This window comes from Pinus tabuliformis, chromosome 4_1, assembly GCF_031772625.1.
Source record: "Pinus tabuliformis cultivar Carrire ecotype Pingquan chromosome 4_1, CPIR1, whole genome shotgun sequence".
NCBI lineage: Eukaryota > Viridiplantae > Streptophyta > Pinopsida > Pinales > Pinaceae > Pinus > Pinus tabuliformis.
The window spans coordinates 472,192,029-472,264,117 of record NC_142303.1 but is presented as its reverse complement, the minus strand read 5'-3'; the positions used below and the strand labels follow the sequence as shown (position 1 = coordinate 472,264,117).

Here is a 72,089-nt window from a genome sequence, read left to right as displayed (position 1 = left end):
AACACAGTCAATGATACATACTAGACTTCAACATAGAGGTGGGATGATAGTCCCTCTAATGCTAAATATCAAGAGCACATGAACAAATGCATAACAGGCACAACCTAGAACATAGTAGAAATGGAAAGTGAGCAATTAACAACAAAAGAAGCTTGTATTAGCTGAAAATTAAGACCAGACGCTGCAAGTGTCAAAGTAGTTACAGTCTCCAGAAGTTGAGCCTTACATCAAAACAACAACCATCCACCCTGATTACATCTTTGTTCTGGGTATATATAGAGTTTCTTTACAAAAATGCTCTGCTATTCTATGCGTGGAGGGGTCATAATAGACCACCAACCGCTTTAACTGTCTAATATGGGTCTCTGCTACAATCTGATGCTTTAGTGAACAAAATTGATCTTCTTGGATGCTCTGTTATACTTCTCAAGCAGGTGGAGTGTAATATGGATGAAGCTCCATAACCGATAAATGTTTTATCTACTCGAGGCTGGTCCTTTCCCTTCTTGGCCATGTTGTTTCTTGAATGCAATGGTTGGAGATGAAATGCGTCAGGTACTAACACTGCCACCTTCGTCGTTTGGAAGCATGGTACAGGTCGAGGACACGAAGACTACATGGCGGACAAATGAGCACGACGAGTGGAAGATCTGGTCAGAAGAGCAAGATTGGCCGTCGGATGAAACAGATGGACGATAGATATGGCTCAGTGGGAGGAAACATGCGGAAGTGGGAACAGACAAACAGGAGCCATCAGATCTCAGGTGGTCAGATCCGACGACCATCGGGGGAATAAGATGCATGGAAGATAGCGAGCAGGGACGGGCGAGTGGGCAGTAAGTTGTATTTATCACACCGCTTTTGGTGGGTGAGCGGTAAAGGTATGCGGGGGAGCGATGCAAGTCATCGGGCGATGCGTGGTGGATGTGACGGGAGGAAAACCATTGTGAGGCGGATTGCGGGAGCAAATGATCGTGAGCTATTGGATCAAGTGAATTGAGGGCCGAGATTGTTTTGCAGAAGATATCGTGAGATATGGGATCGAGATGGACGAGGGCCATTGGATTAAATACGGGCGGATCCAACGATCATCGGGGGCAGAAGATGTGAGGGGGTTAATGTCACACATGGATGCGATTGCGATCATCAATATGGGCATGGGCCGTTGGATCGGCTGGGACTGATTGGACGGCAGAGGAGCGATCACAATATTGCATCGGTGGAGTTCAAGGGGGGGGAATCCTTTATACATATGCGATCGTCGATAGCGAATAAAGCCCGGACCCGACTACACCATTGTAACATGATTTAACAACAATATCGCATCCGATAGGGGCAATCGGTAATCGGCCATCGGCAATGTTAACGACATGGCTTATAAAAGACCTCCTGAAAGCTGCGATTGCGATTGGGGCGGAAGGTCGTATGGGTGCGGGTTATATGTGGTTTTAACTTTAGCGCTCGGGGCTTTGAGGGAAAGCGGGTTTATATAGAGTTTTGGAGGAAAACAGAGATAGCGGGGCTATGAGAGTATAAGGAAAATGAAGGAGAAAAAGAAAACAAACTGCTGCACTCTCTATTTTAGCACAATCACACAACCAAGTTGGTATTTGGTCCTCGAAATGTTGAAGTATGTAGCAGAGCTAACAAGTTCCATGTACAGGAGTTTATGTTCTCAATTCTTCCCTTAGGGTTGGATGGCGAGAGATATTGATTTGGTATCTGGTGGAGCTGGCTAGGAGGTTAGATGCATCCATGGCCACAACTTAGCGAAGGTTGTGGATTGCCAAAGGAGCTCGAGGGCCAGACTATTGTTGGGATCCAAGTGGGATTCTCCATCACATCGTAGAGTCGATAGGTCATGGTAGTAGCTATGTGATGGACTCGGTGGTTGGGTGCACACACCTTTTCATATCCCCTTCAGAGTTCCTGAAAACACTAGTGACAGGATGGATTGGCAGAGGAGCAGGAAGATTTCATGAGTTTTCATGGCATGTTGGGTAGACATGGGATCATAGGATGGTTAGACTACTCTGGAAGGAGTTGGTAGGAGGAGGTGGCATTATCAGGCCACCACACAGGGCATCATATGGAGACAATGCTTTCTCATTGATGTATTGGGCACTAGAGCTACTAAGGTTCGACATGGTAGCATTAGTCCCGATTGCATGTGAGGAGTTGAGCCACATAGGTGTACTTGGGAAGATGAGGAGGTGTAGATCACATCGTGGTGGGTGTACTAGAAGAGTGGCAGATGCATGGACACATATGGGATGGCCTATGGTACATGGTGGCATGGCATTGAGCGTTGATATCCAGTGGTGCATGAAGTTGTGCCACAAAGTTCAGGGCTATGTAGTGGAGTGTTGGGGTGTGTATTTGTGTGTAGCAGAGCATGATGATGCACAAAAATTTATTGAGGTGCTTTTGCTAGAGAGATCTCCTGACGAGGGCATTGAGAAATCCATTGGGTTTGGCACACTCAAATTTGGAGAGCGAGTTGATCATAGGGTCGACCGTGAGCTTCCCTTTATCACTCACCAGCATTGCACACTGATGTCGGGGACTTTGATACCGTTCCTTGATGCTCTCATTGCGAGCAACATAACCTAGGAGGTTCATTTGAGGTAGTTGGATGGGGCATGATGCATCCGGAGAGAGGCTTTCCAGCTGTGGCATATGGGCAAGGCGCAGGTTGGTGGATGCAGGCTTGGGGGTAATCCAATCTTTTGTAGAGGTAACACTTGCATCGCACTCAGGGAGAGGCATGACCCCCTTTGGGTGAGACATTCTGAGGTGTCTCAAGAGCATCCACAACATTTTGTGGGCCTTACATGCAGGCGGATGTTTAGAATCCAAGCGGTGTTGGGGAGTGCCTTCAGGAGGAAGGATGATAGATCCCACTGCGTGGTATGGTCGACGCAGGACAAGTTCGTATGCACCAGATTGGTTAGTGATGTAAGGAGGCCATATATCAATTGCACGTAGGGGCTTGAGATGCGGCACGGATTGGTGGCAGCAACTGTCAGGACTATGCTGCAGCCATTCTGGTTGTGGGATCCAAGGATCTAGCTGGTTGATTGGACACTTTGTTTCATGATGAGCGGGAGTAGGACAGAGGATGACCCAACTCCCACTTGGTTTGACATGTAAGGGAGTGTTGAGGCCTTTGTCGCATGAAAAGACTAGTTTTCCTTGTTGCTGCTACAAATCAGAGTGAGTGTTGGATGGGTAGGTCATGACATCGTGGGGATTCTTGGGCTAGATGCATTGGGACTCCATAGTTATTTTTCCATTAGGTCCCAAGAGAGGGGGATATAGCTTGCGTATGATGGGAAAATTGTCATGATCAGAGTGGCGTAGCGGCATCATGGTGGCACCCCTTTTGGACTAGCTTGGGATTTTGGCCTAGCAAGGCTTAGCAGTTCAACTACTCGTGGAGGTGAGTAGGTTTCTACAGGGAAAGGTCATCCATATCTTCCATTGGGTTTTAGTGATTTGTTGGTGGTATGGTGGACTTCACCAGTATGGTAGGGTGATCAGCAGGAGGAGATCAGGGGAAGCGCATGCAGGCGAGGATTCCATCCCACAAGGATTGGATTGCATCTTCAAGGGTCTACTCCTGAAGTGCACGAGAGAGATTGTTTGGTAGAGAAGTTTCACAAGGATATGATTAGGATTTTATACTACCATGATGCTCTACTTAGTGGTGGTATGCAGGGGATGTTTGGTGCCTATGCTGAGTTGGACAACAAGTGGAGCAAGGGATGCCTCATGCTAATCAGGATGGCTTGGGATCCTGGAAGGATGAGTCAGAGATCAGGGATGGCTGAGTGGTACATTTGGGACCTCGGTATTGTGTGCAGAGACAGTTGGGGTCAGATGATCGAGAGGGTGCTTGTCCAGGCATTGCTTGAGGACAAGCAATTTTTGGTGGGGAGGACTGTAATGTCCCCAATTAAATTAATTTTGATAAGAAGAATTTCTATTTTGCAATTGGGTGTTGGGAAATATTTTGGCATGTAAACTTAGGAAAAGTGGGTGGAGGGAGTCCCCACTTAATTTTTGGAGAGATGAAGGCCACCAACATTAGAGAAAATGAAAGATTAAATTGATAGTGGAATACACGGCCCACATAAGGTACACACTTGGGGAAGAAAGAATTTGAATTCCTTGAGGAATATCAAATTGGTGGAGGGACCCACAAGGAATGCATGGCCAACAATTATAAAAGGAAGGAATGAGGGAGCAATAGGGGTCTTTTGTCTATTTGAAAATCGAATTTGCCTTAGTTGTCCAGCTGAGCCAATATTGTGTTGTTTAGCACAAGATCTTCCCAAGGAGAGAAGCTCAAACTTTCTTTGGTGGACTTTGAGTGCCACCCTAGGAAGGATTCCTTCATCATTGAGACTGGAAGAGGCATCAACTACAGGTCCCACACATTTCTGGAGTAGAGCACGCAGTTTGGGAGCCACCAGTGCATAGAGGGAGGATTCACTGGTTGTTTGTGGAGCTGGGTTGTTGGGGAATTGACCGAAGAATATATAGGAGTGTTCTTTGATAATTTTCATGAGTGTGGAGGGAAGCTACAACGAATAGGACCAACCTACATGCAGCTCTCACTTTATCATACACAGGACTGCATCATCTCCTCCATGACTGTGTAGTCATTGGAGTGAGACTCTTTTGGGGCAGCATCATCGGGGGGAGTTTGGAGCTGGGGTGCTGGGAAATCATTGGGAGGGAAATTTGAGGAGGATTTCTAGAGTTTTGAGAGAAGAGATTGACAGGAGTAGCCACAGTAACATAATTCGAATTTGGTGGAGGGCCAAGGTGTGAAGGGTCAAATATCGAAAGTTGGAACTAAGGAAAACACCTTTTGGGTTTTTTTGGGTTTTGGGCAAGGAGAAATCTCCTAATTTTATAGAATTTTCTGGGCACTCTAGAGTGGGAAAATCAGGGGGCGAAGTCAGGTAGAAATGTAGTTTTGGAGCAACAACACAATTTTCTGGAGGGGTTGATTATTGCAGCCATTTGGCTTTCTCGTACTCATCATTTGGTGCTTATAGCTTGCCTTGTGAAAGCCCAGGTGCAATTTCTCCAACTAATTTGTACCACAACAAACATTATTAATAAAATTTGGCCAGTTTGGGGATTTGCAGAAATTTCTGGTTTGTGTATACATTTATGAAATTTTCTGTGTTATTTATTTGTGCATGTGTTTGTTATCATTGTAAAATTTCTACTAGGAATATTACACCTACACAACATGTACACAACAACACCTGCACAACTTGTACATAACACCACTTGTACATAGCACCACATGCACGATGTGTACACATCACCAAATGTACACAACACCATATGCACAACATGTACACAACACAACCTGCACGCAACACCCCATGTACAACATGTACACAACACCACATGCACAAGAAACCACATGTACAATCATGCACACAACGCCACATGTACATAGCTCCACATATACAACATGCACGCAACGCTATATGCACACAACACCGCATATGCAACAGGCACAAAGCACCATATTTACACAACATTGCATATCCGACATGCGCACATCACTATATGTACACAACACTGCATATCTAGCATGTGCACAACACCATCTATATACAACATTGCATAAACAACATGTACACAACACCACATATATACAACATCACAGGTACAACATGTTCAATATGTACAACATATACACAATAGTAGTACTACACATCCAGAGACTACACTATCTCTACCAAGCAACCTTTCTTCTTGCGTCTTTCCACCATCCATGCTTTCCCTAGCATGCCGCAGATCACACTACTTTCATTTTGTTGTTGTACCCCTCAACATTACCTGCCATAACATAGACATAGTATAATCACATAATATCAATTCATATCCACATGATACTGACCTTGTAGATTTGTCAAGGCTAATCTTCCCACTTGATTCCTCATAAACCAAGAACTTCTTCATGCCATTCACTTGCATAAGAAATCATTCCTCCACAAGAATGATCACTTACAACCCTATCATGCAATGACATACAAATAAACATTAGCATAAAACAATCATGATCCTATTAGACAACGACATACATACATACATACATATAAACATTAGCATAAAACAATCATGATCCTATCAGACAATGACATACATACATACATACATGTATACATATATAGACATCAACATAATCATGATCATAACATAATTACCAGATATCATAAGGTTAAGGTTAAGAGAACTCCCTTTATCTGTGTACAACATTTAGAACAACAGTTCCCAACATAGTCAATGCATTTGACGCCTCAAATCCATTTACTTTATCTTTCATGTTACCTTTCTCATGACTATCTTGCCACCGTCCATTTATCCCAAAGGACCCATCCAATCTAATCCACTGTCATACTCTTTTCTTCAGCTGCCCTTTACTCATGCACCGAGCTTCATTCGAGTCTTACATTACATGTTGGACTTCATTCAACTCTCCCTGAGCTCCACTAACTTTCCTCTTTTCCCAACCAATTCCCAAGGCCCTCAAAACATAAAAAGGAAAGAAAAAAAGAAAACGAGAAGAAAACCATGAAAAACCAATAACAATACGACACTACAAACAAAGTGGCGTGGCCATGCATGAGAGTTAAACAAAACTGCAAATCAAGCGCAAGAAAATCACCAAAACGGTGAAAGCACAAGACTAGCAACAAACACCATGACTCAATCCCCATGGGTTCCCAATGCTTCCAAGGAAAAGCTCAACCCAAGCCTTCTTCAATATTTCATGGCAGTCTCCTTTGCCATGCAATCCCTGCATCATACTTCCATAAAAACATAATTGTCAATGTATAAATAAACATGACAATATACCAATTACCTTACCTTGATGTACTCAACATGCTGATCTGTAACTGAACACGTACACTTCTCAAGGAACTCCAATTCCTTGACGAATATAGTTATAAATGGAAGCCAACTGTTATACCTGCCAAATACATGTTCATGAATCTAGCACATATCCATATAATCTCAGACAAAATCAAGGTTAAGAAGACTTCCTATATTCATGCAAGCACTCATTTATTTGGGATTGCGGTCTCCAAACATAGTCAGAGGAATTCTCGCCTAATTCCCTTCTTTTACCTTTTACCTTGATGTAATTGAGTCTTACTATGTACTATCACATCACCCAACTGTTAGTTATATAAACACATCAACTATTACCTTATCACACTAATACCAAGCATGTTTCCCTGCAACTATTCACACATGTCAACACACATTCCAAGATCACAAAAACATGTCTATTAATTATATTTTACCAAGACTAACAGCCATGCCAAAATCAACAGTCAACTCACAGTCATTAATTTTAATACTACAACTAGCACTCACTTACACTCAAGTACATATTAGTTGTCTCAACACATAATGTGTTAGTACAACCATCTTGAAATAAGATCATTCCTTCAGGCAAACTTATAGACACATACTCATATCATGCAATCGATCAAACATTCCAACAATAGATAGACGACATAATAGACACCAAACACTCAGACACCAAATAGATGACACAATCAAACTCATACCTTAATGTATCTCAGGGGAGGCTATCACATCTACACAAGTCAGTCCATATTAGTACGCCATAATGTCACAAATATATTGGGTCAAAATTGAGTATCATAACCATATCCATCTACACAGGAAAATCTATATTAACACGATACATATAACATCAAGATCTTAAGTACAATGGCCATAATCATCATGTGTACGATCGCAATGCATATAACAACAAATCAACTACCATGCATGACTAACCAATGCATGTTCATATGAATACACTGATCAAATAACATATATCATGCATGTAAACACAACAACAATAGAATAAATAACCATAATGCATATAACAACCATTAATCAACATACCTGCATGCCCAACATACAAATATGTATGACGATCTGCTCTTACCCTGAGGTTCAATGCTGCAACCTCGCTTTGATAATTTGCATCTCCTGTTTTATCTTAGCCAACACATTAGCATCATGATGACACAACTGCATACAATAACCTCATGCACGACAACCTTCACCATGAGAATGCATGCATAACAACATATATACACTGACATGCATAACAAATGCATATACAACCGACATGCATTCCAACAACATCATCAACTTCTACATGTCAACAAAATTGTAACAATTACCACTACCATGCATACATAACAAGCACATATACAACCTACATGCATGCAAGATAAACACATTCTGCCCATTCAGTCCAAGTGTTGAACCGTGCTCTGATACCACTCTATAACACCCTCCTCCCACACTTACCCAAGCTAATTGGTCCAAAAGGGTAAATATGTGATGAAGAGTTACTATGATATGACTTAACTACCCAAGTACAGTTAAGGAAGTGGAATCAACAAACCCAAACCAAACTGACCGTCTGGAGGAGCTACAGGACCCCCAAAGGCTAACCAACCACTCCAGATGCCCAACCTCTAAGCTAACTTTTTTTTTTTTAAAAAACCCAGTCGCATGCACAAGGCTGCATCCATGTGACTGTAGGCCTCCAATCGCTCCCATAAGCCTGCAAGGTAGAGATTGCAATAATTTTCGGCTAGTTCTGTGCCTGCTATCGCGAGATTTGAGCCACTTTTTCAAGGGTAGTCTCCAGACCATTGCCCAGAATTTGATGAGACTTTCCAAGAAAATAAATGACACCAAGAATAATCCTCTAACACAAAACTTTATCAAGGAATTTACCTAACCAAGCCTGACCATGAGAGACATTCTGCCAAACACATGATGAACATGAAATCTACAGGTCATAAATACACATATGAACATTGGGGTCTCATACTTATTTGATAATCGTCAAGAAGGTCTAATTCCCTCTCATATTAGATGCAATAACATATATTAGGTCATGTATTCGATAACCAATCACATATTCATCAAACACGTCAAGAGCCATAAACAATATACATCATATAACCAACATATAACCAACTAATAACTAGCATATAAACCAACAATAACCAACATATAAACCATGGAAACTCAACCATAATGTCACCATCATAATCAATACATATTCTCATAGATCATAATAGAAAATACCTCTTATTAACATATGAAAATGCCAACCAAGTCAGGGACTTCCACATACTACTCGACCAAAGACTGAGGTGAACCAAATCTTTCTTTCATCCAGTCACCCATGTGCCATATTCCAAGCATGAATGTGGCATCTCACGAAATAAACCAAAAAAAACCAAATCAGGGCTTCTAGAAGCCAAACCACCTCGACCCCCAACTAGTGATTCCACCTCATGGTTGGACATCACTAACCATCACCAGATCGGTCTCTACCCAAGTTGTCCAGGGATCTAGAGTGTTTGTTCCAACCTAGCTTCTAGGACTAGTAACTCAACCCACAACTGCTACCAGGCTCCAGAGAATTTTTCTAACGAGGGTTTCCAGGACTAGTAACTCAACCCACCAAGGGATCTAGAGTGTTTGTCCAACCAAGGCTTCCATGACTAGTAACTTAACCCAAGTTGTTACAGGGCTTCCATAGCATTTTTCCAACCAAGGCTCCAACAATTAATAACTCAACCCATAGCCATAAGGAACATGAACACCAACCAGAAAAAAAGATAAACCCACAACACCATGGCTATCCAGGAAATGGCAAGGCTAGGCAAAACCAATGTCAATCTAGGCAATCCTCCATGCCAATGAAAAATCATAACCAAGAAACCACATGCATGTGCCATGCATGCCAAAACTAGAAATGAAATAATACGTGCAACTCGATACCTACAAAGAAATCTAGTTGTAGTTGTTGATCCCACTTTCCCCTTGCACTTTCTTGCTTTTCTTTGCCTTCTTTCTCCAAATCCAATATATGCCAAAGTGCTCCAAGAATACTCTAAATGTCCAAGAGTATGAGAGAATGAGAGAATAGAAGAGAGAGAGCCATAAGTGAACTGACAAAAGCCATGAACTGATCCTCATAAGCCTTTTTATCGTCAAGGCCTCTATTTTCTTCATTTTCCTTCATATTTCGTTCAATTTCCCTCTTACATGCAACCTGTGACCTTTCACCTTACTTTTCTCCTATTTTGCATTATTTTCATAAATAAATGCCAATTTCCCTTAGCCATAATAAACCAAATGAACACCCACACTAGGATGTTTTTCCCAACATTCAACTTGGAATACGTGTCCCATGACCTTGGTCTTATTTTTCCTTTATTACTTTATTACATGAACTTTTAACCCGGGGTTGTTACACTTGCAATCCACTCATACAAAATAGAGCTTTGTGCCTTTAGGGAAAACACATAGAGGGACTTGGCTCTATGGGTGCTCCTCAATCTTCCATTTAAACATTCAATATTTTGTAGATTTAAGTCCTCCAAAAAAATATGGCTACAACAAATATCAACTAACTAGGAAACAAACTAAAAGTAAAGAAATAAAATCAATTTTTTATCTACAAACTTACCATGGGATCCAATTTATTAGCACCATATGGATTCATCATCATTACACATAAGATTATCATTATCTTCCTACCTTTCATGGTAATCAACAACAATATAATAACACTAGCATGAGAATTAAAAATAATAACTTTGGTGATATAAACAATTACTTGAAACTACTAGGAATGTCTATAAAGAATATATTGAAATAATCATTCTTAGGTATTATAGCACAGTCTAAGTGTTTTGCATACAGGTTTGAGTTGTGTAGTCTACACAGTGCAACTTCCTCAAGGAATTTTTAGGGCACTAAATCTATTTATACATTCAAAAATACAATTAAAATAAAGAAAAATTACAATCTCATAAAAAATTGCATCGCCGAATTTTGAGGAAAAAGCCCAAAACATAAAACAATTCGAATGCACTAAAACTTACAAATGGAATTGACTATTGAATCTACCATGGATATCTTCATTGTCATCCCATTGAGAACAATGTGTAACATATATGTCATAATAATGGGATGACAAAAACAAAATGAATATTTTCAACTATACAAAACAAGAAGCCACACCAAGACTCAAAAAAGCATGAACTTATAGAAATGTAACATCATCACTTTTTTCCAAATGTATGTCAGGACTCACTACCATCTTTAGAGGAGAGATAAGGGAGAATGTATAGAGAATAAACTTGTGGGGCATTCCCCAGGAATGATCTTAACATGGAGTCTTTGGATGGATTTTTGAAAATGAATGGAACTTGCTTGCAACTCCACCTAAGGAAAGAAGGCTATCGACAAAATAAAATAATTCTAATACTAAGATAAATATATATGGATACTTGGCAAGGTTATGTGCGAACTATATTAACTGCATGTTTCTACTCGATTGACAATCCACCCTTCATTAATATATGTATGCTTATTGACTTGCTCCATATACATATTTTTCAACATGTTAGACATGGATATAATTGTTAGAATTAATGGAAGAAATGTATTATTCTAATGCTTTCTTCTAGTCATTGTTTTTTTCCAATATAATGTTAATTTCCCTTAAGGCAACATTGTTATTTATTATGATAGTTACATTTCACCATAAATACTTTAAGTTCAACCCATATCACCATTTCATTATTCAGATCTACAATATTATACATCAACATGTGCAATAACATAGAAAGAAACAACATCACCATCATCATCAATGCAACGAAATATAAAATGAACATTAGAAGAAATCATGCACACATATAGAGACACTAGGATTGGTCCATGACCAAGGCAAAACCCACTATGGGGAAAACCCTTTCAAATATTCTTCTTCTTCTTAGATCGTCATAAAAAGTTACAGCAGTGAGTACAACGAGCCCAATACATATGATCAGCAACAAGTAACAATAAACCAGATCTACAGATCTACAGATTTGTCATAACAATAGAGAAACTAAGATCCACCGATTTGATGCAGAGAAACCCAAATCCACCGATCTGCAGTAGAGAAACCTAGATCCACAGATCACTGATGTCAAGATGCCAAAACCCCAGATCTGAACAGGGTTGCTCTCATCAGTATTGTCTATGAGCGACTAAAAACCTCAAAGTCGCACTCACGAAGACATTATCCGATCGACTGTAACAACAAAGTCACTCCCAAGAGGTCTTTGTGCCTGCAATTATGGCCCTGAACAGAGAAGAACCAAATTTTCTCTCTTGTTGGGATGTTTGAGCAACCAACAAGTCAAATTCGCACCCTCGTAGTGCTATTCGAGTGATTGAACTGACAAAGTCACTCCCTAGGCTACCTGAAGCCAGCGACTAGGGAATGAAACCTTCTGTTCTGTCTCTAAACCCAAAGTTGCTCCCTTTGAATTGTCTCGCAGTGACCAGAGGGTCAAAGTCGCTCTCTTTCCCACTCCATGCCTACGACTGAGGACGAAAAACCTCAGATATGTGCCAGCGACCGAGATCTAAAATACCCTAACTCAGAGCGAACCTTTCGCTTGTGATCACTTGTGATTTATAATTAAATATAATTATAAATTTGATTGGTGTAATTTATATAATTTAAATATTATAAATATTTAAAAAAAAACTAAAATTACCTATATAACTTAGAATAAATGGTTATGAGGTGTATTGTTAAGTCTGCAATCATCTCAAGACTCAAACAACCTACCAAATAAAAAAATGCTAAATGTATTTATACATTTAAAATAACAAAAAATACAACAATATATGATTCATTAAATTCCAATTAAAAAAACAAAATATAAAAAAATTAACGAGCACTTAATCAAATTAAAAAACAAGCTCCTAAACATTTTTTCACCATTTTCTATGCTCCGTAGAACAGTTCGGTTCCTTTACCATTTTTCCTTCCCAAGAGAATAAGTAAAAATTCACAATAATTGGGAAGATAGAAATATAGGGAAATTCCAAAAGAATAAGTGAAAATTCACAATAATTGGGAAAATAGAAATATAGGGAGATTGATTGATATTAGTTGCATTCTCCTTTCAATCAATCCAAGCAGTTGGACCTTCCCCATTCCCCTTAATCAATTACCGTATCAAATATTATAACAACAAAAGTGATCGTAGGAATGATGCACCCTGATTCTGAATAGAAATGATCTCGTTACAAGAACCAGCTTTAGTAATGACATAATATTTTCTATCCTTATATTAACCCTAATGAAATGAAGTTTGAAAGAGTTAATCTATAACATAGTAAATGACTTAATAAGTCTTTTTTCATCTCACGGTTCACCTCATCAGATATTCATATAAGTTTTGCTTTGCGTTTTTTAGAGTTCTCCCAAGTAGATGGGTTGATTCATCATCCCATTATCCCAGTTTTATTTTTTAACCAAATTCATGACTTATGGTACTTGTACTTTGCTAGAAATAGCATTGACCCCTGACCCCAACTCTCATCTCTTATATCTACAATAATTATTCACATTCTTGTCTAGGGATAGTCTTTTTAAAAAGTGTTGATTGTCCACAACATTGCCCATGATTCTAGGGATGTTAGGTCCCTATACTACTAGTGTAACCCCTTATTGTTATTATTATGACCCCCTTATTATATTTTTGTGCCCATGTAGTCCCCATATTATTATTATTGTGCCCTTACATTATTATTGTTATGTCGGCTTTGATTATATTATGACCCATTAGACTCCTATATATAGAGAGGAGGTCTTGTCATTTGTACATCCAAGAATTTTTCATTTGTGTAATGTAAAGGAGGTTTCCCCCTCGAAGAGGCTTATTTATAAGGCATTGATCTATCTTTTCTATCTTTTTGTGAGTTGGTTTCATAACATTTGGTATCAGAGCTTTGGATTCTAGAGTTTCGCTGCTCCAAACAGGTCATTGTGGAAGTTTCGCTATAACTTTGTCGCTATGAAGTTTCAGAAGCTAAAAAAAAACCCATTTGAGAATAAATTGGTTTGAACCTCGGGTTCGAATTTCAGATCTTGTCTCGCTAAATTTTCGGAGATATGATTTGAGGAAGTTAGGGTTTTGGCAAACTCCAGAATTTCATCTCAAACAGGTCATCGTGGAATTTTCACTATAATTTGTTTTCTACGAAGGTTCAAACTCTAAAATTAAAAATAATTTGAGCCAAAATCATGGGGAAGCTCGGGCCCAAATTTCAAATCTTGTTTCGCTATATTTTCGGAGATACGGTCCAAGACATTTAGGGTTTCTGTAGGCTCCCGAATTACATCCCAAACAAGTGACCTGGGGAAAATCGTCATAACTATCTCTCTGAGCATTAGATTTAAATTTCGTAAGAAGTTACAGAAAGAGGACGGACTGTAGTTTTCTGTGTATATTTTTCAGATCCAAAGGTCAAAACAGTGGCACGTGGCACTTCATACAAGTTCACTCTTCTGAAAAGGTATATAACCAGGTCATATTGGGAGATTGTGCATAACACTTTCTTGGAGAATCAAATTTCGATCAGACTGGTGGAATTGGAAAGAGGACGTAGAGGGATACTGCAGGTCGCGATTTTAGAACTGGAAGATCCGAAATTATAGAGTTACAATCTTTTCGAGGTCGAGCTTCTAAAATCAAGAAAAGCCTATATGAGGAAGTTTGATGGCAATGATCCGGTAAATTAAATACTATAGATGGAGCAATATTTTGATCTACATGAGGAGGAACTGTTACAAAGGTATGTATTGCATCTTCATATTTAGAACAGATCAATTTTATGGTATAAAGGGCTTTCTTCTCGTAAACCACTTGTTACGTGGTCAATTTTCACAAAGGAAATGATAGCACATTATGAGGATACATAGAGAAATACCTTCTTTAGCCAATTGATAAATCTCAAACAAAAGTGTTCAATGGCAGAGCACCTTAAGGACTTTCAAAAATTAAACATAAGGGAAAATGATATTCCATAGAAGCAGAGGATTGATGTCTCCATAGGGACTTTAAATGATAACATTTAACATGAGGTTTGTCTTTGGGAACCTGATTCATTGGAGAAGGCATTCAGGTTGGAAAGAAAAGTGGAAAGAAAAATTATGGCAACAAGTAATTATACCCCTCACAACTATAAAGATGGAAGTGTTGTTTCTCCTAGCCTTCCACAACCTACAAGGTTGACACCCCAACAATTGGAAGAAAAAAGAGCAAAAGGACTTTGTTACAATTGTGATAAAAAATACATTAAAGGCCATACGTGTGCTGAGAAGAAATTAATTTACATTGATTGTGAAGAGGAGGAAGAAAAGGATCAGGAAACATCAAAATAAGAGGATATACACTAGGAACCAACCCCAGAGAAAGAAGAAATGAATCCGACCATATCTTGCAAAGCATTGGCAAGAATTAACACTCCTCAAACTCTCAAGATAGAAGGACATATCAAGAAGAAAAAGATTCAAGAAGTGAAAGATCACATCGAGAAAGAAGAAATGAATCCGACCATATCTTGTAATGCATTGGTCGGAATTACCACTCCTCAAACTATCAAGATAGAAGGACATATCAAGAAGAAAAATGTTTAGGAAGTGAAAGATCACATCGAGCATCAAGAAATGAATCCGACCATATCTTGTAATGCATTGGAAGAAATTACCACTCCTCAAACTCTCAAGATAGAAGGACATATCAAGAAGAAGAAGATTCAAGCAGTGAAAGATCACATCGAGCATCAAGAATAAGTTCTCTAACTTTTAAAGGATAACACCACTTTGGTGCAGAATCGAATGAAACAATAGGCAGATCAACATCACAGTGAAAGAAGTTTTGATGTAGGTGATTGTGTATTTTTACAACTACATCTCAAGCAAGCTATTTATGAGAAGGAAATGTTGGCAATACTACATGCACTTAAGAAATGGTGACCTTACCTAATGGGAAGACACTTCAAGGTAAACATGGATCATGATAGTCTTAAATTCTTTTTAGAACAAAGATTATCTTTATAAGAACAAAAAAAATGGGTCACAAATATGTTGGGTTATAACTTTGAAATCAGCTACAAAAAAGGGAAGAAAAATGTTGTTGCAGATGCACTCTCAAGAAAGGATGAGGATGTCGAAGCATTGTTTTGTGCTATTTCTATTATCCAACTAGATTGGATAAACGAAGCAAGGGATGAATGGAATAAGGACGAAGAAGTGTGGCCACTCATTCAAAAGTTGTAGAAGATCCCAGTTCAAAAAATATTTTCAGAACTTGACGAGGAAGGAAAAATCATATTGGAACCTGGAGCAATCACAAAAACAAGAACCTGACATCTACGAAATGGATCAATTTTAGAGTATCTCATCAAGTGGAAGAACTTACCCGTTGAAGATTCCACATGGGAGGACAATAATTTTATACAGAAGCATCAAGAACTACTCAAGCATTGAGGACAACAGTTTTTGAAGGAGAGGGGCATGTTAGGTCCCTATACTACTAGTGTAACCCCTTATTTTTATTAGTACAACCACCTTATTATATTGTTGTGCCCATGTAGTCCCAATAATGTTATTATTGTGCCCCATAGAAGCCCACTATTGTTATTATTGTGCCCTTACATTATTATTGTTATGTCGGCTCTGATTATATTATGACCCATTAGACTCCTATATATAGAAAGGAGGTCTTGTAATTTGTACATCCAAGAATTGTTCATTTGTGTAATGTGAAGGAGGTTTCCCCCTTGAAGAGGCTTATTTCTAAGGCGTTGATCTATCTTTTCTATCTTTTTGTGAGTTGGTTTCATAACAAGGGACCATTGTTTTACTTTTCTTTTAGTACGGTATCTTGCCTCTACCTCCAAGGAGTATCTTCTCTCACTGTTTGGCCATGAAATAAGGATGGGCAATTTTCAATCAATATAAGGTAATAACAAATTATAGATAAAACAAACATGGCTATAAAATGAAAATGTTGGTTTTTTTACTTTGTAAATGGTTATGTTTAAATCACTAAATGAGAGTGAATAAGTTAAAAGGAAAAAGTTGTCGATGTTTTTCTTATTTTTAAAATAAAATATAATTTGACATAAAATTATTAGGCATGTTTATTGAAAACTCTCAAATAAATCCTATGAAAGGCCTTCCATGCAACTGAGACCCTCTAGTCGCTCCCATAGTAAGGCGTCCATGCGACTGTAACCTTTTTCAGGCAGTTTTGTGCTAGCGACCCCGAATTCTGATCCACTTTTTTAGGGATAGGACTTAGGGCTATGCGCATAACTTCATGAAACTTTCAGATATGAAAAATATCAATGAAATAAGGCTTCAAATGCAACCACTTGAATAAGGACTTGACCTAACCCTTAACAGACATGACATGAATTCCGTCAAACACGTCATGAACATGTAATCTACAAGCTATAAATGCATATATGAACATAAGGGTGTGATATTTATCTCAAAATTACCAAGAAGGTCTAGTGCCTTCTCATAATAGCTGCAATATCATCTATTAGGTCATACATTCATTAACATTTCATTTATGAAACAAAACAAGATGAGAGCCATAACTCAAGTCTAACATAAACCATGCTTATAACTAACATTTAACCAACATAATAAAAATGATAGAACAACCATTAAAACCACATACTAACAAGTATATTTACACATAAAACACAAGAGGGAAGAGCTCTTTTTAACATATGCAAAATCCAACCAAGTCAAGGACTTCCACATACCACCCCACCATAGATTGGGTTGAACCAATTATTTCTTTCAGCCAATCACCTGCATGCCATATTCCAAGCATGAATATGGGACTCACAACAAAACCAATCAAGGCTTCCTCAAGCTTTACCGTGTATCCCACCAAGGGATTCCTAGGCCCAAACAATAAACATACACTACATGCTTTACCACAATCCCGCCATATACTGGTCAAGGGATCACTAGGCCCTAAACAAGCATGGATTCCTCTGGATATATCCACCTAAACCAATAGGAATTTGTCTGTCTCCACCCTGTAGGCTTTATCGTGTATCCCTCCATTACAGATCACGGGATTCCTAGGCCCAACGAGGAATTTTTCCATCTCCACCCTCTAGGCTTTACCATGCATCCCACCATTACTAGTCAAGGGATTCCTAGGTCCAACAAGGGTATCACAATGTTATGAAACCAGTTCACAAAAAGATAAAAAAGATAGATCAACGCCTTAGAAATAAGCCTCTTCGAGGGGTCAACCTCCTTTACATTACACAAATGAACAATTCTTAGATGATACAAATGACAAGACCTCCTTTCTATATATAGGAGTCTAAGGGGTCATAATACAATCAGAGCTGACATAACAATAATAATGTAAGGGCACAATAATAACAATACTGGGCTTCCATGGGGCACAATAATAAAAATATGGGGACTACATGGGCACAACAATATAATAAGGGGGTTGCACTAATAACAATAAGGGGTTACACTAGTAGTGTAGGGACTTAACATGCCCCTCTCCTTCAAAAAGTGTTGTCCTCAACGCTTGAGTAGTTATGGATGCTTCTGTATAAAATTCTTGTCCTCCCATATGGAATCTTCAGCGGGTAGGTTCTTCCACTTGATGAGATACTCTGAAATTGATCGATTTCGTAGCTGTCGGGTTCTTGTTTCTATGACTGCTCCAGGTTCCAATATGATTTTTACTTCCTCGCCAAGTTCTGCCAATATTGTTTGAACTGGGATCTTATCATTAGTAAGCTCGCCATTTCTCATGTGCATGTAGTCTTGCCAACATTTACTTCTCATAAATGGCTTTGTGAAACACTTTCCTTTGATTGGATGACTTTCGAAAGCAATGGGTCTTTCTTCTTGCGTTAAAATATCACCAATTCCATTTCCCGATGCATCATATTCCACAATAAAGTTTTTTGTGAAGTCTGGCGTAGCTAAGACGGGTGGTTGGCACATTGCCTCTTTAAGATGTTCAAAGGCCTTCTTTGCTTCTGGAGTCCATGAAAATGCATCTTTCTTCAATAATATTGTTTTCGAAATGTCTTCAGTCTACATTCTTATTTGATGATATCATGAACGAAGACCCAACTTGGTGAAGTAAATTAATCCATGCAATTCATCCAATAATTCATCAATGACATGAATGAGAAATTTATCTTTAATAGTGAGTTTGTCGAGCTCTCTATAATCTAGACACATGCGCCATGGCCCATCCTTCTTGTGCATTAATACTACTGGAGCAGAGAAAGAACTTTGACTAGGTTGAATTATACCAGCCTCTAGGATTTCTGCAACCATACGTTCAATTTCACTCTTTTGGGCATAGGGATATCTATAAGGCCTAATGTTTGGAGGAACACTTCCTAGAATCAAATAAATAGAATTATCATGATCATGAATAGCTGGGAGGCCTTTGGGAGTCTCAAATACCTTGGAATGATTTTCCAATACTTTTTGGAGATCTAGAGAAATAGATGATTTCGATGTGGGAACCTCTGGCAAACATAATTGTGAAATTACGCCTCGTTTTTCTTTCTTTAGAAGCTTTGTCATTCCATTAGAGCTGATTATCTTTATCGATTTCCCTGTGATACCCCTTAATTCAACTTCCTTTCCTTCCAAATAAAATTTCATGAAAAGCTCTGGAAAATTAAAAGCTATTGTACCCAAGGATCGTAGCCATTGGACTCCTAGTACAACATTAGCACCACCCGTTGGAATGGAAAGCATTAGGTTATTCAATACATATTCTCCCATGGATAGCTTGATATTATGGCACTTTCCAGAGCAATTTATGGTTCCTCCACTTGCAACCATCACTTGACACTTTGGTGCTAGGTATAGGAAGCAATTCAATTCCTTGGCTATCTTACAATGAATAAAATTATGGGTATTGTCCGAATCAATCAAAACTATTACCTTTTTCTTCTTGATATGTCCTTCTATCTTGATAGTTTGAGGAGTGGTGATTCCAGACAATGCATTACAAGATATGGTCAGATTCATTTCTTCTTTCTTGATGTGATCTTTCACTTATTGAACCTTTTTCTTCTTGATATGTCCTTCTATCTTGAGAGTTTGAGGAGTGGTAATTCTTGTCAATGCTTTACAAGATATTGTTGGATTCATTTCTTCTTTCTTTGGGGTTGGTTCTTGGTGTATATCCTCTTCTTTTGACTTTTATTGATCCTTTTATTCATCCTCTTCACAATCTATGTAAAATAATTTCTTCTCAGCACACTTATGACCTTTAGTGTACTTGCTATCACAAATGTAACAAAGCCCTTTTTCACTTCTTTTTTTTCCAATTGTTGTGGTGTAAAACTTGTAGGTTGTGGAAGGCTAGGAGCAAAAACACTTCCATATTTATAGTTCTGCGTGGTAGGATTCCTTATTTCCATAATTCTGCTTTCAATTTTTCTTGCCAACCTGAATGCCTTCTCCAATGAATTAGGTTCCCAAAGATGAACCTCATGTTGAATGTTATCCTTTAAAGTCTCTATGAAGACATCAATCCTTTGCTTCTCTAGAATATCATTTACCCTTATATTCATTTTTTGGAAGTCCTCAATGTGCTCTGCAATTGAACCCTTTTGTTTGAGATTTATCATTTGGCTAAAGAAGGTGTTACTCTTTGTATCCTCATAATGTGTTATCATTTCTTCCATGAAAATTGACTAAGTGACAAGTGGTTTACGAGAACAAAGCCCTTTATACCATAAAAATTGATTCATTCTAAATATAAAGATGCAATACGTACCTTTTGTAACAGTTGTACACCATGTAGATCAAAATATTGCTCCATATGTAGTATCCAATTTACCGTATCCTTGCCATCAAACTTCCTCATATAGCTTTTTCTTGATTTTAGGAGCTTGATCTTGAATCTGCGGTAGCTCTGTAATTTCAGATCTCCAAGTTTTGAAATTGTGTCCTGTGGTAGCCCTCAGAGTCCTCTTTCTAACCTCGTAAGTCTAATCAAGATTAGATTCTCCAAGGAAGAGTTATGTCAAATCTCCCACGATGTCCTGATTATAGACTAGTTCAATAGAGCAAACTTGTACAAAGTGCCACATGTCACTGTTTATACCTTAGGACCTGAAACCGATACACAGAAAATTACCATCTTTCTTCTTTTTGTAACTTCTTACGAAATTTCAATTTGATGCTCAGAGAGAAAGTTATGACGATTTTCCCAAAGTCACCTGTTTGGGATGTAATTCTAGAGCCTGCAGAAACCCTAAATTTCATGGACCGTATCTCCGAAAATATAGCGAAGACAAATCTGAAATTCGGGCCTGAGCTTCACCAAGATTGCGGCGCAAATGGGTTTTAATTTCAGAATCTAAAACTTCGTAGAAAAAAAATTATAGCGAAAAGGTCACGATGACCTGTTTGAGATGGAATTATGGAGCTTGCAAAAACCATAACTTCCTCAGATCATATCTCCAAAAATATAGTGATACAAGATCTGAAATTTGGACCCGAGGTGCAGCCAGATCTCGATTCCAATGGGTTTTTTTTATCTTCTTAAACGTTGTATAAAAAAGGTTATAGCGAAAATTCCATGATGACCTGTTTGGAGCAGCGAAACCCTAGAATCCAAGGCCCGGATACCAAATGTTATGAAACTAGCTCACAAAAAGATAGAAAAGATAGATCAACGACTTAGAAATAAGCCTCTTTGAGGGGGTAACCTCTTTTGCATTACAAAAATGAACAATTCTTGGATGATACAAATGACAAGACCTCCTTTCTATATATAGGAGTCTAAGGGGTCATAATATAATCAAAGCCGGCATAACAATAATAATGTAAGGGCACACCAATAACAATAGTGGGCTTCTATGGGGAACACTAATAACAATCTGGGGACTACATGGGCACAACAATATAATAAGGGGGTTTCACTAATAACAATAAGGGGTTACACTAGTAGTATAGGGACCTAACACACAACCAAGCTTTACCGTGTATCCTGCCATTATCGGTCAAGGGAATCCTAGGCCTTGTGATTTTTCCTGAGACCACTCCACTCAATTTCGAAACCATCCAACAATCCATCTCAACCAAGTAAAAGAAAAGCCATCACACCATGGTTATCTAGAAATGGAAAGGCAAGGTTGAAAACTACTGTCACACCTAGAAAAACCCATGCCAATGACAACAAGAGAACCAAATACACACATTCATGTACCATGCATGCCAAAAATAGCAAGGAAATCATACATGCAACTCGATATTTGCAAGTAATCTCATTGTAGCTAATTGATCCAACTCTTCCTTGCTTGATTTTTACTTCCCCTTTGATTTCTTGTCCTTCCTTTGCCTTCCTTCCTCCAATGTTAGAGTGCTCCAAGAATACTCTGTGTGTGTGAGAGTATGAGAGAATAGAGAGAGAGCTCCAAAATTGCACTGACAAAAGGTTGTGAATTGATCCTCAAAAGCCTTTTTATTAATGAAGCCTCTATTTTCTTCAATTTCCATTATTTTTCTTTCATTTTCCTCATCACATGAAACCTGTGACCTTTCACCTTCATTTTTTCCTAATTTCCATTATTTTCATAAATAAAATGTCAAATGTCAGTTTCCTTTCCAAAACCTTTATCATTGCCTTTTCCAATTTCCTTAGCCATAATAAAAATGAACACCCACTAGGATGTTTTTCCAAACATTCAGCTTGGAATAAGTGTCCCATAACCTTGGTCTTATTTTTACTTTATTACATGGATTTTTAACCCAGTGCTGTTACAACTTCAGAACTTTGTTGTAGGTCTTTATTATGCCTTTTTTAGTGGATAATATCTAGAAAATTCTCATCTCTCAAGATGAATATTAAGGAAACATTCCTCCTCTGTTATTTTTTCAATTTACTAGGTTGAAATATTTTAGGATTATGGTGTTATGACTCTATGTCTTATGGCCATTATGGGATTATGTAATCTATGGTAGTGGTATTTGACATATAGGTTGGCATTACTAGCCAACCTTTATAGTTTCCTAGTGACTTCCTTGTTTGTTAACGACACCTCCTTCTTCGCAACCAAGTCAAAGAAAGAAATAATAGAGCCTGAAGGCTCATCCCTCTCTCACTCCACTCATTGTGCCAATTTTGGAACACATTCGAGCTACTATTAATAGGTTTATTGTCTACTCTTATGGGCATTTTTGTTTAACTTTCACTATGGTTTTTTAGTGTGGTTTGTATTTTTCTATAGCGGGGCTTTCCCTTGGGTGTGGGTCAGACAATTCCTTGTCATTATATGATAATGCTTTCAAGGGTAGGAGCCTTAGCCCCTTGTCCAAGCCATAAAACCTTTTTCTCCCTCCCTCAATTTTCTTTAGGAGGTTTGACACTGTGCCAATTTCTTTCATTTTTTCTAGGGCCTCTCATTCTCAGTTTGATTCACAAGATATGTTGCATCAACATGCATGAGATTGTCACTGTGTGGCTTATTACTAGAAGTGTGGACGAACTAGGGCCCAAATGAGAGTAGAAAGTTTGAAAATTAGGTTTCAGGAACTATCCCTGTAGCCCTTTCAAGATGATCTGACTTAGGTGGAATGAGAATTGGTAGATGAGTGTCACACCCTCATTGAATCTGAAGTTATAGTTGAGGTTGCGGAAATCTTACCTGATGCTAGTCACACCAATGGAGGATACAACCAATATATGTACATATGTACATTGTGGAGATCTACTGTGATGCAGGTGCATTAGGTCAAGATTGAGATGAAGAAATGGAGCATAGCTTAACAATGTGGTGGACTGGACACATGTTAATGCTAGCAAATAATTTTGTTGTTTTTTTTAGAGTTCTGAATATTTAATGTAGGTGTAATATTGGAGTATTCTTGCATAAGTTGAAGAGTCTAGAATTTGGGAGTTATTTCTCATTGTAATAATTAACTCACATGGTTGTATTTTCGACTTCCCTCATTTGAGAGAGAAGAGGAAAAAAACCATTTATTGAAGTTGTGAATAAAAGGGACATCGAATGAGAGGAGGCACAACTCTTCTTCTACCTCTGAGTATGTATGCTTCAAGTGAACGATAAGAAATTTTTGCATCTGTTTATATTCATAAATCTGTGCTTTTCTCTTCTCTGGTTTCTAATTGAACTGTTTGTGCATTTAATTAAGTTTTAGAATTTGTTGTGACCATTTAGGAATTTTTATATGCTTATCAAAATTTGACTTTGAGATGTGTTTATCTATGCGTATTCCATTTACCGTAACTTTCAAATTATTTTGCAGCGCCTCTATTTTTTGCAGGCAGTGATGCATTCTTTCGAATGGAAGTCAAGCCATTAACTTGAGTGAGGGAGAATCCTTGACGGGGAGAGGTTGGAGGAGAACATTCCTTGAGCTGGGAGACAAGTTAGATCATGGATAATCAAGTTTGTAGAGGATGAGTCACTTCACCTTCCCTAAATTTTGAAAACAGAGACTTTTTTTAGTGCTAAGAAATCATTTCGTAGTGCCTACATGTTTTTAAAAGAACGCTACAAAATCATTTCATAGTGCCTACATGTTTTCTATTGAGCACTCCACAAAATGAATTTATGGGGTGCATTTTTGCGTCTAAGGCTCCTTTTTGTCCTTTCCATTCTTATCAATTTGTCATATCAAAGCCACGTATGACATTGGGTTGTTGTATACAACATAGGGAGATGGCTATGTGAGCAAGAAGAGAACAAGGTTGAGGAGGGAGACCTGTAGCTAATGTAGAACTGTGGGAAGAGACACAAAGGTTGCAAGCTAATTTATAGGTCATGGAGGCAAGTAGGCAGCAAGACCTTGAGGCTGAAGATGGCAGTAGATCAGAGGACGAAGCTGGAGCATAAATAGCAGCACATGTGCATGAAGCTCCGAAAGATAAATTATTGAGGTCGGTGTTAAGCTCAAGTTCAAGACCAAAACCTAAATTGCCTACCATTGATAGCAGCCCGATAATCGAGAATTTGATGGATTGGATCAGTGAATCAAATAAGTATTTTGAGCATGAGGAGATTGAAGAAGACAAGAGAGTAAAATTTGTTGTAACCAAGTTGAAAGGTCACGTTTCATTGTGGTGGGACAATGTGCAGGCAGAAAGGAAAAAACAGGGGAAACCATTGATAAAGATTTGGGATAAGATGGTAGTGAATATGAAGGGAATTTTTTTGTCAAAAGACTATCATCTATCCCTCTATATGCAGGTGCATAACCTCAAGCAAAGGCTATTGATAGTAAGAGGGTATACCGAGGGGTTTTACAAAGTGAATTTGAGGGTAGGTTATGTAGAAGACACTCCAGAGAAAACAACAAGGTACATCCATGGTTTAAAGATGGAGATTCAAGATGAAATCAACATGCTTTCTCCCAGGATGATGGAAGAAGCATATCAGTTTTCCTTGAAGGCAGAAGAGAACATAACAAGGAAGAAGAATTCAGGAAGAGGTTGTGATTTAGCTAGAGGAAGAGGACAGACAACTGGAAGGGGGGAAGCTTCAACTCAAAATAAAGATGCAAGTAACCCAAGACAACAAGGACAACAAGAGAAAGAAGATGAATCCAGAGGAGGAAGACCTTACCGAAGAGGTAGAGATAGAGGAAGAGGAAAAGAGACTATCTAATAGTATTAAAAATGTGGGAAGCTGGCTCACAGATCTTTTGAGTGTCTTGAGAATAAGAAATTAGGACAAAGATATGCATATGTAGCTCAGCTAGAAGTAGTAGAACCATAAGCACCTGTGGAAAAAAATGCACCAGAGATGGGGAGAATATTTAATGATGAAAAAATTCTTGTTAAAACCATCCAAGTAGATTGTTGAACCCTCGGAAAGAAGAGCCTTGTTTAGGACTATTTGCAAGGCCGGAGGAAAGTGTTGAAAAGTAGTGATTGACAATGGAAGCACTGACAATCTAGTTTCCATAGAAATGTTGGAAAAAATTGGATTGAAAAGGTTGAAGCACCCAACACCATATAAAGTGTCATGGTTGCAGAAAGGTCACCAATTGTTGGTGAGTGAGTAGAGCGAAGTGGAGTTCCAGATAGGCATATATAAGGATAAGATAGTTTGTGACATCATGCCAATGGATGTCTACCACATCATTTTGGGTCGACCTTGGAAATTTGATAGGAAAGTGGTGCATGATAGAGAGAACAACACTTACAAGTTTGAAAAGGATGGTATCAAGCATACTCTTGTACCATTAAAGGAGGAGAGTACAACCTAGGCAAGTAGCTCAAAAGCACTGTTGTTAGGAAGAAAATAATTTCTGCAAGAAATGGAGAAAGAAGAGGTTAGCTATTCGTTGGTTTTCAAACCAAAGGTAATACATCTACACACTAAAATTGAAGATTTACCTATTGAGATTCAAGTTATGTTGCATGAATTTAGTGATATCGTGGTAGATGGTTTTCCAAGTTAATTTCCACCTAAGAGAAGTATCATCCATCACATAGACTTTATACCAGGAGAAAGCCTTCTGAATAAAGTTGCTTACCGAATGAGACCCAAGGAGAATAAGGAAATAAGGAAACATGTTCAAGGACTATTGGATAAGGGATTGATAAGGGAGAGCTTGATTCCATGTGTTGTCCCTGCAGTACTTAGTCCAAAGAAGGATGGAGAATGGAGAATGTGCACAGATTCAAGAGCAATCAACAAAATCAAAATTAGATATAGATTCCCATTGCCACGGATGGATGACATGATGGAATGTTTGAGTGGGGAAACCTACCTTTGAAATCTTGATTTAAAGAGTGGTTACCATCATATCTAGATCGAAGAAGGGAACAAGTGGAAGACAACTTTCAAGACCAATAGCGGGCTATATGGACATCCGATCATGCCATTTGGACTGACAAATGCAACAAGTACTTTCATGTGGTTGATGAACGAGGTCTTGAAGGAGTTTCTCAGTAAGTTTGTAATTATTTGTTTGAATGATATTTTGATTTTCAGCCAAACAAAAGAAGAACACCTTAGGTATGTAAGATATGTTCTAGAAAGGTTGTTGTAAGAGAAACTGTTGATTAACCTGAAGAAATGTGCTTTCATGAGGTCTGAGCTGGTATATTTAGGCTTTATCATTTCAAAGGATGGACTAAAAATGGATCCGGAGAAAATAGAGACAATTGTAAGTTGGCCTTCACTCAAGAACATTTTCGAATTTAGGAGCTTTCATGGCTTAGCTAGCTTCTATTGGAAGATCATCAAGAACTTCAGTGGTATTTGTGCACCCATCATTGAAACGATCAAGAAAGATAAACATCCATTTTGTTGGATAATAGTAGTAGAGAAAAGTTTCCAACTATTGAAGAACAAGATCACCAAGAAACTAGTGTTGAAAATACCTGATTTCAATCAACTTTTCCAAATCAGATGTGATGCCAGCGGAACAACCATTGGAGCAGTATTGAGTCAAGAAGGTAAACCAATTTCATATTTCAGCGAGAAGTTGAATGATTCAAAACAAAAATACTCCTCTTGTGTTGGTTCAAGCTTTGAAGCATTGGAGACACTATTTGATGCCTAAGGAGCTTGTTCTGTTATCTGAAAATTCTACATTACAGTATATAATGGAACAACATAAGTTTAACCATAAGCATGCCAAGTGGGTGGAAATCCTACAAATTTTCACCTTTTTTTTTTTCTGAAACATATGAGTGGACAAGAAAACAGGGTAGTTGAGGCTTTGACCAGGAGGAGTTTGATCATGCAGGAGTGCCATGTACATATTTTGGGCTTTGATTATTTGAAGGACTTGTATGAGGATGATGTTGATTTTTGAGAGGCCTTTGAAGCATGCAAGAACCTTGTGAGCAGAGATAACATCCCATGGAGTGAGTTTATGTTGCAGGATGGTTTGTTATTCAATAAAAACCAATTATGTATTCCTCATCGCTCAATGAGAGAGAATCTGATGCAAGAAAAACACAATGGAGGATTGATTGGGCATTTTGGTTGGGAAAAGACACTTGGTAAACTAGAACATTTTTATTTCTGTCCAAAGATGAGGGCAGATGTGAAGAAATATGTGAGCAAATGTAGAGTGTCTTGTCATGTGAAAGGGAAGAGTCAGAATGTTGGATTATATACTCCTTTTCTCATTCCCAACAGACCATGGGAATGGGTGAGTATGGACTTTGTTTTGGGTTTACCAAGGATGCAACGAGTTAAGGACTCCATACTTGTAGTTGTGGACATATTTACAAAGATCGTTCATTTTATCCCGTGTTACAAGACTAATGATGCTATATATTTGGATCATTTGTTTTTCAATGATATTGTCCGATTACATGGCTTGCCAAAGAGTATAATCTCTAACATGGACACCAAGTTCACATGGCATTTTTGGAGGACCTTGTGGAAGAAGCTTAGAACAAAATTGAACTTCAACTCAACCTATCATCCACAATCTAATGGGAAAACTAAAGTTGTGAATAGGAGTATTGGAAACATAATGTGAAGCCTTGTGTGTGAACACCCCAAGCAGTGGGATCATGTGTTAGCACAAGTTGATTTTGCATATAATGATTCACCAAATAGGAGCACGGGGAAGAGTTTGTTTCAGATTTTGTATGGAATGCATCCTAGAGGATTTTGTGAACTAAGAGATTTGAGCAACCTTGAGCAGAGAAGTGTTGATGGGGAGGATTTTGCAGCAACAATGAGTGACTTACATGAGGAGATAAAACAAAATCTACAGGACAACAACTACAAGTACAGACAAAGAGAAGATTTAAGAAGAAGAGAGGTAAACTTTAAGGTAGGGGACATGGTCTTAGCCCACTTGAGAAAGGAGAGATTCCCAACAAGGGAATAATAAGACTCAAGATGAAGAAAATAGGACTTTGTAGGATACTCAAGAAGTTTTCTGCAAATTCTTATGAATTGGAGTTACCTATGGGCATAGGTATCTCGCCCATGTTCAATGTGGCTGATTTGTATCCCTATCAAGTTGGTGATGAAGGTGCATCTACAACAAATGAGGTCAGTGGAGAAGTCAGTGAACAAAGTTGGGTGAAGAAGATGCCTATGACAGTCGAGGGTCCGCAGGCTGAAAGAATTATAGACACCAGCGTTGCAAAGAACCCCAGGGGAAAAGAGTATCTGGATTTTTTGGTGAAGTGCAAGGATCGTCTAATGGAGGATTCTACATGGATGAGTGTTGCAGCTCTACAAAAGGTAGGTTACTCTATAGAGGACCTTACATTAGAGAAATTTTGAGGTCTAAAATGGGCCTTCTAAGGAATATTATAAAATAATAGTGGAAATAATAAAATAAGATTAGATTACATCATCGAATTTTAAAGGGAAAAAAGAAAAAACTATTTTTTTCAACTCATATTTTCAACTTATATCCCTACAGTTTTACTCAAATTTTGAGTGGGAGCACTTCTTGGATGTGGAATTTGATTCCTCATCCAAGGAGTATCCATGCTGTATATTTTTGATAGACCCTGCTACACGAAAAATGAGATATACATGAAAAAATGTGATTGTAATCACACTTTTTCATGCATTTATCATTTTTCGTGTAGCAAGGTCCATCGAAAGTATGCAACATGGATACTCCTTCAATGACGAATTAAATTATGCATCAAATGAGTGCTCCCACTCGAAATTTGAGTAAACCGTAGGGAGATAAGTTGAAAATACGAGTTGAAAAATTTGTTTTGTTTTGTTTTTTTTTTTTTTAAGTACAAAAATGGTGAATCATCCCCCCATGGTTGACATCATCTTCTTGAATCCTATTGTTTCTTATAAAGTTTGTTTTGGTTATACATTTTTGTTTTGAGGCCCATTTTAGACATCAAAATTTCTCTAATGTGAGCAAGAGCTCATGAATTTTTTCTACTTGGGGAGTCTGATGCAAGTGCATTAGATTGAGCTCAAGATGAAGAAATGGAGAAGAGCTTAACAATGTGGTGGACTAGCCACATGTTTATGCTAGCAAATAATTTTGTTGTTTTTGTTAGAGTTCTGAATATTTAATATAGGTGTAAGATTGGAGTATTCTTGCATAAGTCGAAGAGTCTAGAAATTTGGGAGTTATTTCTCATTGTAATAATTAACTCACATGGTTGTATTTTTTACTTCCCTCATTTAGGAGAGAAGATGAAGCAGACCATTTGTTGAAGTTGTGAATAAAAGGGACATCGAATGAGAGGAGGCGCAACTCTTCTCCTGCCTTCGAGTATGTATGATTGAAGTAAATGATAAGAAAGTTTTGCATCTGTGCATATTCATAAATGTGTGTTTTTATCTTCTCTAGTTTCTAATAGAACTGTGTGTGCATTTAATTAAGTTTCAAAATTTATTGTGACCATTTCGGAATTGTTATATGCCTATCAAAATTTGACTTTGAGTTGTGGTTATCTGTGTGTGTTCCATTTATTGTAACCTTCAAATTATTTTGCAACGCCTCTGTTTTTGCAGGCAGTGACTCATTCCTTGGATTGGAACTCGGGTCATTAAGTTGAGTGAGGGAGAATCCTTGACGAGGAGAGGTCGAAGGAGAACATTTTTTGAGTTCGGAGACGAGTTAGACCGCAAAGAATCAAGTTTGCAGAGGGTGGGTCGCTTCACCTTCCCTAAAATTTGAAAACAATTCTTTTTTAGCGCTACAAAATCATTTCATAGCACCTACAGGTTTTTTTCCTATCCATTGCTATCATAGTAGCACCTTGAATTCCTCCTTGGGAGGGTCCCCTTGAAAGAAATGCAACTGCAAAAAACATGCAACTATCTTGGATCACATGCAAAGGAAACTAACAAGCATTTACCAAAGGATTGGACACACTTAAAGACACACAGGCCTCCCTCCAAAACTAGGTTGTTCTTCTAGCAGCAATAAAGAACCCATCCAAGTAGAACCTACTGACTCAATCACTTCTACTTATGGTTTTTTGTGTTAGTTTGTTAGTCCTTATGCATCATTTTTGTATGTATCAATTTATTACAGGTTGTAAGCCAGTGACTATTTTTAGACTTCTAGATATAATTGACATGGTTAGATTTTGGACTAAAACTCTTTTGAAAATGTTTGAATTTATGTATTTGATGGGGATTTTCCAATGGTGAATCATATAAATACTAAATTGTAACCATTCATTAATAACCTTGTAGTTTGGTTGTGTTGAAGGTAATTCACTTGATGTGTGAAGCGGGACATGGTTAAGGAGTTTCACAAAGCTACCAATGACCAAGATAATGGACTTTGTAGTTGTGGAGTCTGTGTACATACTATGATGTATCCATTATAAAATTCTGAAATTTGAAGCTAGGACTGATAACATGTAAGTTGCAATTTGGTTTTGGATTTACCACAAAATTCGGACTCGATTATCTAGGGAGCACATGACAGGGGATGAGCCTTCCTTCCCCTACAATATACAAGTTACACTCGATGGATAACTTTTGCTCGCATGATGAGTTGTGTTAGAGATTTGAGTAGAGGGAGGTCGGGGTTGTTACTCATGATGTCGTTAAGAACGTTGCATGCATGTGCAACCAATAATTAGATAAGATTGTGCGAATTATCAACAATTTTTAAGTTCAGAAGTGTAATATGAATATGAATTTGGGTTTGGATAGCTTAGTCAATTAGAGAAAGGAATAGATATGATTTTAAAGCTTCATATATATGCCTTGCTCTAATTGACTAATTGAGTCTAGTAGAGATTAATTTATTTTTGAAGGAGAACCAACTATCTTGGATCAGTAACATGGTTAAATTCCAGGTGTCGGTTAGTGTTGTGTACTCATACATCACATAGGGTCAATTGCTCGATCCAAGAACCAATTGGACCTTCCAAAAGACGTGGATTTCAGACATTCCAGAGAAGCTAAAGTGTTTTTTATGGTTGGTGGTCCACAACAAGATTCTTACATGAAAAACCTCCTCAAAAGAGGCTTTCAGGGACTTGGAAAATGCAAGCTGTGTCGAAAGGACTCAAAAGATATGACTCATCTTTTTCTCAGATACCCATTTGCGGATGTGGTATGGATGGGGTTTTCCATATGCTTAATCTTAGCACATCATGGGACAATTCCTCTATTGAGGTCTTCCTTACATAAGGTTTCAAGAGTATACGACATTCAAAGCCCTGGCATTCTATGTTATTTGGGGTATTTGGAGAGCGACACATGTGGTGATCTTTGATCATTTTGTGCGATATGTGAGGGGCACTTGTATTAAGGCTATGCCTTTCTTTAAGGAGAGAGGCCATATTAAGGATAAAATATCAAAGAGAAGATTATGTCAAAAGGATATTTGGGCTAATTGTCCTATTGGTTTCTTCGATGGGGCCTCATCTTTCGAGCTATGTGGAAGCGGGATGGTAATAATTACGAGGCTTGGAGATCACTATTCCTTCGGTTGGTTTAGTGGCCTAGAGATTACTATTCCTTCGGTTGGCTTAATGACAAAGGATCCAACATGAGAGCGGAGCTCCTTGCTCTATGGGGTATCCTATTCTGTGCCCATTGGCTGGACATGTCAAAGATTGTTGTCTATGGTGACTCCAAAGTGATCGTTGAATGGACAAACCATAGATATGATTTAGAGATTCCAAGACTAGCAAACTAGATGGACATGGCCAGGTCACTGATCAAATATTTTAATAGATTATTTGTTTCACATATTTTCAAGGAACAAAATCATTTGGCCGATCACTTGTCAAGAGATGGATGCAATGTGATGTCGAGCATGATCTGCTACTTTGTTTTTCAAAATAGTGAGTTCTAGAGGGAGGGGTATATCAAAATTGGATGTATAGTCTTCAAAATTATGACACATTTTCCTTGATGTTTGTCATGTCTAGGATACTCAGAGTTTAGACATTTTTTTAGGATGAAATTTTTTCTCATTTTCTAATGAAAATAAGATTGTATTTTTTTTCTTGAAAAAAAACACATAAATATAATTTTACACTTTTCTTTTTTAATTGATTTTATTAAAATTTGGTTGAATTTTTTAAAATTATAAATTTAAATTATGTAATTTGCAAATTTTGAACGGTTTAAAAATTATTGAGAATTTCCACCTAGCATTTTGAGCTCATTTCTATATATCCATTCCGAAAGAAAAAAAATCCCTAAAATCAACTCATACAACATTCTTTCTGGTTGAAAGGCAGCATTTTAAAATAATTATCCATCTTAATGAATGCAAGTGAGGTGTCCCTGACGAATCGGTAGTATTTGATTTATGAGTGGGGCCTGCGCTTTTAATAGAATCCTTGTTGGGACGCCGTAGCTCAGGGATATATAAGGCTCGAAGCCCTTTGAAATACCATGTGGGGTGGGAAAATTAGTGTAATGGGGAAGAAATGTTTATGAGAAGACTCTAATCTGTCAAAGGATGGTTGGGTTTGATTATGCCGTAAGGAAGGCATATCTTATCTATCGAATATTATATTTTAACTTTAATTTTCATATTATTATTAGAGATTAGGTAAAATTATAAATTTAATTTGTGGAATTTGTATAAGAAAGATGTATCTTGATTTATTAAAAGTTATAACTTAATAGTTTTATATTTTAGTTGTTTTGATTTTGTTGAGTATATATATTTTTTAATTTATTAAAAAAAGTAAAAAATAAATATAACTAGCATTTGCACCAGATGTTGCAAAGGAAACGCCGTAAGGCATAAAGTGCAGAAGAATAACAACATCAACATGTGAATGGACGTTGTTGAAAGCGAAAGTATGTATCATAACTTCAAACTACATGCAATGATATCTTTCTAAGTATTCAGAGCAAAAAATGTGAAACAAAAATGGTTGTCCATCTTTATTCAATATATATTTATGCAGTGTAATGAAGTGTAATGAAGTATGTGGCATCACAAACCCACAAATAACATAATAAGTGCTACCAAAGAACACCTTACATAAATCTAATGGGATTATGATCACATTCTACTTCATCTTCAAAAGGAATTGAGATGGAAAATTTGACCATGGAAAAGCAGGACTTCTATCATGTGGGCTTACAACTGAATCTACTGGTGAATTTCTTCTGAATTTGGCTGCACCAATCCATCTTTCCCCTGGTTGATTTCCATCACAAACAACAGAACTAGTGTTTGTATTGTCAAGTCTAGAGGAAACGTGTTGCTCAGCCCTAGCAATGTTTAGGTCTGTTTTGTCATTGCCTGTCTTGGGCTTCGGATTTATGGAGTCTATCTTGTCAGATTCATCTCTGTTGCTGCCAGATTTAATCACATCAGTTGATTTGGTTGACACTGTAGATGGAACACTCTTCCAACATTGTTCATTTCTTTCTTAGCATCTGCTGTTGTGTCCGGTCTTAATGAATTGCTTCTAGGGACAATGACAGGAACTATATCAGGTCTACTTAAGGTATGAAAATTTTTTGTAGGCTGCACTGTTGATGTACTATTTTTCTTTGGAGTCGAGACATATGACAGTGGACCTGAACTTGCAGGAAGATTATTTTAAGAAAAAACTATTCCAGCTCCATTGAGGTGTGCTAGAAATACCTTCAATGGTTACATAGCAGTAGCAAAAGCAAAATGTGGGTTTGCATGAGTAAGCTTGGGCATATGAACTCCAAATGGATCATTCTTGTTCTGTAAATACCAATAAATCTTGGATGAGTATCAAAGGTCAACAGATTAACACTCCAAAACTTAAAACCCTGAAAGGCTACCTGAAATATGAGTTGTGAGAATTAAAGTAAAACAAATGGAACTTTAACATGTCAATCACACTATAACAAGGGTCTTTTACTTGCAAATCTATTCCAAACACCAAAATTTCAGCCTTTTACTTGCAAATCGCTTCCAAATAACAAAATTTCAACTTTTTACTTGCAAATTGATTCCAAACACTAAAACTCCATAAGCCGGAATTGGTGATTTGAAATGAAAAATGCGCACAAAGAAATGATGGATGACTAATCTTAAGACAAGTTCCTACATTGAAATCACAGAATGGGAAATCGTGTGGGAAGCAGTGGTGGTTATCTCTGCATTAGGTAGTTGATTTATAAGAACATCATCCCCATTAAAGGCAGAAATTACCGATGTCATAGGCACAACAGCAAGTGCTACCAACAGGGCATGCATAACAGTCATCGCACTTTGCTGGAGGTGTGACTGGAGAGGGAGGGGAAAAGTATTCAGACAGAGATCACACTGACTTTTAACCGGAGAAAAACCCTCTCAGGAATTGAAAAAATCCAATGTATATTCATAAAAGACATGCATTTGCGCGCTTGTCACTCGTGGCTTCCAGTTTAAGTTGCTACAATGATATATTGTTAATTCTCTGTTCGGCTTGGTCTCCATTATTCACGCACTATTTTTGCGTTTTCAAACTTCAGGGAGATGACAAGTGTAAAAGAAGTCATAACTGTCAAACAAGCTAAATGTAATGTTTGTTCCCTTTAGTCATACCTCAAAGAATATATTATATTCAACGAGAAAGAGTCTACATATCTGCTATGAATCTATTCACATTATTCATGCGCTATTTTTGCCTTTCTATTCACATTATTATAAGCGTAGAAGTAGTTTCAAAGTTGAGACATTTTAACATTAAATTCAATAAGAATCAGGTACACAAATTTTACGAATTGAGGTCATGCCTCTGACACAAAAGAACAATCGTGACTCCCATAAACGAATGGGCAAAAATAAGATGTAAGATGGTGGCATTTACAATAATCTTGTATGCATAAACAATTTGACAGAAAACCGACTTCATACAGATCCATCCCTCTGATAATATTTTGGACATTTTGTTGACTGCTGGATTTTAAGCCAGATTATTACTGGAGTTTGACTGTTTTGAGCGATTCGGTCTCTAATAAATTTTCCCATCACTGAAGAAATGTGAATCGCGCAATCCAGATCGCATAGAGAAGAAATCGTGATGTCCTTGATGTCCTGTATTTCAACCAGGTGGTTATATTTGTGAAGAGTGTGAAAAGGGCTTCTGAGCTATCCAAGCTGCTAGTGGGGTGCAGCTTTCCTTGGACCTGCATTCATTCTGGAATGCAGCAGGATGAAAGACTGATGAGATACAAAAGTTTCAAGGAGGGGAATAAGAGGCTTCTGGTTGCAACTGATCTGGTAGGCAGGGGAATTGACATTGAAAGAGTTAATATTGTTATCCACTATGACATGCCTGAGTCTGCAGATACTTATTTGCACAGGGTTGGAAGGGCTGGACGGTTTGGCACAAAGGGTCTTGCAATTACCTTTGTTTCTTCTGCTTCTTCATCAGAGGAGGATATGCTGAAGCAGGTTCAAGAACGTTTTGCAGTTGATATCAAGGCACTCCCAGCACATATAGAAGCATCAACATACATGCCATCATAGCCATTGAAATCTGCTCTAGTGTCTGCAATAATTATCCTTCTCATTCATCTCAGTTTTGGCATGGTCTGGTTTTGTTTTCTGTTCATATGCCTTACCTTCATATGCCGGTTCTTCTACCAAATTTATTGCACTTCTAAATTTAGAAGAACCTTTCCTCCTCTAACTTCAATTAACAATTTTCTCTTCTACTTCTACTTGGGATATTTCTGCTTATTTTCAGGCCTTTACAAAGGCAAAGTCCTTAAATTAATGCCACCATTTCTGTTGCATTGTGGGTTGTAAAGTGCAGAAAATCATGGACTATTTTGTTCAAAGTTTCTTTTAACACATTCTAATCTCATGTTGTGTAGTTTAGAGTTTAGAATCAAGCCTCGTCACAAAGTTTTGAAATCTATTAGTGCAATGCAACCCTCGAAGCGTCTACCATGGAGAAAGTTGAAAGCACTTGGCACTAATAGTTACAATCTTTGGTAGGGAACCAAAGACTGCTAAGTCAGCTTTCATACAACTTATAGGTGGTTCTCTCAAATGTATTTTAAATATCACCCTATGAATTTGTCACCAATTGAAATGTAATAGTGACTACATGACATTTAATTAGTGTGGTTGATGCAGGGTTGGTGGAAAACATAACCAACATAGCCAGAAAAGGCAGTTCTCTCAAATGTACTTTAAATATCACCCTATGAAGTTGTCACCAATTTGAATGAGATGGGTATGTCTGTTGAACCTTAATTTATATAATTTCTGAGAGTGCTTTGAGACACACATGGCTGGTTTTCTGCATCATTATTTCATCTTTTACAGCAATAAAACCTCTTCTGCTATTTCATCATAAAGCTGCGCTTGTGCTTCATATTTTTAGTGAAAATGGCAAAACAAGGAATAGACAATGTGGAAGAGTTGAAAGAAGAGATTTATAATGAAGAGCTCCTGGACTATGAAGAAGAGGAATTGGATGCACAAGCATTGGAGGAACATTTTTCCACTGATGAAGCCTCCAAGAAAGGTTATGTGGGATTTCCTACTGAAGCCAGAGCTCCTTCAAGCAATTGTGGACTCTGGATTTGAACATCCCTCAGAAGTTCAGCACGAGTGCATTCCTCAGGCGATTCTGGGCATGAATGTACTCTGTCAGGCCAAATCTGGAATGGGGGAAAACAACAGTTTTCGTGCTTTCAACTCTGCAGTAGATCGAACCCACAGAAGGCCAAGTCTTTGCCCTAGTTTTGTGCCATACTAGAGAATTGGCATACCAGATATGCCATGAATTTGAGAGGTTTATGACTCATCTGAAAGAATTGAAGGTTGTTGTATTCTATGGAGGCCTACCTATCAAAACTCACAAGGCAATATTAAAAAATGAATCCCCCCAAATAGTTGTTGGGACCCCTGGAAGGATTCTGGCATTGGCAAAAGACAAGGATCTCAGTCTGAGAAATATCAGGCATTTTATTCTGGATGAATGTGACAAAATGCTGGAATCTTTGGACATGAGGAGAGATGTACAGGCCATTTTCAAGATGACCCCTCATGACAAGCAGGTCATGATGTTTTCAGCCACACTGAGCAAGGAAATCAGGCCTGTCTGCAAGAAATTCATGCAGGATCCTATGGAGATATATGTTGATGATGAGGCCAAGCTCACACTTCATGGTCTAGTTCAGCACTATATAAAACTGGCTGAGGTAGAAAAGAACAGGAAGCTGACTGATTTGCTGGATGTCCTGGGTTTCAACCAGGTGGTTATATTTGTGAAAAGTGTGAAAAGGTCTTCTAAGCTATCCAAGCTGCTGGTGGGGTGCAGCTTTCCTTGTACCTGCATTCATTCTGGAATGCAGCAGGATGAAAGACTGATGAGATACAAAAGTTTCAAGGAGGGGAATAAGAGGCTTCTGGTTGCAACTGATCTGGTAGGCAGGGGAATTGACATTGAAAGAGTTAATATTGTTATCAACTATGACATGCCTGAGTCTGCAGATACTTATTTGCACAGGGTTGGAAGGGCTGGACGGTTTGGCACAAAGGTTCTTGCAATTACCTTTGTTTCTTCTGCTTCTTCATCAGAGGAGGATGTGCTGAAGCAGGTTCAAGAACGTTTTGCAGTTGATATCAAGGCACTCCCAGCACATATAGAAGCATCAACATACATGCCATCATGGCCATTGAAATCTGCTCTGGTGTCTGCAATAATTATCCTTCTCATTCATCTCAGTTTTGGCATGGTCTGGTTTTGTTTTCTGTTCATAAAAACACAGCAGATTCATAAAATTGAAAGGAACAATGGCCATCAAGGCATTTGTAGACAGACCATCACAATTTCAGTCTTATCCACGACTAAGACATATTTGGTTTTTCTATGAGAGCCATGCGTGTTTTCTTCTATTTGTCCTAATTATACAAAAACCCATGTTTTGAGCTACAAATTTTACAACAAATTTGGATTTAGTGCGATTAAAAAGCAATCGATGGGAAAAATGATCATATTATCGAGTCATCAATGTCTATAATGGTCAAAATTGAAGATATATGCTTGGAATATCCCCAAAATTTACAATAAAATCTTTGAAATATGCACGTCAAGGAGCTTCCTTCTCACTAGTTATTTTGAGTGGAGCTTCAACCAATCTTGCACCCTTGCAAGGAATGTTCAGTTAGATTTTGGATGAAAGTAGTCATGTTATTCCACAGAAGCATGCTGTGGATATTGCTAAAGCAAACATTACAATGGTTGGATTACAAGAGGTTTCAAAACCTTGAATTTTACCTTTGCGATGTCTTTAGTTTTGTAATGTCATCTAAAAGTATAATGAAGGAAAGTATCCCTCATTCTTCTTATATTGGGCACTCCACAGATCAACATGGATTAGAAGCCACCTCTTAAACCACGGTCTACTGAATTAATATTGAATGTGCAGGAAAGAGCAATTGATGCTTCTAGACATGCTATGCTGATAGCGAAAATGAGCATGGAAACAAACATTGGAGATATTGACAAAACTGGTCGATTGGTAGAGGAACCTGTAACGCTTGAAAAATCAGCTCAGCTTACTCCGGAGGCCACCTATTATCGAAATCTTAATGACTTAGCATTTGTTATGTAAAAAATTATCGAAATCTTAATGACTTAGCATTTGTTATGTAAAAATATAAACTATATTTTTTTAGATACATTGCAAGTTGCAGCAACATTAACGGCTTTCGATTTCAAATTCTCTATCTACTATTGCTGGGCAGCAATCTAGAGAAAACTCTGTACCCCAACATCCAGTATGTTCGAAACCTGTTCGGATCAGACACTGATGTATCCAGGGTAATGTTAGTGTTTTCTCTTTATTTTCTATTTTTGAAAGGCATTTTGTTTATTCATTTTTTCTTCAATGATTCTTTATATGTCACAAGAAATTCAAGAAATTCATGCAGGATCCTATGGAGATATATGTTGATGATGAGGCCAAGCTTACACTTCATGGTCTAGTTTAGCACTATATAAAACTGGCTGAGGTAGAAAAGAACAGGAAGCTGACTGATTTGCTAGATGTCCTGGGTTTCAACCAGGTGGTTATATTTGTGAAAAGTGTGAAAAGGGCTTCTGAGCTATCCAAGCTGCTGGTGGGGTGCAGCTTTCCTTGTACCTGCATTCATTCTGGAATGCAGCAGGATGAAAGACTGATGAGATACAAAAGTTTCAAGGAGGGGAATAAGAGGCTTCTGGTTGCAACTGATCTGGTAGGCAGGGGAATTGACATTGAAAGAGTTAATATTGTTATCAACTATGACATGCCTGAGTCTGCAGATACTTATTTGCACAGGGTTGGAAGGGCTGGACGGTTTGGCACAAAGGGTCTTGCAATTACCTTTGTTTCTTCTGCTTCTTCATCAGAGGAGGATGTGCTGAAGCAGGTTCAAGAACGTTTTGCAGTTGATATCAAGGCACTCCCAACACATATAGAAGCATCAACATACATGCCATCATGGCCATTGAAATCTGCTCTGGTGTCTGCAATAATTATCCTTCTCATTCATCTCAGTTTTGGCATGGTCTGGTTTTGTTTTCTGTTCATAAAAACACAGCAGATTCATAAAATTGAAAGGAACAATGGCCATCAAGGCATTTGTAGACAGACCATCACAATTTCAGTCTTATCCACGACTAAGACATATTTGGTTTTTCTATGAGAGCCATGCGTGTTTTCTTGTATTTGTCCTAATTACACAAAAACCCATGTTTTGAGCTACAAATTTTACAACAAATTTGGATTTAGTGCGATTAAAAAGCAATCGATGGGAAAAATGATCATATTATCAAGTCATCAATGAGTATAATGGCCAAAATTGAAGATATATGCTTGGAATATCCCCAAAATTTACAATAAAATCTTTGAAATATGCACGTCAAGGAGCTTCCTTCTCACTAGTTATTTTGAGTGGAGCTTCAACCAATCTTGCACCCTTGCAAGGAATGTTCAGTTAGATTTTGGATGAAAGTAGTCATGTTATTCCACAGAAGCATGCTGTGGATATTGCTAAAGCAAACATTACAATGGTGGGATTACAAGAGGTTTCAAAACCTTGAATTTTACCTTTGCGATGTCTTTAGTTTTGTAATGTCATCTAAAAGTATAATGAAGGAAAGTATCCCTCATTCTTCTTATATTGGGCACTCCACAGATCAACATGGATTAGAAGCCACTTCTTAAACCACGGTCTACTGAATTAATATTGAATGTGCAGGAAAGAGCAATTGATGCTTCTAGACATGCTATGCTGATAGCGAAAATGAGCATGGAAACAAACATTGGAGATATTGACAAAACTGGTCGATTGGTAGAGGAACCTGTAACGCTTGAAAAATCGGCTCAGCTTACTCCGGAGGCCACCTATTATCGAAATCTTAATGACTTAGCATTTGTTACGTAAAAAATTATCGAAATCTTAATGACTTAGCATTTGTTATGTAAAAATATAAATAATATTTTTTTAGATACATTGCAAGTTGCAGCAACATTAACGGCTTTGGATTTCAAATTCTCTATCTACTATTGCTGGGCAGCAATCTAGAGAAAACTCTGTACCCCAACATCCAATATGTTCGAAGTATGTTCGAAACCTGTTTGGATCAGACACTGATGTATCCAGGGTAATGTTAGTGTTTTCTCTTTATTTTCTATTTTTGAAAGGCATTTTGTTTATTCATTTTTTCTTCAATGATTCTTTATATGTCACAATTTTTCTCGATTATTAGTTTCTGACTTGAGGTAAGATATTATGCCTGAAAGTCACTGTTGCACAAGTCACTTTTCATCTTTTTAAAAAAACCTTCTGATTGTGATTATGTTCTTTTAGGTTTTAGTCTCTAAAGTTCTTCCATTGGATCCTTTATTCAACCTTCAAGTTGGCTCTCTGATCTGCAGTACATATTTTTTATTTATTTCATGAGTGTGCTGTAAATCCGTGGTTAACATTGTGTTTCAAACGAATGGGCAAAAATAAGATGTAAGATGGTGGCATTTACAATAATCTTGTATGCATAAACAATTTGACAGAAAACAGCCTTCATACAGATCCATCCTACAACAACTCTGATAATATTTTGGACATTTTGTTGACTGCTGGATTTTAAGCCAGAATATTACTGGAGTTTGACTGTTTTGACCGATTCAGCCTCTAATAAATTCTCCCATCACTGAAGAAAATGTGGATCATACAATCCGGATCGCATAGAGAAGAAACCATGATCTTGTTTGGCAGCTAGTCTTTCAACTTGAGTTGCAAAATGTGGGTTTGCATGAGTAAGCTTGGGCATATGAACTCCAAATGGATCATTCTTGCTCTGTAAATACCAATAAATCTTGGATCAGTATCAAAGGTCAACAGTTTAACATTCCAACCTTAAAACCCTGAAAGGCTACCTGAAATATGAGTTGTGAGAATTAAAGTAAAACAAATGGAACTTCAACATGTCAATCACACTATAACAAGGATCTTTTACTTGCAAATCTATTCCAAACACCAAAATTTCAGCCTTTTACTTGCAAATCGCTTCCAAATAACAAAATTTCAACTTTTTACTTGCAAATCGATTCCAAACACTAAAACTCCATAGGCCAGAATTGATGATTTGAAAAGAAAAATGCGCACAAAGAAATGATGGATGACTAATCTTAAGACAAGTTCCTACATTGAAATCACAGAATGGGAAATCATGTGGGAAGCAGTGGTGGTTATCTCTGCATTAGGTAGTTGATTTATAAGAACATCCCCATTAAAGGCAGAAATTACCGATGCCATAGGCACAACAGCAAGTGCTACCAACAGGGCATGCATAACAGTGATCGCACTTTGCTGGAGGTGTGACTGGAGAGGGACGGGAAAAGTATTCAGACAGAGATCACACTGACTTTTAACCGGAGAAAAACCCTCTCAGAAATTGAAAAAATCCAATGTATATTCATAAAAGACATGCATTTGCGCGCTTGTCACTTGTGGCTTCCAGTTTAAGTTGCTCCAATGATATATTGTTAATCTCTGTTCGGCTTGGTCTCCATTATTCACGCACTATTTTTGCGTTTTCAAACTTCAGGGAGATGACAAGTGTAGAAGAAGTCTTAACTGTCAAACAAGCTAAATGTAATGTTTGTTCCCTTTAGTCATACCTCAAAGAATATATTATATTCAACGAGAAAGAGTCTACATATCTGCCATGAATCTATTCACATTATTCATGCGCTATTTTTGCCTTTCAAACTTCAGAGAGGTGGCGATAAGCGTAGAAGTAGTTTCAAAGTTGAGACATTTTAACATTAACTTCAATAAGAATCAGGTACACAAATTTTACCAATTGAGCTCATGCATCTGACACATAAGAACAATCGTGACTCCCATAAACGAATGGGCAAAAATAAGATGTAAGATGGTGGCATTTACAATAATCTTGTATGCATAAACAATTTGACAGAAAACCGACTTCATACAGATCCATCCTACAACAGCTCTGATAATATTTTGGACATTTTGTTGACTGCTGGATTTTAAGCCAGATTATTACTGGAGTTTGATTGTTTTGAGCGATTCGGCCTCTAATAAATTCTCCCATCACTGAAGAAAATGTGAGTCACGCAATCCGGATCGCATAGAGAAGAAACCGTGATCTTGTTTGGCAGCTAGTCTTTCAACTTGAGTTGCAAAATGTGGGTTTGCATGAGTAAGCTTGGGCATATGAACTCCAAATGGATCATTCTTGCTCTGTAAATACCAATAAATCTTGGATGAGTATCAAAGGTCAACAGATTAACACTCCAAACCTTAAAACCCTGAAAGGCTACCTGAAATACGAGTTGTGAGAATTAAAGTAAAACAAATGTAACTTCAACATGTCAATCACACTATAACAAGGGTCTTCTATTTGCAAATCTATTCCAAACACCAAAATTTCAGCCTTTTATTTGCAAATCGCTTCCAAATAACAAAATTTCAACCTTTTACTTGCACATCGATTCCAAACACTAAAACTCCATAGGCCGGAATTGGTGATTTGAAATGAAAAATGTGCACAAAGAAATGATGGATGACTAACCTTAAGACAAGTTCCTGCATTGAAATCACAGAATGGGAAATCGTGTGGGAAGCAGTGGTGGTTATCTTTGCATCAGGTAGTTGATTTATAAGAACATCATCCCCATTAAAGGGAGAAATTGCCGATGCCATAGGCACAACAGCAAGTGCTACCAACAGGACATGCATAACAGTCATCGCACTTTGCTGGAGGTATGACCGGAGAGGGAGGGGAAGGGCCAGGGTTTGGAGAATTAGACCCATTCTTAATCAAATATGATGGCCGTATTGCGATTCCACATTTTCCAAATGAATTGTCAATGTTTCTTTGCAACCTGATGTACTCCTTCTCACCCCAGCTTGGTCCCATGAGTTATTTACAATCCAGTTGTCCACATCAGCTGACCCATAACCCACCAGCGTCACACCATGATCCAAACCACAATTTCTAGTAAATACACCCACCCTGTCACCCCAAAAAAGCCAGCAAAACCATTGATCAATTGACTTGCACTGCATGCATGTGCAAAAAATATGTATTGGAATACCATGTAGATAAAATCTATGCAAAGAATTGGACACTTACAGATTTGCAAAACTGAAAGTCCCTTCCACCACCTTCCATGGCCACACTGATTGGCTGAAGTGCTGCAGCATTCTGTAATGACTTCTCATAATTGGTTGGCTCATCTTCATAGCCATCAATTGTTAATACATGGGAAATTTTCTGCAAAACACATATTAACGCTTTATACATATACTGATAATATCCAAAATATTCCCTATGACCCAATAAAGTTATTTAATTGATAGATATTACCAGTGCAATGAAACTTTACCCATTTAACCCGAAAGGTTTTTTCGGCACAAATTATCACAGAAAAAATGGTTATTCCGAGGGAAAAAATAAAAATAAAGCAAATAAAAATTAGGGCTAAGAGAGAGGAATGAATCTCTGCACGCAATGATGCAGTTGCATGTTAGGGTCTTGACGTTGTATTCATAGAGGCTAGGTGTTATTGTCCTAAGGTTGTATTCATAGAGGCTAGGCCGGAAACCCTGAATATTGCAGGATTTTTTCCTGTTTCATAAGATTGAAGATTGTATTGTATTTATAGAAGTTAGGTTCACCAAAAAACAGAGAAGCCAAAAACATGCACAAGATCCAGAAAGACAAGCAATGCCAGCACAATCAAACACCCAAAAAAACAAAAAATCGGTGGAGGGATTCAACGATTGACGTATTGCAAGGGCCTATGCACAACCCTGAAAGTCTTGTTCATCATATACACCGGAGAATTCTGTAGTGGTTTGTATTGGCCATCGTTGAAGGCCCAAGTTTTGGAAACATTAAGCCCATTTGCTGCAGCGTGTTCAAAATCAGAGGTAACCATATGTGTAGCCGTTCCAAGGGAACAAGTGTGTAGATCTTTTGCTGCCTTGGAAAACGCAAGTGCAAAATTCGTCCCTATGACCTGAATAACAAAAAAAGAGATAAATTATTACTTTGCATTAAAAAAATGATAAAATAAATAAAAGAGATGTGTTCCCAGTTTGCTTGCAAAAATTTGGAAAGACCCTGTTTAAACAGAGGAGATTACCCTGGAAAGCATCCCATCTAAACCCTGGTCAGCGGTATCTGGATGCCAATGTTCCAGGAGAAACTGAGTGCGTAGAAAGTAACAGAGATGGCGAAGTCTGTTGCATTGCATTCCTGAAATAAAACATAGAAGAAAAGGAGCAATCTAAACCCTGGTCAGTGGTATCTGGATGCCAATGTTCCAGGAGAAACTGAGTGCGTAGAAAGTAACAGAGATGGCGAAGTCTGTTGCATTGCATTCCTGAAATAAAACATAGAAGAAAAGGAGCAATCTAAACCCTGGTCAGCGGTATCTGGATGCCAATGTTCTAGGAGACACTGAGTGCGTAGAAAGTAACAGAGATGGCGAAGTCTGTTGCATTGCATTCCTGAAATAAAACATAGAAGAAAAGGAGCAATCTAAACCCTGGTCAGCGGTATCTGGATGCCAATGTTCCAGGAGAAACTGAGTGCGTAGAAAGTAACAGAGATGGCGAAGTCTGTTGCATTGCATTCCTGAAACCACCACGCCCGCGACATTCGACTTTAAGCGTTCGATGTAGAGAGTGTGAAAGCAAACACTGCAGATGATCCATGGAAGCAGGGCCGAGCTAGGGCAAGGGCGACGTCTCCACTCCGAGAAGCCCCGGGAAGGAACGCTGAGCCAGGGCGAGGTGATCTGTTCCGCCGCATTTTTAATTTGAATACCTTACTGTACCCGTCTAATCAATCGTATGGCTAAAATTATTTTAATCGTCTAACATTTAAATCAAAGGCTTAGAAATGTACACGTCATCTAAGAGGAAAGTTGATTTCAAATGGAAACGCCTTACGGCGTAATTATAAATTTATTTATGTAATTTATACAATTTAAATATTTAAAAATTAAATAAAATTGCCTATAAAAAGTATAATAGATAATTATGGGGTGCATTGTTAACACTGCCATCATTTCAAGGCTCAAACAATTTAATAAATAAAAAAACACTAAATATATTTATATAATTAAAATAACACATATTATTAAACTTGTAATTATCCCAAAACTCAAATAACTTGGTAAATAAAAAAAATGCTAAATATATTTATATAATTAAAATAGTAAAAATTCACAATAATTGGGAAGGCAAAAGAATAAGTAAAAATTTAAAATAATTGGGAAAATAGAAATATAGGGAAATTGATTGACATTAGTTGCATTCCCCTTTCAATCAATCCAAGCAGTTGGACCTTTCCCATTCCCCTTAATCATTACCGTATCGAATATTATAACAGCGAAAGTGATCGCAGAAATGATGCACCTTGATTTTGAATAGTAATGATCTCGTTATAAGAACTAGGGAACACTATTTCCCCCACTTTTTGAAAAGTGGGGATTGTCCACATCATTGCCTATGATTCTAGTGAACACTGTTTCCCTTTTCTTACAGTACTATAACTTGCCCCTACCTCCTAGGAGTATCTTCCCTCAATGTTTGGCCATGAAATAAGATGGGAAATTTTCAATCAATATAAGGCAATAAAAAATCATAGATAAAGCAAATACGGCTATAAAAAGAAAATGTTGCTTTTTAATTTTGTAAATGGTTATGTTTAAAATTTAAATCATTAAATGAGGGTGAATAAGTTAGAAAGTTAAAAGATAAAAATTTTAATGTTTTCTAAATAAATTTAATAAAATAAAATTTGAAATAAAATTATTAATCATTTTTCAGAGAGAAAACCATCATATATTATATTAAGAAAATATAATGAGTAGATACATAAAAGCCAAATCATGTCGGCCGGCTGTTCCTGAAAATTCAGAAGATATTAGCTCAGGCCTTGCAAAAGCTAGAAATCTGGGCCTATAACAAGAAAGAGCTGAAACAAATCCATATGTGAAGACCCAATATATCAAAACATATCCTGGATATCTTCCAAAAATGAGAGGGAATTTCTGTGGAATAAGCTCTGCATGGAACACAGAATGAAAGCTGAGTGAGGAGAGAAGAAAAGAAGACCGTGAGAAAAGAAAACATGAGAAGAAGAACCATCATTGACATGCTGGATCGAGCATAGTAGATATGTAAACCAACGTAGAGAGAATAGGATCCTTGGAGTCCTGGAAAATGCAGGCATTCCTCCATTTCCAGAGACACCAACACGTGATGATGAATAAAGATCTCCATTCTGGACGTTGAGCACTCCACCACTTAAATCCCTCCTGAACGGAAGAGAAAACCTGTTGAGAAAAACCATGAGATAAGGAAAGTTCATACCAGATTTGGGCCGATGCTGGACACTGAAAAAACATGTGGACATTTGTTTCAGGCGCTTGACGACACATGACACATCTGCTTGGACCCGACCATCCCTTTCGTTGAAGGACCTCCCATGTGAGGTTCCGATTGGAAAAAAACAGCCAAGAGAATAAAATTGCCTTGAGCGGGCAAGATGCTTTCCAGAATTTTAAAGGGAAGATTGGAGAGGGCCGCGGCTGAAGATTTGTCGAGGCAGCTTCATATAAGTCCTTTACGCGTACTGGCTGTGTTGAGTTCGGCATTGACCATATCAATTCATCTTTGTTACCTATCTGTTTGATTCCTTTGTCAGCAAAATACTTTATCGCCAACTCCCAAATCTGTCGCAGAGAAGGAGGCAGACCAAGATCCTCTGCATCCTTCCAGATTGGCGAGGAAGATGACCACGACAAAATCAATTTGTCCCATGTGAACAGACCCCGTGTGTGCAAAAATGAAATCAGATCAGGAGTGAGCTTTGTTTCCAAGCCATATACAGTTTAATCTACGCCAATAAGTCAAATAAACCTTATAAAAAATACAAACAAAATTTATAATAATTTCCAAAAGTTAAACAACAACATGGTCTCAAACCAACCTCATTTATGATATAAAAAGTCTTGTTACATGTCCTTCAAAAAAATCTTAAACAACTCGTTAAGAGTTTACAGCTAACCAACTTCCACTCTAGGAAAAATGGCCAAAATTAAAAGGAGAAATAATACAGTGCACTTGATACCGATATGGTTTAGAATTAAGGAAAACATAGGTAGAATGGGGCTTATAATATATAAAGGCTAGTAAAGTATATAGTAAATAGAAGGCAAAAGAAAGCAATTTTAGATCATAATTTGCACTTGAAGGCAACATTGAGTTGGTAAATGAACGCAATTTCAGATCATGCTTGGCCTCTAAGTCAACAATGAGTCATATTCACTATGGTTATGTTTTCGCTCCCTGTTATAAGAATTTTTTTTAGATTTAAGATATAATTTATGTATAATGTTTTTATATTATATTAAAAATTTAATTATATATATATATATATATATATATAAAATTATGATTTAAATTTAATTATGATAAAATATTGTTTTAATATATATTTAGTTTATTTATTTTACAATTTATAATACAAATATTAATATTTTTAAATATATAATTTTCCTTTTGCTATGTTTCAATTTTTTTAATTATTATAAATATAAGTCTACATTTGTTTACAATTTCAATTAATTTTTTTTTTTTTTTTAAATCTAGACTTCATTATTAAATTTCCTTTTAGAAATTTCACTGTGAAATAGCAAAATTAAAAATAGATACCGCACCTCACCTCATGGATACCGTACTTCCGGAAATCTCTCATGGTAATAACTTTCCCGTTGTAAATTTCAAATTTAAGGAAAAACACAAATGTTTAACTGATAAATGGAAGACAAATTCCAAGCTGATCATCTTGCTCAAACGTTTACCGTGTATATATGTGAATATTCCCTTCGACTTCGCTTGTGAAGCGAGCAACCATAGAAATGGTTTCGGGCAACGATCGCGATCATATTTTAATTACAAGTGGCTAAAAATATATATGAATTAATTTTATATAAATCAAAATCTAAGAGTGGCCGTTATTTTAGATTTAATTGATTGATTTGTTTGAAGTGTGGTTTTTTTTTAATAGTTTTGTAGTTAATTTTCTAATTTAATTTGTCTAGAATTTTATAGAGATTCATTGAAATTATAAATTTGATGTGTGAACTCTGTACTATAAAAGTGCCTCAGGGATTTTTTAAAGTGTTGAATCTAAATATTCAATAACACGCTTTATATTGTGATCTCTGATCTATTTTTCCTAAGCTTTTGACTCCTATTTTGTTTTTTGTTCCAAAAATATCCTTGGCATATGGGGCCGACAATTGAACTAACATTCTATACATAGGTGCTGCTAGCAATATTTCTCTATACGTTATATCTTTTCCAGATCTGATATGGCTCCTTAAATCCATTCTCTCCATGTGGTTATGATCATCTATACAGCCATATCTGATGGTCCCCATATGAATTGCTGTACTTTTTTGTTGGATGCATATAATACAATCATAAAGTTTTTTTTCATTCTGAAAATATACAATAACACAAATCAAAATTTCACCAGAAATTTATTTTAATTTGTCTAGAATTTTGTAGGGATTTATTGAAACTATAAATTTGATGAGTGACTTCTGTACAATAAAAATACTTCTGAGATTTTTCAAAATGTTAAATCCAAATATACAATACCACATATTATTTTTGCACATGGGCGTTATCCCACGTGGAAGGGACGACCGGTTAATAGCCTCCCCACAAGGATTCGACACTCCACGCATGTCAGCGCTGCTCCGCAGCAATTGTAAACATCTCGATTCTGTGTATATGTAAAAATTGTGAATCTGAATTAATATATAACTTTAAAAAAAAGACTCACCCCCTCCTTTTAAAAAAAATAATTCAAAACAAATTTATTTGGACCAAAAATATGCCGAAAAATCCAAAAAGAAATATCACTAATTTCCGAAAGGGGTTATAATCTCATCAATCACATAAACATATCAACTAATAATATAATTTAATTGAATTCACATGGTAGAATTTCAGCAGTAAGGAAGAAAGATTAAAAAATCCCCAAGTCCCAGTCTTCCGACTGCTGGAGGAGAATCCCAAAATCCTCCATTAACACATCCACCGGAGGAATATCCTCTACGTTTAGCAACCCCCCACTGTTCGTACCCTCAAGTGGGACGGAATCCCCAAAGGTCGTACTCCGTTCCGAAATAAACGGTTGGCCGTCAATGTCACATCCCGCTTCCAAACTGGCCGACGATGATGCCGCGCCGTTTTCCGAAGGAAGCTGAAATTCTTCCGCAGCGAACTTGGCCGCCGCGGCTTGAATTTGCGGCGGTGATTGAAACGAAGCGCAGGGAATTTTGGGCGGTGAGTGGGGAAAATTGAGCTTGGCCGTGGATCCTCTGAGGCAGTAGACGGCAAAGTCATATGCACGGGCAGCTTTTTCCGGGGTGTCGTAGGAGCCCAACCAAATTCTGCCACTGGAATTGGGAATTCGAATTTCCGACACCCATTTCCCCCATTTTCTCATCCGGATTCCCTTGAACTGCCGCGACTTCAGTGAGCAGCTTTTGGGACTAATGCGGCAGCTCGGGTTTTGCGAGGGTTTAGTCATTGCAAGATTTTGCAGGCGAGTCGCACTGAGGAAGTGCGGGTAAAGTTTTATGTCGTTCCAAGGGAGGAAGTAGTGTGATAGTGAGGGGATTTGAAGTCGGGAATCACAGAGATGGTGGTAGCTACTGCACTTGAGCAAGTGAATGTCTGCGGGATGAGATTATTTGCTGTAACTGCCAACATATTTATAGAGCCGGGAAAACGTGTGGAGTGAATGGAATCCTTTGTGGTGTGGTCTAAGAAATTTCCGCGCAGGGGATTTAGTATTAAAAAGATGGAACATATTTACGTCGGTGTGAATGTGTCTTGGACGAGTCAGAACTAGAACGTTTGGACTAGGCTAATCTGTAATATTCCAGAAATCCATTGGCTACTTCCCTTCATCCGACTTTCCAACGAAAACTTAGTTCGCGTTCAAATCTGTACGTTTCGTTGCAGTTGACGCTTCCAGACACGACCGCAACTCGATATAAGGTAATGATGTATTGTCCTCCATCAAATAGTCACCAACAGAAGAAACACTTTACGATATCTGTCAACTCACCACTCGAACAACAGGGTATGACGTCATTTTAGGGACATGTACCTGTCCGATCCGCGTGGATGATTAAATCTATGCTGTCCCGCACTATCACCCGTGACCCAAGTGACCCTCCTCAGTTGTTGAAGCAGTGGGCTATCAATTTTTTAACTATTTATTTATTCATTAATGTACAGGGGTATATGCTACTAGTTGGATTTAAATAAATTCAAAGGTAGCATATATTGTCACTGTCTATTAATGAATAGATAGCTTTAAAAATATGCATTGCAGTTTTTAGTGGAAAGTTTTAAATTTAAATTAAAAATATATATTTAAAAAAAATTAATAATAGTAAATTTAAATGGTACCATTTACAATTTTTAAATATTAAACAAAAATTAAAATATCACATTTTTATTAATTAAATAATAATAATATTTTAAATAATAAAAAGATAATTCTAACTCAAAATTGTATAAATAATCCTTAAAGCTCTGTAACCATCTCCTTATTTTTAATAAAAGATGGTGTATTTTTTTCCCTGTGTTATTCAGGCATTTGATATTGGTATTCAGCACGGTGCATTTGATTCATTTTTCTGAAAACCGATTTTTTTGATAATATATATATATTTTTTAAAGTTTGGTAATATTATATTTTTATTATGTCTGATATATTACTTTAATTTCAAAAGAACTAATAATTCCATATCAAAGAACGTAAATTACCTAATCACCATTACTTCATAGTTGATTATTTTGATAATATGAAAATTAACCAAAATTTTAAATTTTATTATTAAAACTATTTTTATGGTCGTTTTAACCTCGAACATCAAAGCTTTTTCAAACATGAAGGTTTTTCAAATTTTATTATTATTTAAATAATCCTTGAAAAAGATATTTAAAATATCCCAATATCCTCTTAAAAGAACTTAAATAAATATCCCATTATCCTCTCAAAAAGGAACAGAAAAGTTAAAGTCGATACCGATTTATCATGTGAACACAACATAAAAGCTAGATACTAATTTATTACGTAAACACAACGTCTATAGGAAGCAGGGAGTTGTACGTATATACATTACCCTTACATTCAAAATGGAATGAATGATCTTGGAGATGAATTCCGCAGTCCTCCTTGGCTCAGGAAACTACCACCTCTAACTCCACCATTCTTACCAGGTTGCCTTTTATCCGCACATTTTGTGATTCTCTTTCATTATTTACAATATCATGTATTTATATTTATCCACGACTTATTGTATATATTTAACATCATAGGTACAAAAATGCACATACGAAATTGTTAAAAAGCAATGGTTGAATTAATAAAAAATATTTGCTAGTCAGCTCTACGAAAGAGAGTCTGAACTAGGAGAGTCTGGGTCTGCAGAACGAGAGTCTGGGTCTGTAGAACGTTCTACATTCTTGATGTACATCACACATTAAATAGCAATCATGGTTTTAGGGAAGTTAGAACCATACCCTAAGAAATAAAAACTAATCCCTATGCCAAGGTCTCGTGAACCAACTCACACTATTCTAAGATATTCTCCATTATCTTCAACACTCCCCTTTAATGGAGGAGGGGTTCACAAATATGCCTAACATCTCCCTAAACATTTCAAACTTAATTTTGACAAGAGGCTTAGTGAAAATGTCTGTAACATTATCACATATATTACAATATACCAGATGGATTTCTTTTGATTACACTTTCTCCCTGACAAAGTGGAATTGTGTATCAATGTGTTTAGTGTTCTTGTGAAACACTGGATTATTAGCAAGTTTGATTGAACTCTGATTGTCACATCTGATTGTTGTTGCATCTTTTTGTTCTTCCCCAACATCCTGGAGAAGTCTCCGCAACCAAACTGTCTCACATGTTGCTGTGCACATGGCTTGATACTCTGCTTCCATTGAAGACAAGGAAACTGTGTTTTGTTTCTTGCTGCTCCATGTAATCACCCCGGATCCAATGCTGAATGCATAACCTGTTATGGATCTGCGATCGTCTACATTTCCAACCCAGTCGAAATCTGTAAATCCTGTTAATCTAACATCAGATGAATCAGTATAAATAATACCATAGTCTATAGTACCTTGTATATACCTCAAAACACATTTTGTTGCATTCCAATGACTCTCAAGTGGCTTGGACATGTATTGACTTAGCACACTGACTGCATAAGCCAAATCTGGTCTAGTAGTGGTCAGGTAGATTCCAATCAACTGTCTGTAAAGTGTCACATCTGCCTCTTTAGAGCCATCCTCACTCTGAAGTTTAATGTTCTGCTGTAATGGTACTGCTGCAGCCTTACACTGATCCATCCTGAATCTTTCCAGTAGACCTTTGACATACTTACCTTGGGATAGAAAAGTTTTTCCTGAATCTCTCCAAATCTCAAGACCCAAACAGTATCTTAATTCACCAAGGTATTTCATTTCGAACACATGTGACATTTGTTGCTTGATTTATTTGATTAGAGCAATAACATCACCTATAATAATTAAATCATCTACATACAAAGAAATCAACACTATGCGCCCCTATTCATCTTTCATGGTATACAGATTAGGGTCGTTTTTACTTGTGTTCTAGCCAAGTTGTAGAAAAAATGAATCAATCTTTTCATACCAGGACCTACGTGTTTGCTTTAGTTCATATAAATATTTCTTTAATCTACAGACTAAATGTTCTTTCCCTTTGTGTACAAACCCTTCGGGTTGCTCTAAATAAACCCCCTCTTTCAATTCTCCATTTAAAAATGCAGACTTTACATCTAGTTGGTGAATCATCCAATGTTTCTTTGTAACTAAAGCAATCAACATTCTGATGGTATTTAGTTTAGCTATAGGGGCAAAGGTTTCTTCATAGTCAATGCCTTCTTTTTTTGAATACCCCTTTGCTACCAATCTAGCTTTTAATTTATCTATGGTTCCATCTGCATTAATCTTTGGTTTATACAACCATTTACAACCTATGGTTTGTTTCCCTTTAGGAATTTCAACCAGCTCCCAAGTGTTGTTCCTGATTATAGATTCATATTCCTGTTCCATAGTTGTTTTCCATTCACTACATTCATTTTCTTCCTTATAACTAGAAGGTTCAACAACATTCATCATACTAGTTATAAAAGCATTTTCCCTATATCTTGCTGGCAACTGAGCTTTCCTACCTGATCTCCTGAGCGTTGGTGTAGCTTCTGACCTATTATGAGTTTCCTATGCTGGACTCGACTTGATTGCTGCATCTGAATTTTATTCTTTTGCCTTTGTCTGCTGATCCTGGTTTTTTCCTGTTTCTTCACTTTCTTCCACCAAGAACAGAATATCTAATTCCACATTGCACTTATCAGTGTTGGCATTATGTTTCTGGTATGGCTATATGTTACAGATGTTGTACTTGATGGCAACTCCCATGACAAGGCTCTCCATTTATTGAAAAATTAAGAAGGACGCAGGAAATCAGTTCAGAAGGTGCGTACCCGCAGGTACACCATGCAGAAGCCGTGTCCAGAGACGCAGGCCAGCCGTTCAGGAGGTGCGTCCACCCAGTGCACACTTTTCAAGGCAGAGAAAAGCACATGTGGGGGTTTCTTGTGATTTACTCTTGGTATCTAGCCGACGGTATTGTGTTATTAAGGTGTCGGTTCGTGGTATTGTTCCATGATTTGAGGAGGAGCTTGCCTATATAAAGCAAAGGAGATCATTTGGCTCAGAAGTGTCTTTGGTTGAATATCTTAGGAGGGTAGATCTGGTCTAGATCTAAAAAGGCGAATCTTCTGAAAGACTGAGATCCCTTTGGCGCATGATCAGATCTGTAGATCTGACTGTTTGGGTTACTCTTAAAGTCTTAAAATCATTCATACCCGAAGGTACGCAGGTTCAGTGAAAGGCAAGTGCGCCGGGACGCAGTGCAGTAAGGAGAGACCTGCGTGGGGACGCAGGGAAGAGCAAGATTCAGGTGCGTCTGGGACGCAGTACAGTAACAGGCGCACTGCGTGGGGACGCAGAGAATAATAAGGATCAGGTGCGTCTCTGAGCAAAAAGACGCGGCACGATTGTATTTCTGGGTGCGTCTCTGCAGCAAAAGAACGCGGCGCGACAGTGTTTTTGGGTGCGTCCCTGCAGCAACAGGACGCAGTTCAGTTGAAGGAACAGTGCGTGGGCACGTAGCGCAACAGAAGGATCTCTGCGTGTGGACGCAAGGGAGCAGAAGGTTAACTGCGTCTGGTCGCAGGCCACAGAAGGGAAAACTGCGTCTCTGTCTTAAGATGTTCTGTTGATTGAATTTCTCTGTTGATAAGGTGTTCTGGGTTAGTTCTGTTATTACTGATCTGATAACTGTAGTGGACTGTAACTGTTATGTACTTGATGATCATTTGATGCTTTATGAAAAGAAGTAGGGGGTTGTAGCTCCCTTCCAGGAGAAGACTGGAAAATGAGAGAGAGTTGTAGCTCTCTGCAGGTTGCAGCCTGCGTACTGGTAAAGGACTGCACCAGTACAAAATCATTGTAAAAGGAGTTTCTAATTTGAAAGAAGATAGAGACATATTGCAGCAGGTGGTTTTCACCCACATTGGGTTTCCACCTTACATCTTGTGTTCTTTGGTGTGACTATCTGTTTTCTTTGTTCATGCTCATTATTTTATGCAAAAATAATTCAAAGATCAAATAAGGAAGATTTATTAAATTGCTAGATAATACTGATTCACCCCCCCTCTCAGTATTATTTCCAACAATTGGTATCAGAGCAGGTCCTTCAGAGAAGCTTGATCGCTTGAAGGTAGATCATTCATCATGAGCAACTACGAGAGAGAAGCATCAATCAGGCCACCGGTTTTTGATGGGACAAACTTCAATTATTGGAAGGTAAGAGTTACTGCATATCTTCAATCTCTTGGTACAGAAGTTTGGGACATTGTAGAAACAGGCTACACTTTTCCTTCAGCTACTCCTACAGATGCAGCTGAGAAGAAGAAGTATGAAACAAATGCGAAAGCAGTCAGTACTCTATTAGGCTGTATATCCCAAACGGAATTCATGAAGGTAATGCACTACAAATCCGCAAAAGAGATATGGGACAAAATTGTCACGAGCTATGAAGGAGATGAACAGGTAAAGCGTGCTAAACTTCAAACTCTCAGGATTCAGTATGAGACTCTCAAGATGTATAATGATGAAAGTGTGGCTAATTATTTTCTTCGGGTAGATGAGATTGTTAATTGTATGAAAAATTTGGGTGAAGAAATAAAAGAGGCTATAGTGGTTGAAAAGGTTCTAAGATCATTGTCCCCCAAGTTTGAATCTAAAGTATCTGCAATAGAAGAAAAGGAAAATCTACGAATTCTTACTATGTCTCAGCTACATGGAATTCTAACTGCTTATGAAATGAGAAAGGGAGGTCCATCAGACAGAAGAGAAGCTGCTTTCAAGGCATCAGGCAAAGGAGATTATTATGAAGCAAGCCACGTCCCAGAAGAAGAGGAAGAAGAATCAAATTTTGTCAGAAATCTTCAAAGGGGTTCTGGAAGGTTCAGAGGTAAGTTACCTTTTAAATGCTTTGCTTGTGGAAGAGTAGGTCATTATGCTGCAAAATGTCCTTATAAGGATAAAGGAAAGGAACCTGCTAGATGGAACAAGAAACAAAACGCAAATAAGAAAAGCTACTACACTCATGAAGATAGTGATGGTCTATCAAACAGTGATGAAGATGAACAAGGTAATGAATATAAGTTGTTAATGGCATTTGAAGATGATGATTATATGGATGCTGTAGATGTGGATAACCTTTATGATGAAATTACTAGACTCAAGAGATGTATAGAAGAAAAGAACATGATCATTGATACTCTACAATTTCAAATTGATGAAAAGGAAAAACATCTTGAAAAATTAGAAGGTGAAATTGTTGGTCTTAGAAAAGAGATTGAGAAAACAAAAGCTATTAATCTCAAGTTTGTCAAAGGATCTGAAACTTTGGATGAGATTATCAATGTGCAGCGGTCTCCTCTAAACAAGACAGGTCTGGGCTATAATGGAGAAACTTCTCAAGCATCCACCTCAAAAAGTTATCTTGATGCAGCAAGAAGAAATGAGCAAAAGAACAATGAAGATCAACAGGTAAAGCAGGAACGAATTACAAACAGAAACTATCAAGGGCAATCCATCTTAAGGGTGAACAAAAGCTACAACCAGCCACAGGTAAAATCTTCTCAATTTGGTTCAAGAATAGATGAAAATAGAAATTACAATCAGTTGGCTGGTAGATTCAATAACCGCAGAAGTTTCTTCAATGGACAATGCTTTTCTTGCCATAACTTTGGTCACAAAGCAGCTCAATGTGTTGCATATAAAACGATCATGACTAGGGAAGCTCAAAAACAAAGAAGTATGACAGGGATTACAAAAAGGACCTATAACAACTTTTCGGCTCTTGAAAATGAAGTTGAATGTTCTATTTGCAATAATTTTGGTCATGAAGACTCTGAATGCAGGAGCAGGTTTCAGCAGAAAAAGGAACAAGCCTCAAGCACCAAAACATGGAGAATAAAGGAACCTCAAACAGAAAGATGTGGGATAGCTTTTTATGCAGAAGGACAGGAAAATCTATGGTACATTGACAGTGGATGTTCGAAGCATATGACAGGTGATAAAGAAAAACTTGAATCTTATTCTGCTCTAGAAAAGGGAAAGAAAGTCTCTTTTGGAAATGATACTCCTGCAACTATAAAAGGAAAAGGCATTGCTCAGTTAAAAGAAAAGGTCAAGGCTGGAAATGTTTTGTATGTTGATGGATTGAAGCATAATCTTCTAAGTGTCAGCCAGATGTGTGATCAAAGAACCGAGGTTATATTCAGATCGAATGGATGTCTTGTTCGTGATCTTGATACAGGTAAAACAGTGCTCAAAGGCAAAAGAACTCCAAATAATCTGTACATATTTGAAGAAGGACAACAACAATGCTATCTGAGCAAGGATGAAGAGCACTGGTTATGGCATCGAAGGTTGGGACATCTAAGCTTCTCACAAATAAGGAAAGCATGCAAATATCAGGCAGTTCGCGATCTTCCAGATATCAAAATTCCTGACAACACCATATGCAGATCATGTCAGTTTGGAAAACAAACCAGAACTAACTTTCCAGAGAAAGAAGGATCAGCTAGCATGCCTCTTGAGCTAGTACATACAGATACATGTGGTCCATTCAGGAAAAGAACACCTAGAGGAGAGGAATACTTGATATTATTTATTGACGATTTCTCCAGGTTTGTCTGGTTAGGACTTATGAAGCACAAAGATGAAGCATTCGAAAAATTCAAATCCTTCAAAGCCTTGGTTGAAAATGAATCAGGTCACAAAATTAAGTGCCTCAGATCCGACAGAGGTGGGGAATTTACTTCAAATGAATTTTTCGATTTCTGTGATGAACATGGGATAAGGAGAGAATTCTCTACAGCTAGAACTCCTCAGCAAAATGGAGTTGTGGAAAGAATGAACAGAACAATCCAACAAATGGCTCGTGCTATGCTTGATGAATCAGGAACTCCCGCAACTTTCTGGGGTGAAGCTGCACATGCTGCGGTTGTTATTCTCAACAAAACAAATGTCCGGTGAACAGCACTCAAACTCCTCATGAGCTCTGGAGTGGTAGGAATCCTTCGGTAAAGCACTTCAAAATCTTTGGGAGCAAATGCTATATCAAGAATACTGATGAGCAGCTTGGCAAACTTGAACCTAGAGCAGATGAAGGCATTCTTCTTGGTTATTCTCCACATAGCAAAGCATACAAATGCTACAATAAAAGACTTGGCAGAATTGTTGACAGCATTGATGTAGTGGTTGATGAGAAGGGATACATTCCTAGGCAAGTACATCATGAAGACATAGAAGAAGATGAAGGCTACCCTCAAAGACAGAATGATGAAGAAGAAGAACCTCAAGAAGAACCTCAAGAAGAACCAGAGGAGCAGACAAGAATAGAAGAGAAAACTCCATCCAGATATGTTCAGAAGAATCATCCAGAATCTCAGATTGTGGGGCAGAAAGAAGCAGGTGTACAAACAAGAAGAACAGTTGCAGAAGCCTCAAGCTATTTGGCATTACTCTCCTCTACTGAACCACAAAATGTGAAAGAAGCATGCAAAGATGAATGTTGGGTGAAAGCAATGGATGAAGAACTTGAGCAAATCGAAAAGAACAACACTTGGGAGCTGGTTCCTAGACCAAAGGATAAGAATGTTATCGGAACAAAATGGGTCTTCAAAAATAAATTGAATGAAAATGGAGAAGTAATTAGAAACAAAGCCAGACTTGTTTGTAAAGGGTATGCGCAGCAAGAAGGAATAGACTTTGAAGAAACCTTTGCTCCTGTTGCAAGACTTGAGGCCATCCGAATGTTCCTTGCTCTCTCAAGTTTTCAAAACTTCAAAGTATTTCAAATGGACGTGAAATCAGCCTTTCTGAATGGAGACTTGGAAGAAGAAGTATACATTGAACAGCCAGATGGGTTCATTCTTGGAAATGATCCAAATCTTGTATGCAGATTGAAAAAGGCTCTCTATGGTCTCAAACAAGCTCCAAGGGCTTGGTACTACCGTTTGGACAAATATCTTCATCAACAAGGTTTCTCAAAAGGATCAGCAGATAGCAATCTTTATATAAAAGTTGAAAATGACAAATTGCTAATACTTGTTGTGTATGTAGATGACATTATTTTTGGCAGCAATGAAGAAGCTATGAGTCAAAGCTTTGCCTCGGTCATGCAGAAAGAATTTGAAATGTCTTTGCTAGGAGAACTGACATATTTCCTTGGTTTGCAAATCCAACAAAAAGAAGGAGGAATCTTTTTATCTCAAACCAAGTATCTCAAACAGATTTTGAAGAAATATGGTATGGAAGATGCAAAACCAGTATGTACACCCATGGTCACAGGATGTAGCCTCAGTGCAAATGATGAATCTGCAGCAGTACATCAACCAACCTACAGATCTATGATTGGAAGTTTACTTTATTTGACAGGTACCCGACCGGACATCATGCATGCAGTTGGAATAGTTGGAAGATTTCAGGCAAATCCGAAGGAGACTCATCTTCAGGCAGTGAAGAGAATTTTCAAATATCTTCAAGGGACTCAAAATTATGGCTTATGGTATCCTAGAGATACAGATCTTACTCTTCATGCTTATACAGATGCAGATTGGGCCGGAAGCGTGGATGACAGGAAAAGCACAAGTGGTGGTGCGTTCTTTATGGGTTCCAGACTGGTATCTTGGTTCAGCAAGAAACAGAGTTCGATTGCCTTGTCTACAGCTGAAGCGGAATATGTTGCTGCTGCATCTTGTTGCACTCAACTCCTTTGGATGATGCAGACTTTGCAGGATTTTCAAATCACTTGTACACCACCTATCCCCATCTTATGTGATAACACAAGTGCAATCAGCATCTCAAAGAATCCGGTTATGCATTCAAAAACCAAGCACATACCAATCAAGTACCATTTTCTCCGGGAACAAGTACTTGAACAGAAGGTCAAGTTGGAGTATGTTCCTTCTAAGGAACAAGTTGCTGATATTCTCACCAAACCATTGCCCAGGGACACTTTTGAATACCTCAGGCAAAAGCTGGGGGTTGTTGATGCATCATCTTATTGTTGAACCTTTTCTGATTGATGGTACAGGTTCAGGGGGAGCATATAATGCATTGTTGGCATTATGGAGGATGGTCAGAAGGAGATCTTGGAAATAGCTGCAATATGTCTCTATCTCTTTCATGGTGGTTTATGGTTCTTTGTTGCAGATCTGGTTCATATTCAGGGGGAGCATGTTCTTAGGGGGAGCATACCCCTTTGCCCTTGATGTCAAAGGGGGAGAATGAAGCTGAAGACTGAAGATTGTGAGGTTGCCATCAAGTCCAAAGGGGGAGATTGTTGGCATTATGTTTCTGGTATGGCTATATGTTACAGATGTTGTACTTGATGGCAACTCCCATGACAAGGCTCTCCATTTATTGAAAAATTAAGAAGGACGCAGGAAATCAGTTCAGAAGGTGCGTACCCGCAGGTACACCATGCAGAAGCTGCGTCCAGAGACGCAGGCCAGCCGTTCAGGAGGTGCGTCCACCCAGTGCACACTTTTCAAGGCAGAGAAAAGCACATGTGGGGGTTTCTTGTGATTTACTCTTGGTATCTAGCCGACGGTATTGTGTTATTATGGTGTCGGCTCGTGGTATTGTTCCATGATTTGAGGAGGAGCTTGCCTATATAAAGCAAAGGAGATCATTTGGCTCAGAAGTGTCTTTGGTTGAATATCTTAGGAGGGTAGATCTGGTCTAGATCTAAAAAGGCGAATCTTCTGAAAGACTGAGATCTCTTTGGCGCATGATCAGATCTGTAGATCTGACTGTTTGGGTTACTCTTAAAGTCTTAAAATCATTCATACCCGAAGGTACGCAGGTTCAGTGAAAGGCAAGTGCGCCGGGACGCAGTGCAGTAAGGAGAGACCTGCGTGGGGACGCAGGGAAGAGCAAGATTCAGGTGCGTCTGGGACGCAGTACAGTAATAGGCGCACTGCGTGGGGACGCAGAGAATAATAAGGATCAGGTGCGTCTCTGAGCAAAAAGACGCGGCATGATTGTATTTCTGGGTGCGTCTCTGCAGCAAAAGAACGCGGCGCGACAGTGTTTTTGGGTGCGTCCCTGCAGCAACAGGACGCAGTTCAGTTGAAGGAACAGTGCGTGGGCACGCAGCGCAACAGAAGGATCTCTGTGTGTGGACGCAAGGGAGCAGAAGGTTAACTACGTCTGGTCGCAGGCCACAGAAGGGAAAACTGCGTCTCTGTCTTAAGATGTTCTGTTGATTGAATTTCTCTATTGATAAGGTGTTCTGGGTTAGTTCTGTTATTACTGATCTGATAACTGTAGTGGACTGTAACTGTTATGTACTTGATGATCATTTGATGCTGTATGAAAAGAAGTAGGGGGTTGTAGCTCCCTTCCAGGAGAAGACTGGAAAACGAGAGAGAGTTGTAGCTCTCTGCAGGTTGCAGCCTGCGTACTGGTAAAGGACTGCACCAGTACAAAATCATTGTAAAAGGAGTTTCTAATTTGAAAGAAGATAGAGACATATTGCAGCAGGTGGTTTTCACCCACATTGGGTTTCCACCTTACATCTTGTGTTCTTTGGTGTGACTATCTGTTTTCTTTGTTCATGCTCATTATTTTATGCAAAAATAATTCAAAGATCAAATAAGGAAGATTTATTAAATTGCTAGATAATACTGATTCACCCCCCCTCTCAGTATTATTTCCAACAATTGGTATCAGAGCAGGTCCTTCAGAGAAGCTTGATCGCTTGAAGGTAGATCATTCATCATGAGCAACTACAAGAGAGAAGCATCAATCAGGCCACCGGTTTTTGATGGGACAAACTTCAATTATTGGAAGGTAAGAGTTACTGCATATCTTCAATCTCTTGGTACAGAAGTTTGGGACATTGTAGAAACAGGCTACACTTTTACTTCAGCTACTCCTACAGATGCAGCTGAGAAGAAGAAGTATGAAACAAATGCGAAAGCAGTTAGTACTCTATTAGGCTGTATATCCCAAACGGAATTCATGAAGGTAATGCACTACAAATCCGCAAAAGAGATATGGGACAAAATTGTCACGAGCTATGAAGGAGATGAACAGGTAAAGCGTGCTAAACTTCAAACTCTCAGGATTCAGTATGAGACTCTCAAGATGTATAATGATGAAAGTGTGGCTAATTATTTTCTTCGGGTAGATGAGATTGTTAATTGTATGAAAAATTTGGGTGAAGAAATAAAAGAGGCTATAGTGGTTGAAAAGGTTCTAAGATCATTGTCCCCCAAGTTTGAATCTAAAGTATCTGCAATAGAAGAAAAGGAAAATCTACGAATTCTTACTATGTCTAAGCTACATGGAATTCTAACTGCTTATGAAATGAGAAAGGGAGGTCCATCAGACAGAAGAGAAGCTGCTTTCAAGGCATCAGGCAAAGGAGATTATTATGAAGCAAGCCACATCCCAGAAGAAGAGGAAGAAGAATCAAATTTTGTCAGAAATCTTCAAAGGGGTTCTGGAAGGTTCAGAGGTAAGTTACCTTTTAAATGCTTTGCTTGTGGAAGAGTAGGTCATTATGCTGCAAAATGTCCTTATAAGGATAAAGGAAAGGAACCTGCTAGATGGAACAAGAAACAAAATGCAAATAAGAAAAGCTACTACACTCATGAAGATAGTGATGGTCTATCAAACAGTGATGAAGATGAACAAGGTAATGAATATAAGTTGTTAATGGCATTTGAAGATGATGATTATATGGATGCTGTAGATGTGGATAACCTTTATGATGAAATTACTAGACTCAAGAGATGTATAGAAGAAAAGAACATGATCATTGATACTCTACAATTTCAAATTGATGAAAAGGAAAAACATCTTGAAAAATTAGAAGGTGAAATTGTTGGTCTTAGAAAAGAGATTGAGAAAACAAAAGCTATTAATCTCAAGTTTGTCAAAGGATCTGAAACTTTGGATGAGATTATCAATGTGCAGCGGTCTCCTCTAAACAAGACAGGTCTGGGCTATAATGGAGAAACTTCTCAAGCATCCACCTCAAAAAGTTATCTTGATGCAGCAAGAAGAAATGAGCAAAAGAACAATGAAGATCAACAGGTAAAGCAGGAACGAATTACAAACAGAAACTATCAAGGGCAATCCATCTTAAGGGTGAACAAAAGCTACAACCAGCCACAGGTAAAATCTTCTCAATTTGGTTCAAGAATAGATGAAAATAGAAATTACAATCAGTTGGCTCGTAGATTCAATAACCGCAGAAGTTTCTTCAATGGACAATGCTTTTCTTGCCATAACTTTGGTCACAAAGCAGCTCAATGTGTTGCATATAAAACACGATCATGACTAGGGAAGCTCAAAAACAAAGAAGTATGACAGGGATTACAAAAAGGACCTATAACAACTTTTCGGCTCTTGAAAATGAAGTTGAATGTTCTATTTGCAATAATTTTGGTCATGAAGACTCTGAATGCAGGAGCAGGTTTCAACAGAAAAAGGAACAAGCCTCAAGCACCAAAACATGGAGAATAAAGGAACCTCAAACAGAAAGATGCGGGATAGCTTTTTATGCAGAAGGACAGGAAAATCTATGGTACATTGACAGTGGATGTTCGAAGCATATGACAGGTGATAAAGAAAAACTTGAATCTTATTCTGCTCTAGAAAAGGGAAAGAAAGTCTCTTTTGGAAATGATACTCCTGCAACTATAAAAGGAAAAGGCATTGCTCAGTTAAAAGAAGAGGTCAAGGCTGGAAATGTTTTGTATGTTGATGGATTGAAGCATAATCTTCTAAGTGTCAGCCAGATGTGTGATCAAAGAACCGAGGTTATATTCAGATCGAATGGATGTCTTGTTCGTGATCTTGATACAGGTAAAACAGTGCTCAAAGGCAAAAGAACTCCAAATAATCTGTACATATTTGAAGAAGGACAACAACAATGCTATCTGAGCAAGGATGAAGAGCACTGGTTATGGCATCGAAGGTTGGGACATCTAAGCTTCTCACAAATAAGGAAAGCATGCAAATATCAGGCAGTTCGCGATCTTCCAGATATCAAAATTCCTGACAACACCATATGCAGATCATGTCAGTTTGGAAAACAAACCAGAACTAACTTTCCAGAGAAAGAAGGATCAGCTAGCATGCCTCTTGAGCTAGTACATACAGATACATGTGGTCCATTCAGGAAAAGAACACCTAGAGGAGAGGAATACTTGATATTATTTATTGACGATTTCTCCAGGTTTGTCTGGTTAGGACTTATGAAGCACAAAGATGAAGCATTCGAAAAATTCAAATCCTTCAAAGCCTTGGTTGAAAATGAATCAGGTCACAAAATTAAGTGCCTCAGATCCGACAGAGGTGGGGAATTTACTTCAAATGAATTTTTCGATTTCTGTGATGAACATGGGATAAGGAGAGAATTCTCTACAGCTAGAACTCCTCAGCAAAATGGAGTTGTGGAAAGAATGAACAAAACAATCCAACAAATGGCTCGTGCTATGCTTGATGAATCAGGAACTCCCGCTACTTTCTGGGGTGAAGCTGCACATGCTGCGGTTGTTATTCTCAACAAAACAAATGTCCGAGTAAACAGCACTCAAACTCCTCATGAGCTCTGGAATGGTAGGACTCCTTCGGTAAAGCACTTCAAAATCTTTGGGAGCAAATGCTATATCAAGAATACTGATGAGCAGCTTGGCAAACTTGAACCTAGAGCAGATGAAGGCATTCTTCTTGGTTATTCTCCATATAGCAAAGCATACAAATGCTACAATAAAAGACTTGGCAGAATTGTTGACAGCATTGATGTAGTGGTTGATGAGAAGGGATACATTCCTAGGCAAGTACATCATGAAGACATAGAAGAAGATGAAGGCTACCCTCAAAGACAGAATGATGAAGAAGAAGAACCTCAAGAAGAACCTCAAGAAGAACCAGAGAAGCAGACAAGAATAGAAGAGAAAACCCATCCAGATATGTTCAGAAGAATCATCCAGAATCTCAGATTGTGGGGCAGAAAGAAGCAGGTGTACAAACAAGAAGAACAGTTGCAGAAGCCTCAAGCTATTTGGCATTACTCTCCTCTACTGAACCACAAAATGTGAAAGAAGCATGCAAAGATGAATGTTGGGTAAAAGCAATGGATGAAGAACTTGAGCAAATCGAAAAGAACAACACTTGGGAGCTGGTTCCTAGACCAAAGGATAAGAATGTTATCGGAACAAAATGGGTCTTCAAAAATAAATTGAATGAAAATGGAGAAGTAATTAGAAACAAAGCCAGACTTGTTTGTAAAGGGTATGCGCAGCAAGAAGGAATAGACTTTGAAGAAACCTTTGCTCCTGTTGCAAGACTTGAGGCCATCCGAATGTTCCTTGCTCTCTCAAGTTTTCAAAACTTCAAAGTATTTCAAATGGACGTGAAATCAACCTTTCTGAATGGAGACTTGGAAGAAGAAGTATACATTGAACAACCAGATGGGTTCATTCTTGGAAATGATCCAAATCTTGTATGCAGATTGAAAAAGGCTCTCTATGGTCTCAAACAAGCTCCAAGGGCTTGGTACTACCGTTTGGACAAATATCTTCATCAACAAGGTTTCTCAAAAGGATCAGCAGATAGCAATCTTTATATAAAAGTTGAAAATGACAAATTGCTAATACTTGTTGTGTATGTAGATGACATTATTTTTGGAAGCAATGAAGAAGCTATGAGTCAAAGCTTTGCCTCGGTCATGCAGAAAGAATTTGAAATGTCTTTGCTAGGAGAACTGACATATTTCCTTGGTTTGCAAATCCAACAAAAAGAAGGAGGAATCTTTTTATCTCAAACCAAGTATCTCAAACAGATTTTGAAGAAATATGGTATGGAAGATGCAAAACCAGTATGTACACCCATGGTCACAGGATGTAGCCTCAGTGCAAATGATGAATCTGCATCAGTACATCAACCAACCTACAGATCTATGATTGGAAGTTTACATTATTTGACAGGTACCCGACCGGACATCATGCATGTAGTTGGAATAGTTGGAAGATTTCAGGCAAATCCGAAGGAGACTCATCTTTAGGCAGTGAAGAGAATTTTCAAATATCTTCAAGGGACTCAAAATTATGGCTTATGGTATCCTAGAGATACAGATCTTACTCTTCATGCTTATACAGATGCAGATTGGGCTGGGAGCGTGGATGACAGGAAAAGCACAAGTGGTGGTGCATTCTTTATGGGCTCCAGACTGGTATCTTGGTTCAGCAAGAAACAAAGTTCGATTGCCTTGTCTACAGCTGAAGCGGAATATGTTGCTGCTGCATCTTGTTGCACTCAACTCCTTTGGATGATGCAGACTTTGCAGGATTTTCAAATCACTTGTACACCACCTATCCCCATCTTATGTGATAACACAAGTGCAATCAGCATCTCGAAGAATCCGGTTATGCATTCAAAAACCAAGCACATATCAATCAAGTACCATTTTCTCCGGGAACAAGTACTTGAACATAAGGTCAAGTTGGAGTATGTTCCTTCTAAGGAACAAGTTGCTGATATTCTCACCAAACCATTGCCCAGGGACACTTTTGAATACCTCAGGCAAAAGCTGGGGGTTGTTGATGCATCATCTTATTGTTGAACCTTTTCTGAGTGATGGTACAGGTTCAGGGGGAGCATATAATGCATTGTTGGCATTATGGAGGATGGTCAGAAGGAGATCTTGGAAATAGCTGCAATATGTCTCTATCTCTTTCATGCTGGTTTATGGTCCTTTGTTGCAGATCTGGTTCATATTCAGGGGGAGCATGTTCTTAGGGGGAGATACCCTTTGCCCTTGATGTCAAAGGGGGAGAATGAAGCTGAAGACTGAAGATTGTGAGGTTGCCATCAAGTCCAAAGGGGGAGATTGTTGGCATTATGTTTCTGGTATGGCTATATGTTACAGATGTTGTACTTGATGGCAACTCCCATGACAAGGCTCTCCATTTATTGAAAAATTAAGAAGGACGCAGGAAATCAGTTCAGAAGGTGCGTACCCGCAGGTACACCATGCAGAAGCCGCGTCCAGAGACGCAGGCCAGCCGTTCAGGAGGTGCGTCCACCCAGTGCACACTTTTCAAGGCAGAGAAAAGCACATGTGGGGGTTTCTTGTGATTTACTCTTGGTATCTAGCCAACGGTATTGTGTTATTAAGGTGTCGGCTCGTGGTATTGTTCCATGATTTGAGGAGGAGCTTGCCTATATAAAGCAAAGGAGATCATTTGGCTCAGAAGTGTCTTTGGTTGAATATCTTAGGAGGGTAGATCTGGTCTAGATCTAAAAAGGTGAATCTTCTGAAAGACTGAGATCTCTTTGGCGCATGATCAGATCTGTAGATCTGACTGTTTGGGTTACTCTTAAAGTCTTAAAATCATTCATACCCGAAGGTACGCAGGTTCAGTGAAAGGCAAGTGCGTCGGGACGCAGTGCAGTAAGGAGAGACTTGCGTGGGGACGCAGTACAGTAACAGGCGCACTGCGTGGGGACGCGGAGAATAATAAGGATCAGGTGCGTCTCTGAGCAAAAAGACGCGGCGCGATTGTATTTCTGGGTGCGTCTCTGCAGCAAAAGAATGCGGCGCGACAGTGTTTCTGGGTGCGTCCCTGCAGCAACAGGACGCAGTTCAGTTGAAGGAACAGTGCGTGGGCACACAGTGCAGCAGAAGGATCTTTGCGTGTGGACGCAAGGGAGCAGAAGGTTAACTGCGTCTGGTCGCAGGCCACAGAAGGGAAAACTGCGTCTTGTCTTAAGATGTTCTGTTGATTGAATTTCTCTGTTGATAAGGTGTTCTGGGTTAGTTCTGTTATTACTGATCTGATAACTGTAGTGGACTGTAACTGTTATGTACTTGGTGATCATTTGATGCTTTATGAAAAGAAGTAGGGGGTTGTAGCTCCCTTCCAGGAGAAGACTGGAAAACGAGAGAGAGTTGTAGCTCTCTGCAGGTTGCAGCCTGCGTACTGGTAAAGGACTGCACCAGTACAAAATCATTGTAAAAGGAGTTTCTAATTTGAAAGAAGATAGAGACATATTGCAGCAGGTGGTTTTCACCCACATTGGGTTTCCACCTTACATCTTGTGTTCCTTGGTGTGACTATCTGTTTTCTTTGTTCATGCTCATTATTTTATGCAAAAATAATTCAAAGATCAAATAGGGAAGATTTATTAAATTGCTAGATAATACTGATTCACCCCCCCTCTCAGTATTATTTCCAACAATCAGATTCTTCATGATCCTGCTCATGGAATATGACATCTCTACTAACAAAAATCTTGTGAGTAGAGGGATTAAATAATCTATAAGCTTTATATTGTGAACAATACGGTATAAAGGTACATCTGATGGCTTTTGAATCTAGTTTTCTTCTGTCTTCCTTTGGAATATGGGCAAATGCTTTAGACCCAAACACTCTTAAATGTTTTACTGCAGGCTTAAATCCATATAATGCTTCATAAGGAGTTTTAAACTCAAGACTCTTTGTAGGACTCCTATTTTTCAAATAAACTGCAGTATTCAATGCTTCAGCCCAAAAACCATTCGAAAGATCCTTACCTTTCAACATGCTCCTAGCACATTCCACCAATGTTTTGTTCTTTCTTTCCATTACTCCATTCTGCTGAGGAGTATGGGGTACTGTGAATTGTTGTAATATCCCATGGTCTTTACAATACTTGATAAGTTCATCCTTCCTGTATTCTCCCCCTTGATCAGAGTGGAGAATTTTTATATGCTTCCCTGTTTGCTTTTCAATCATGTTTTTGAACTGCTTAAAGTATTCAAATGTGTGAATTTTCTTACTAAAAAAATATACCCAAGAAAACTTTGTGCAGTCATCAATAAACAGTAAAAAATACAATGCACCTCCTAATGACTTTGTTTGCATGGGTCCACAAAGATCTGTGTGCACTAATTCAAGTATGTCTCTCTGTTTCTTTTCTACTCGAACAGGGAATTCCTCTCTATGCATCTTTCCTAATGTACAAGCATCACAATCATTATGCACTTGTTTTAACATAGGAAGATCTCTTACCATTTCCTTTTTCTGAAGTAACAACAAATCATTGTAGTTGATATGATCAAATCTCTAATGACACAACTCTTCTGTAGTCAAACTTGTTGCTGTCAAAGCTCGAACTGGTGCTAGTCCTATCCAATTTGTACAGATCTCATGTTCGAATTCCTGTAGCAATAGTCTTCATACCATCCAACAGATCTTTAATATAAAAATTAGATTTAAAAATTCAACTTTAAGATCTTGATCTATAATCATGGATACAAAAATCAAGTTCTTTGTTACACCGGGCACATACATGACATTATAAATTTGTCTTACAGTACCATTAGGTAAAATGACAGAAATTTTTCCACACCCTTTGATCTGATGACTTCTATCATCACCTAGGTAGATTTGTGCTCCATCGTTGATTTCTTTAAAATCTTCGAACCATTGCTTGTTCCCCGTCATATGTGTTGATGCTCTCGAATCTACATACCAGATGTCTGCATCAACATTCTCATCAAAGTCTGCCATGAACAATATGAAGTTCTGCACATGATTGTCATTTGCGAGATGACCTGCATGTCTTTTCTGCTTCTGTTGTTGTTCATGATATTTCTTCTTCTTGCACTCCCTAGCGATATGACCAAGTTTTCCACAATAAAAATATTTAATTTCAGAGTTGTTTCTATTCGGATGCATACCTTGAGTTTGATTTGGTCTTTTCTGTGAGTTTCCTCCGTTTTGTTGTTGCGGATTTCCTTTTCCTTTGAAGAAGTTATTTTTCGCCATCAACGCAAGATCAACACTTTGGGGTTTCAGAGTCAATCTTCTTTCTTCTTCTTGCATTAATATTCCTGTTAGTTCTTCAAACTTTGGGATCTTCTCCCTCGAATTTATCCCAGTGATAAACATTTGGTAGTCATCGGTCACACCATTCATGGTAATGGTTACTAGATCTGTATCTGCAACTATTTCACCAATGTTTGCCAATTTGTTCTTCAGATCTTTGATCCTCGCTATGAAGGAAGCAACTGTTTCATTTTCCTCCATCTTCAGGGATAAGATCTTTCTCTTCAGGAACAGAAGATGATTTGTATTCCTGATCTCATACAAATCCTTCAATATTCCCCAAATTTCTCTTGTTGATTTACATTCTCTGATATGTGGTATGATGTAGTCTTTCACTAACATCTTCAGCAGCGTCCTTGATTTACCTTCTCACTTCTTCTAATCTGGGATCGATTTTGATCCAGTTGCTGGCTTTTGCTCATCTCCATTTGCAATCATCCAAGCACTCTGCACTTCTAGCAGAGTCTGCATCTTGAATTTCCAATTCGCATAATTGGAGCCATCGAGCTTGTTATGCTCATTCAAGTATGCTTCAATCATTTGATTATTCATCTTGACGATTTAAAAAAAATTGACAGGAAAAAAAATATGTTAGATCTACCCTAGATCTTTATGAAAGACAATGTTTGTGATAAATGACCTCCAATACTATTTGATCCCGCAACGCACACACAAACCATCATGGCTTCCTTCGCGGCTTCTACCATGGCCTTCTCTCGGCAGACCTCAGCCTCCACACAACCTTCTCTCGGCAAACCTCAACCTCCACACAGCCTTCTCTTGGCAGCCACCGCCAAGACGCAGCCCCTTTTTTTGTTTCCACGGTTGTCGCGATTTACCACCACGGATTTGCAACGGTCGGCGCGAATATCCAACACGGATTCGCGACGGTCTACAGGGATAAAATGCATGGAAGTCTCACAGTGGGATCGGCACGATTTTTCCCTCAAACCACGCGACGATTTCACCTCAGGCATGCCTTTCAAACCTTTCACTCAGCAAACAGGTTTCTCAGCCCTAACGCTCTGATACCATGTTAAAAAGCGATGTTTGAATTAATAAAAAACATCCACTGGTCAGCTCTATGAAAGAGAGTTTGAAGCAGGAGATTT

The 72,089-nt window shown here is 38.1% G+C and overlaps 2 protein-coding genes and 2 pseudogenes across 4 annotated transcripts; 2 read left to right on the top strand and 2 right to left on the bottom strand.

Moving 5' to 3' along the window:
• Positions 1-28,887: 28,887 nt before the first annotated feature.
• LOC149176500 (DEAD-box ATP-dependent RNA helicase 15 pseudogene) lies at positions 28,888-36,340 on the top strand (annotated as a pseudogene).
• Positions 36,341-37,210: 870 nt separating this feature from the next.
• LOC149176499 (DEAD-box ATP-dependent RNA helicase 15 pseudogene) lies at positions 37,211-41,260 on the top strand (annotated as a pseudogene).
• A 1,909-nt stretch (positions 41,261-43,169) lies between these two features.
• LOC149176498 (low-temperature-induced cysteine proteinase-like) lies at positions 43,170-45,120 on the bottom strand. 3 transcript variants are annotated; one of them, XM_089423137.1, is made up of 3 exons: positions 44,481-45,120; positions 43,917-44,360; positions 43,170-43,665 (listed from the first exon to the last, which is right to left on the bottom strand). In XM_089423137.1, exons 2-3 carry the CDS (start codon positions 44,156-44,158, stop codon positions 43,662-43,664), a joined length of 246 nt encoding a protein of 81 aa, XP_089279263.1. In that variant the 5' UTR covers positions 44,159-44,360; positions 44,481-45,120; the 3' UTR covers positions 43,170-43,661. The 3 variants fall into 3 exon arrangements, 2 of the variants coding, with proteins under 2 accessions (XP_089279263.1, XP_089279262.1); XR_016258652.1 differs by having other exon boundaries at positions 43,189-43,665; positions 44,481-45,115; XM_089423136.1 differs by lacking the exon at positions 43,170-43,665 and having other exon boundaries at positions 43,681-44,360; positions 44,481-45,115.
• A 5,197-nt stretch (positions 45,121-50,317) lies between these two features.
• LOC149176497 (ethylene-responsive transcription factor ERF015-like) lies at positions 50,318-51,142 on the bottom strand. The gene has a single exon (XM_089423135.1). It carries the CDS (start codon positions 50,970-50,972, stop codon positions 50,406-50,408), a length of 567 nt encoding a protein of 188 aa, XP_089279261.1. The 5' UTR covers positions 50,973-51,142; the 3' UTR covers positions 50,318-50,405.
• Between the last annotated feature and the right edge of the window lie 20,947 nt (positions 51,143-72,089).

Bases quoted from the DNA above. Each gene is read 5' to 3' on its own strand.
- LOC149176498 (XM_089423136.1), bottom strand. From the start codon at position 44,596: ATGGCTATGAAGATGAGCCAACCAATTATGAGAAGTCATTACAGAATG. The intron at 44,361-44,480 runs GTAAGTGTCCAA...TTGGGGTGACAG, and splicing joins ACTTTCAGTTTTGCAAATCT to GGTGGGTGTATTTACTAGAA.
- LOC149176497 (XM_089423135.1), bottom strand. From the start codon at position 50,972: ATGACTAAACCCTCGCAAAACCCGAGCTGCCGCATTAGTCCCAAAAGC.